The sequence below is a fragment of the Doryrhamphus excisus genome, linkage group LG19 (genome assembly GCF_037039965.1).
Source record: "Doryrhamphus excisus strain RoL-2023G ecotype Guam linkage group LG19, RoL_Dexc_Guam_v1.1, whole genome shotgun sequence".
In the NCBI taxonomy this organism is placed as follows: domain Eukaryota; kingdom Metazoa; phylum Chordata; class Actinopteri; order Syngnathiformes; family Syngnathidae; genus Doryrhamphus; species Doryrhamphus excisus.
Window position 1 is genome coordinate 15305897 of NC_136375.1, and position 72089 is coordinate 15377985.

Consider the following 72089-nt stretch of genomic DNA (forward strand, 5'->3'; position numbering starts at 1 on the left):
ATTACATGTGCTTTACCCCCCCCCACCCAACCCCCCCGCAAAACCACAAAAAGCTCACAGCAGCGACGCAAGTATGATCAAGTAGAAATATACACCTATAGAAATATACGCTATTTCATCTCATACAGTACCTTGTTGTGCTTGCCTCTTCACACACTGCACCACATAATAATAATAATAATAATACCTATTCTGAATAATTTCAACATCAATATTGATCATAATAATAACAATCTTATGATGAATATCAATAGTAATGACCTCCCTACGTCTTGTATGTTGTGTTGCTTGGAGCCCTGTGCGAAGGAAAGGCGGGCGTCCATAAGGTGGCGCTAAGAGGAGGCTGGCTGCGTCGTATGCGCCTTCTAGCACATGGCACCGTTTGGCTCCACCTCCCCGGGGGTGTAGAAGTCCGGGATGGGGAGGCCGGTGTGCAGTGTGACCTGCACAGACACAATAAAACACAAGGGTGAGGACTGAGGTGGATGGCAACCCAACATGGCTGCCATACCGCCCGGCACGTTTCGAAGCCCATTCTAACGCATTGGATATTAACAAACTCCATTTTTAAAACACACACATTTTGTTTGGGAATTTTCTATCATTTTTTTTTTCACTGGAATTTTTTTTTACACTGATTTTTTTTATAAAGTGAATTTTTCTAAACTGAATTTCAGGATAGTGGATTCATTTTAAAGCAGATTTAATGAATTTTAAAACACACTTATTTTACTTGGAAATTAATTAATTTTTTTTGCACTGAATTTTTTTTCAATGTAATTTTTTTTTATAAAGTGAATTTTTCTAAACTGAATTTCAGGATAATGGATTTATTTTAAAACACATTTAATGAATTTTAAAACACACTTATTTTACTTGGAGATTATCTTTCAATTATTTTTTTTGCACTGAATTTTTTTTTACACTGTTAATTTCTGGTTAATAGAATTTTTAAAAACTATGAATATTAAATCACAGTATTTTAAAATACACCAATTTTGCTTGGGGATTTTCTATAAATTGTTTTTTTTTTCACTGAATTTTTTTATAAAGTGAATTTTTCTCAACTAAATTTCAGGATAATGGATTTATTTTAAAGCAAATGTTATGAATTTTGAAACACGCTTATTTTACTTGGAAATTATCTTTTAATAATTTTTTTGCACTGAATTTTTTTTTTACACTGAATTTTTCAAAAGTGAATTTTCATGAACTGAATTGTTTTTGTTGAAATTTTCAGAACAATTTAATGTAATCATTTACATGAACTCAGAAAAAAATTATCTTCATATAATTTTATAACTTTATTTTGGTAACATAACATTTTCCTTATAACCGTATATAATAATATTGGTATTTTATTTTCATAATGTCATGATTTGAGTCTTTCATAAGGTAAAATGGTAAAATACATTCTGGTTCTTATTATGATAACTTTAATTATGTCAATAAAATTTATAATATTATTAATAATTTAGAAATAATTCACTTTATTCAACATTACTCCCAACTTTTTTTCTCAAATTTAGAACACTGTGAAATATAATAAAAATAATAATAAATAAAATACTTGAAAGTACAAATGATTTAAAAGCCTTCAAATTTCTTGGAGGTGCAACCCCCCCACTATCCTCCTTTAAAATGTAGAAGTCTTGGGGGTGTTTTCTTTAAATATTTAATCCTCAGTGCCAGAGCTTGTAAAAGCAGCCCAGAGGGAAAACGTCATATACATATTTCATATTTCATGTATCAAAACGAAGTAGGAAGCTCGAAATGGGAGCATTTAGAGAAATGCACATATTCTATCATAGCTTTGTGATTTATTGTCCTCCTACCTGGACATTTCGGTTGAGGCTGATGGCGGGGTAGTAGAGGCCCTCCAAGCCTTCGAAGGCCACGGGACCTTGCTGCTCGTCGTTGATGAGGAAGATGATGATCCCACGCGTGAAGTCGAGCAGCACGCCGATGGTCGAGCCTTTGCTGATGCCGCCGTCCGTTCTGTACCGATCACAAAATCGACCGACGAACTGAAATATTTGCTGATGTCACACACCCGACAAACACGTGTTGCTAGGCAGAATTCAGATAGCTCAATCTTAATTGGCCAAAAAACTAAAAACAAAAAAGTCGGAAAATACTTCCAGTTATACAAAAGTTTGGGGACACTTCCTCATGTTATTAAACGAGAAGGTGTCTCCAAACTTTTGAAGTCAGCATAAAGTAAAACCATGGCTGACGAGACACAGGCTAGCACCATATGTAAGTATGTATGCAAGAATGCATGTGTGCATGGATGTACTATGTATGTAAGTAAGAATGTTCTGTATGTACAGTGTAAGTGTATGTAAGAATGTATGTATGCAACAAAAGATGTATGTATGTACAGTGTGCAATGTATATATGTAAGAATTTACTTATAAATATATGTAAGAATGCATGTATGTAAAAATGTACTGTATGCAGGTACTAATGTATGTATATAAGTAATAATGTATGTGTGTAAGAATATACTGTATGTAGGCAATGTATGTATGTATGAATGTAAGTAATATAACAATGTATGAATTTATGTAAGAATGAATGTAAAAATTTACTTATAAATATATGTAAGAATGCACGTATGTCAAAATGTACTGTATGCAGGTACTAATGTATGTATATAAGTAATAATGTATGTATGTAAGAATATACTGTGTGTAGGCAATGTATGTATGTATGAATGTAAGTAATATAACAATGTATGAATTTATGTAGGAATGTATGAATGTAAGTAAGGTTGACTAATAAGAATGCATGTAAGAATATACTGTATGTAGGCAATGTATGTATGTATGAATGTAAGTAATATAACAATGTATGAAATTATGTAAGAATGTATGAATGTAAGTAAGGTTGACTAATAAGAATGCATGTAAGAATGTATGCGTATTGTGTATGTAGGAAAGAATGCATGTATGTATGTATGATTGTACATATGTAAGAATGCAGTATCTATGTAGGAATTTACATAAGTAAAATGTATGTATGTACAGCCTCTATGTAAGAATGTATGTACAAATTTTCCACTAAATATGGATGTGTGGGAAGGGAATTACCTGTTGGTGTGCGAGTTGTTGTGCATGAACCAGGATCGGTTGTTGTCCACGTACATGGCCCAGGCCTTGTCGTCCTTGCCCAGCATCACGTCCTTCAGCACGTCGCCCCGCGCCACCCCGAAGGCGGGGTCTGGGTGGTTGTCGTAGCGGTCCAGCGTCATTTCCCAGTAGTGCACGCCGCGGGAGAAGGCCGTGTTGCCCATGGCCACGCGGTCGTCGTAGCTGTTGCACGTCACGGTCAGGTTGTCGTTGGAGAAGATGATGTCCGGGTGGGCTGAGGCGGGGTCAAAGGTGAACCACGCTACTGGGGGGGGGGAGAGCGGCACAAGGGTTTGCTTAGCGACCGCGGCAAAAACATGTGACACAAGACGTGATGGACCATAGTTCATGTAGGAATAAAATACTAACAAATATTCATTCATTCAGGGTCGCGGGGGTGCTGGAGCCTATCCCAGCTGTAGCCAGCCAATCACAGGGCACATATAGACAAACAACCATTCACACTCACATTCATACCTATGGACAATTTGGAGTCGCTAATTAACCTAGCATGTTTTTTGGAATGTGGGAGGAAACCGGAATACCCGAAGAAAACCCACTCAATTCACAGGGAGAACATGCAAACTCCACATGAGTGTGGAATCAAACACAAGTCTTCTAGCTGTGTGGCCTGCGCGTTAACCACTCAACCGCCGTGCATGTGCATGTTTTTTTTTTTACTTCTAAGAGCCAGTGGCGTCATTAGGCCTATTTTAAAATTTTCTTAAGCCCCCTAAATAATTTGATATTTTTTATTGATTTTTAATTTTTTTTATTATTATTATTATTTTTTTACCAAAAAAATTATATAATAGGTCAAAAGCAGGCTAATACTAGCTAATAATCATTTATTCGTTTTCTACTACTTATCCTCAGGAGGGTCGCGGTGGGTGCTGGAGCCTATCCCAGCTGTCTTGGAGCGAGAGGTGGGGTACACCCTGGACTGGTGGCCAGCCAATCACAGGGCACATATAGACAAACAACCATTCACACTCACATTCATACCTATGGACAATTTGGAGTGGCCAATTAACCTAGCATGTTTTTTTTTGTTTTTTTTTACTTCTAAGAGCCAGTGGCGTCCTGAGGCCTATTTTTAAATGTTCTTAAGCCCCTAAATAATTTGATATTTTTTATAGATTTTTATTTTTTTATTTTTTATTTTTTTTTTACAAAAAAAAAATCGGACAAATTTTATATAATAGGGCAAAAACAGGCTAATAAGCAAACCAATAAGCAGGCTGGACTGGTGGCCAGCCAATCACAGGGCACATATAGACAAACAACCATTCACACTCACATTCATCATTCATCAGCTATCATTAATAGTAAATAAATACAATATGTCATATATAAGCAGAATAAAAACAAATATTAATTTGTTACAAAGTACTCAGCTCTCCAAATGGGCTCCACTGGACTTGCTGCTTTTATGGCCTTTCTTAACAAACGTGAACAATTCTTCCACGTGTCCTCCTAATATATACGGAACTAATATCACATGAAGTCCAGTGAAGCCCACACAGCGTCAAAGCCATGACAGAGGAAGTAGGAAACAAAAAAGGCAACCCAAGTCAGCAATGAAAGCATCCCTACCTGAGCCTATAGATTGCATATCGCAGGGGGGGAGTCCAGCTGGAAGGTGAAATGAAGCGGAGGGGGAGGAGGAAGAGGAGGAAGCGGTGATAGGGAGAGGAGGGAGCTGCTTTATAACTCAGTGGCAGAAGAAAACAAAACCTACGGGAGACACTTGGAAAAGGTCAAGGGACAATTTGGAGCTTTTTTGTTGTTGTTGTTGTTGTTGTTTTCAGGCTGATCCACTGGTGAGCTTCCCCGTCAACATTCATCTACATGGGTAAGCAAGCGCATGGAGCCTGTGCACTACTAACGTAAAAAAATTAAATTAAAGGTCCCCTATTATGCAAAAATATCATAAATCTGTATGCGTAAAAATAAAAACAAACACAAATGCTACAATGCTAAATAGTTTTATGTCAGTACGGCTTACTAAAAGTCCAAATCCCGGTATATATATATGTCCAATAACACGATTTAGGTTAGCTCACATACGGGGGGGACCTTTAAAATTGCAAGCGGTGATTGCGGTCATTGAACGCACCCTCAGACGTCTGCATGATCAGAGTCTTGCTGTACTGGCCCACCCCGCTGCCGTTGAAGGCCTTCACTCTGGACTTGTACGTGCTGTTGTAGTGGAGGCCGTCCACCGTGCAGATGGTCTCCGCACCTACGTACACTTCCTGTGTGGGAAACACACACATAGTGCGTAAGTAAGTGTGACGTTTTTTTTTTTTTTTTTATCCCAAAATTAGAGTCCCGTTTGGAGATTCGGTGATGGATAAAAGGGGCTAAAACAGGAAGCGTGGGCGAGTCGGCCCACGCTGGAGTATAAATACAGACTCAACTGGCCGCGGCGCAGCGTTGGCGAGTCCCCGGTGAGTCAGCGTGCGGACGAGGGAGAGGAAACGTGTAACAACGCCATGTGTAAAGTCGCACATTACTTACAGACACGCAGTCTCCAAGGCAGCATCATTGGATACTGTTATGTATCATTCTCAACGCAATTAATTACTGCGGCCACTAGGTGTCGCCAAAGGATGTTAAATGATACATATGCTTGGACATGCAAGTAGAGGACCAGCCAAACTATAACAAAAATGGACTTTTACTCTGGAAAATAATAATAATAATGGTGCTTGTTGTTAGTACTGTGTTCATTTATACATATATAAAAATAACAAAATACCTGCAAAAATACACATGCGTGGGTTTTCTCCGGGTACTCCGGTTTCCTCCCACATTCCAAAAAAACATGCTAGGCTAATTAGCGACTCCAAATTGTCCATAGGTATGAATGTGAGTGTGAATGGTTGTTTGTCTATATGTGCCCTGTGATTGGCTGGCCACCAGTCCAGGGTGTACCCCGCCTCTCGCCCCAAGACAGCTGGGATAGGCTCCAGCAATGAATGAATATTATATTACACACTATTTATTTATACTGTATATTATATCAAAAGTCATTTGGCATATTATACATAATTAATTTTGCATATTATATTAGATATAGTGTGTGACAGGTGGGATAGGCTCCAGCACGCCCGCGACCCTCATGAGCATAAGCGATGAATAAAATGAATAATGAATTCATGCATAATGTATAAATAAACTGTATCTAATTTTTTTCGCGGGCGTGCTGGAGCCTATCCCAGCTGTATTCAGGCTGGACTGTTGGCCAGCCAATCACAGGGCACATATAGACAAACAACCATTCACACTCACATTCATACCTATGGACAATTTGGAGTGGCCATTGCATGGGACTACATGTACTGTATGCTAATGTCTTGATTTTTCTCAAGCTGCTGCGTTTATGCTTACGAGTCTCAAGAAGTCATGGGAAGCTTCCTCCTTGTTTTCCAAAATAAAACACACTTCTGGTGGTGATTAGCAACTTTTAGATTGAAAATCCCGATGAAAGGGAAATACTACATCCTTGTGTGAAGGTCGTCCTTGTTCAGCACGTATTCACAAAGACGCGTCTCGGTGGCTTAAGTGGACGCATTACACGATGACACGATGATCCCAGATCATCCCAGACGCCATCTTCCCACAGGAAGTGGAGCACATGACCTACCCTGAACGGTCCCCCGTCTCCATCGTCCAGCTCCAGGATGTATCCGTCCACGGCGATGGTGGAGAGCGGCGGCTGTTTCCATGACAACGTGGCGCTGTTGTTCTCAGTGCAGCATTCTTCCAGCTGGAGCATGGGGGCGGCCGGCACTGAGGAGGAGGAGGAGGAGTTACTTTTCAACGCACGTCCGCACACTTCATTAGGAACGCCGGTACCTTTCATTTGCACAAAGTCCAGCTGGTGGATGGTCTGCAGCAGGGGGGCGCTGTCCAGGGTCAGGTCAAAGTCGCTAGTCATCCTGGGGGTCAGCGTCCCTTTTCCCCATTGGCTCTCTGTCATCAGAACCCTCCGAATCAGAGCGTCCGAGATCTGATGAGTGCAATCAAACATACCCGACGCTTCATTAGATACACCTGCATGAGAAGAGGGATGGTTTTCTCTGTTTTTCATGCTGTGTTCACCTCTAAATGCCAACAATTCCACTCAAGAAAACCATGGGCCAAGCGGAGAAAATGAGCGGTCTCATTTTTATGTTGTTTTCACCTCTAAATGCAGCCCACTCAATGCTTTTTGTGTTGTTTTCACCTCTAAATGCAGAGAAGTCTACTCAAGAAAACCATGGGCCAAGCAGATATAATAGGCGTTCTCATTTTTATGTTGTTTTCACCTCTAAATGCAGCCCACTCAATGCATTTTGTGTTGTTTTCACCTCTAAATGCAGAGAAGTCTACTCAAGAAAACCATGGGCCAAGCTGAAAAAATGAGCGGTCTCATTTTTCTGTTGTTTTCACCTCTAAATGCAGCCCACTCAATGCTTTTTGTGTTGTTTTCACCTCTAATTGCAGAGAAGTCCACTCAAGAAAACCATGGGCCAAGCGGAGAAAATGAGTGCTCTCATTTTTATGTTGTTTTCACCTCTAAATGCAGCCCACTCAATGCTTTTTGTGTTGTTTTCACCTCTAAATGCAGCCCACTCAATGCTTTTTGTGTTGTTTTCACCTCTAAATGCAGCCCACTCAATGCATTTTGTGTTGTTTTCACCTCTAAATGCAGAGAAGTCTACTCAAGAAAACCATGGGCCAAGCTGAAAAAATGAGCGGTCTCATTTTTCTGTTGTTTTCACCTCTAAATGCAGCCCACTCAATGCTTTTTGTGTTGTTTTCACCTATAAATGCAGAGCCAAGAAAACTCAAGAAAACCATGGCCCAAGCGGACAAAATGAGTGCTCTCATTTTTACGTTGTTTTCACCTCTAAATGCAGCCCACTCAATGCTTTTTATATTGTTTTCACCTCTAAATGCAGCCCACTCAATGCATTTTGTGTTGTTTTCACCTCTAAATGCAGAGAAGTCTACTCAAGAAAACCATGGGCCAAGCAGAAAAAATGAGCGGTCTCATTTTTCTGTTGTTTTCACCTCTAAATGCAGCCCACTCAATGCTTTTTGTGTTGTTTTCATCTCTAAATGCAGAGAAGTCCACTCAAGAAAACCATGGGCCAAGCGGAGAAAATGAGTGCTCTTATTTTTATGTTGTTTTCACCTCTAAATGCAGTCCACTCAATGCTTTTTGTTGTTTACCACCTCTAAATGCAGTGAAGTCTGCATTTAGAGGTGAACACAACATGAAAAGGAGACTATATATATATATATATAGAGAGAGAGAGAGAGAGAGAGAGGAAACCGACTAGTTTTCATTTTGTTTTTACCTCTAAATGCAAGGTAGACTGCATTTAGAGGTGAACACAACATGAAAAGGAGAGCGCTAGATAAGAGAGAGAGAGAGAGAGCGCGAGGGAACCAACTCTAGTTTTCTTTTTGCTTTCACCTCTAAATGCAAGGCAGACTGTATTTAGAGGTGAACACAACATGAAAAGGAGAGCGCTAAATAAGAGAGAGAGAGAGGGAACCAACTCTAGTTTTCATTTTGTTTTCACCTCTAAATGCAAGGTAGACTGTATTTAGAGGTGAACACAACATGAAAAGGAGAGGGCTAGATAAGAGAGAGAGCGAGGGAACCAACTCTAGTTTTCATTTTGTTTTCACCTCTAAATGCAAGGTAGACTGCATTTAGAGGTGAACACAACATGAAAAGGAGAGAGCTATATATAGAGAGAGAACGAGAGAGGGAGAGCGAGAGAGGGGAAACCAACTCTAGTTTTCATTTTGTTTTTCACCTCTAAATGCAAGTCAGACTGCATTTAGAGGTGAACCCAACATGAAAAGGAGCGAGTTATATATATATATATATATATATATACATATACATAGCGAGAGAGAGAGAGAGCGAGCGAGGGAACCAACTCTAGTTTTCATTTTGTTTTCACCTCTAAATGCAAGGTAGACTGCATTAAGAGGTGAACACAACATGAAAAGGAGAGGGCTATATATATAGAGAGAACAAGAGATGGAGAGAGAGAGAGAGAGGAAACCAACTCTAGTTTTCATTTTGTTTTCACCTCTAAATGCAAGGCAGACTGTATTTAGAGGTGAACACAACATGAAAAGGAGAGAGTTATATATATATACACAGAGCGAGAGAGAGAAAACCAGCTCTAGTTTTCATTTTGTTTTCACCTCTAAATGCAAGGCAGACTGTATTTAGAGGTGAACACAACATGAAAAGGAGAGAGTTATATATATATACACAGAGCGAGAGAGAGAAAACCAGCTCTAGTTTTCATTTTGTTTTCACCTCTAAATGCAGCCCAACCAAGAAAAGCAGGTTTTTATGTTGTTTTCACCTCTAAGTCTACATGAGCAACTGGAACCAGAGACCCAACAAAAGTATTTTGATCCCTCAAGATTTTAGTTTTTCAAATCTCGTGTCTTTTTTCTGGTCTTATGAGACACTGACAACATTGTTGATGTGATGTAAGCAGTTTTGGAGGACTGCAGGTCCTGGGGAAGAACTTGAACTCTCATATTGTGTATGTGACTGGACAGGTGTGGTCCGTCCATACTGGTCCTCAGTAGTAAGGGATGAGACCTAAAAGGTTGAGAAAGCGTGTCTGACCTGGAGGAACCCGCTGGGGTCGTTCTCCTTGATGACCTCCAAGCAGTACTCCATGAGGCCCGTGGTCTGACGCAGCTTCACCGTGCAGTGGGAGATCTGATCCCGGACCACCTGCAGAAACAGGAAGATGAGAACTGAAGTGTTTTTATTGAACGCGTGGGATGCAAGTGACAGACGCAGGACGAGCAGGGCCGTCGGCCCCGTGGCATCGAACAATTTACAGGACGGAAGGTGGATTTGGAATATTTTTAGCTTAGATACTTGACGTGTCCTCACAGCCACAGCCCGCCCACCCGCCTGCCCATCAACGACGACGTCCTCCCAGCTTGCAAATAAGAAAGAGCAGAAACGGAGCAGAGAGGGTTGCTAGGTAACAGTAACCTCGCCGCTGCTGTGCCAGCAGGCCGAGAGGTGGAAGGAAAATCCTCTCGGCAGAGAAAGAATGAACGCAGGCGGCGTAGCGTGACACCCACTCACTAAACAAGAAGCATGCACCAATCATGCTCAATAGGCACTGCCCTACTCTGCATAGAAAGGAGAGGGAGAGTTGGCAGTAACAGGAAGGCTAAAGTAATGACAGTATTTCAATACATTGATTTATTTATTATTTATTAAATAAAATACATATGTACCCATATGTATGTACCTGTATGTATGTACACGTATGTATGTACCCGTATGTATGTAAATGTATGTACGTATGTACCCGTATGTATGTACTTGTATGTACCCGTATGTATGTTCCCGTATGTATGTACCTGTATGTACACGTAAGTATGTACCTGTATGTACCCGGATGTATGTACCTGTATGTATGTACCCATATCTATGTACTTGTATGTACCCGTATGTATGTACCTGTATGTATGTACACGTATGTATGTATGTACCCGTATGTATGTAACCGTATGTATGTACCTGTATGTATGTACATGTATGTACGTATGTACCCGTATGTATGTACTTGTATGTACCCGTATGTATGTTCCCGTATGTATGTACCTGTATGTACACGTAAGTATGTACCTGTATGTACCCGGATGTATGTACCTGTATGTATGTACCCATATCTATGTACTTGTATGTACCCGTATGTATGTACCTGTATGTATGTACACGTATGTATGTACCCGTATGTATGTAACCGTATGTATGTACCTGTATGTATGTACATGTATGTACGTATGTACCCGTATGTATGTACTTGTATGTACCCGTATGTATGTTCCCGTATGTATGTACCTGTATGTACACGTAAGTATGTACCTGAATGTACCCGGATGTATGTACCTGTATGTATGTACCCATATCTATGTACTTGTATGTACCCGTATGTATGTACCCATAAGTATGTACCTGTATGTACCCGTATGTATGTACTTGTATGTACCTGTAAGTATGTACCTGTATGTATGTACTTGTATGTACCTGTAAGTATGTACCCATATGTATGTACTTGTATGTACCCGTATGTATGTACCCATATGTATGTACCCGTATGTATGTACTTGTATGTACCCGTATGTATGTACTTGTATGTACCCGTATGTATGTACCTGTATGTATGTACCCGTATGTATGTACCCATATGTATGTACCCGTGTGTATGTACCCATATGTATGCACCTGTATGTACCCGTAAGTATGTACCTGTATGTACCCGTAAGTATGTACCTGTATGTACCCGTAAGTATGTACCTGTATGTACCCGTATGTATGTACCCGTATGTATGTATGTACCTGTATGTACTTGTATGTATGTACCCGTATGTACCTGTATGTATGTACCCGTATGTACCTGTATGTATGTACCTGTATGTATGTACCTGTATGTACCTGTATGTATGTACCTGTATGTATGTACCCGTATGTACCCGTATGTATGTACCCGTATTTATTTATTTATTTATTTATTTATTTATTTATTTATTTATTTATTCAATAAATTGATTTTTCTCACATGTTACTTACTAACAGAAACCAATAACAAACCCTGGATTATCTTTTTGAGGCTGCAAAATCAACAAATTCCTCCAGGCGGGGGAGGGGGGGAATATCTCAAATGTGGCCTCAAATAACCCCGCCCCCCCCCCCCCACAGATCCCTTGTCTCCCGTACGTTGACGGCAGACAGAGGATGAGTGCAGTGTTCCTGTGTAAAAAAAAAAGACGCACAGTTAACCTTACAATCCACCGTGTGCCAATGTTATCAACCCCCCCAGATCCACCCCCCCCCAACCCCCCAGGCGAGCGTTTAGAGCTGCTGACGGCGACGAGAGCTGCCGTTTCTGAGGGAGAAAGAAAGTCCGTCATCTGGCCGTGGCCAGTGCCGTTGTCACGGTGATGGAATGCATTGTCCCCACGGGCGCCGCCAGGATGGCCCCAACCGCCCACTGGAAAGCTACGTACGTCTTGTACTTTACATAGTTATATTTCATATATCTTATTGTTATTATTATTATGTAAGGAGAACTGACTCAGCATTCCAATGATCCTGACAGCCATCCATGCATTTTCTATGCTGTAGCCTCCATAAATGCTATTATTTCATATCATCATTGAAGGTTATTGTTCTTATTTATTCATGAATATGTCATATTTCAGGAAGGGCCTTTGGCAACAGCGTCAGAAGACAAATGAGTGTCTTGTGGTGTCGACGCTATCAGGACACTGCGACACTTTTAGCCCAGACAGCTTGTGGAGCCGCAGTCACCTGACCTGCAGCCCTGCAGCCCTGCAGCCCTGCGGCCCTGCAGCCCTGCGGCCCTGCGTGACCAATACCTTGCAGCTTTACACCCGGATAGCACCCAAAACTCTTCAGACGTCTGCCTGTATGTACCCGGATGTATGTACCTGTATGTATGTACCTGTATGTATGTACCCGTATGTATGTACCCGTATGTATGTACCTGTATGTATGTATGTACGTACTTGTATGTATGTACCCGTATGTATGTACCTGTATGTATGTACCTGTATGTATGTACCCGTATGTATGTACCTGTATGTATGTATGTACGTACTTGTATGTATGTACCCGTATGTATGTACCTGTATGTATGTACCCGTATGTATGTACTTGTATGTATGTACCCGTATGTATGTACCCGTACTTGTACTTGTTTGTATGTACTCGTATGTATGTACCGTATGTATCTACCTGTATGTACCCGTATGTATGTACTTGTATGTATGTACCCATATGTATGTACCTGTATGTACCCGTATGTATGTACCCATATGTATGTACCTGTATGTATGTACCTGTATGTATGTACCTGGATGTATGTACTTGTATGTACCCGGATGTATGTACCTGTATGTATGTACGTACTTGTATGTATGTACCCGTATGTATGTACCGTATGTACATATGTACCCGTACTTGTACTTGTTTGTATGTACTCGTGTGTATGTACTTGTTTGTATGTACCCGTGTGTATGTACTGGTATTTATGTACCCATATGTATGTACCCGTATGTATGTACCTGTATGTACCCGTATGTATGTACCTGTATGTATGTACCCGTATGTATGTACCTGTATGTACCCGTATGTATGTACCTGTATGTATGTACGTACCCGTATGTATGTACCTGTATGTACCCGTGTGTATGTACCTGTATGTACCCGTATGTATGTACCTGTATGTACCCGTATGTATGTACCTGTATGTATGTACGTACCCGTATGTATGTGCCTGTATGTACCCGTATGTATGTACCTGTATGTACCCGTATGTATGTACTTGTATGTAACTGTATGTATGTACCCGTATGTATGTACCTGTATGTGCCCGTAAGTACTATGTACTTGTATGTACCCATATGTATGTAGCTGTATGTACCTGTGTGCATGTACCCGTATCTTATTTTATTATAGTCGATATGTTTTCAAATGCTTACTTCATTTCCTTTCCATGGTAATGTAGTATTGGTAATGCAGTATTGGTAATGCAGTATTGGTAATGTAGTATTTAGTATGACGCAGGCTTTACTGTCTATTGATTTGTGTGACTGTGTGAGTGTGCTCACATGTTGCCACACAGATCTCCCCCATGTGTGAAACATCCATTCCAGCCAGCGCCGGAGCGTGAAATTGGCCGCCACGCAGCATCCGTCCCTCCAACGTGTCGCTCGCTCCATCATCTGACAAACGTCACATGCGCGCATGTGTGTGAAATCGCCGCTAAAATCCATCACCGGCGGATCTTATTCTATCTGTTGAGGGGACCACGCTGTCGAAATGAAAGAGTAGTCAGCGTACGACTGACTATCCACGAGTGCTATGGTGAGCTGCGGTTCACCTGTTGGCTGGACCGGCGGCGGTTTCTGCTTCACAATGTCAAGTTAAGTGTTGGAATTTACCTTTCCCCTAAGTGAACCACGGCACCCTCCCCAGTGTCAGCAGCACTCGTGCGCCCCCAGACCATGACACTGCCACCACAATGCTACATCTATATTCTATACTGCTGCCATGCAGCCTATACACTGACTACATTAAAGTTGATTGTCATAAAATCCCGTTTCCCCTAAATGAGCCGCAGCTCCCCAGTGCTGGCAGCACTCATTTCCAAGTTTATTAATGTGCGGCTTGTGCTAAAAATAAAAAAGAACAAAGAAATGAAGAAAAATACCATAATTTTAGTAGCCTGAATTTGAAATATTAAACTAAGTAAACAAATAATTATGTTATTTATTTATTATAAATATTTTTTGGTAATTTTAATATAACAAAAAGAAAAAAGAGGTTAGGAAAATGTATAATACAAAATATTAGAAAAATATTTCAAGAGAATACAGTGAAAATGTTCCAAGAAAAATGCAATTTTATTAAAAACAAAACAACAAATAAAGTTGGAATGTTTGAAAAATTAGGTTGGGGAAACTGATTTTAAATTATGGTAATAAAGGTAAAATATTACTTTTGCTTTTTTTAAAAAGCAACAGCAGAAATACAAAAAAACAGCAAAAAAATACAAAAATAAAGTCAAAATATTAAGAGAAAAAAAATCATAATCTCCGGAGATTAAAGTAAAAATATTCTGTGGATGAAGTCATAATTTTGACAAGAAAATTGACAAGAGGAAAATGAAATTGAAATTGTTAGAAAATAAGACAATATTATTAAAAGCAGCTGAAAGGGGAATTTTTCGTAATTTTACTTGAATAAAGTCAAAATAAAATAAAAGTTGTAATAAACACAAAAAATTGTCTTAATTTTATTAGCATAATGTTGAAATATTACAGAAAATAATATTCTTTTTAAGTCCCAATATTATGAAAATGCAGTTGTCATTTTTAGAAAATTAGGTTGGATTCAAAGTTCTAATATTACGAGAATAAAGTCATAATATTACAAAGAAAAAAATGTAAACAGAGAAGATTAAAATATTAGGAAAATTATACATCTTTAAAAAAGCGTTTGACTCATTTTAGTATATATTTATATTTTTGGGGGAAAATTTTTTAGTAGCATTTCACCGATGTCACAAAGCGGAAATGCAGTTTAAAAAAAAATTGCGTATTTAAAAGATATCAGTACTCCCATTACAAGGTGAAAACTGCCATGCGGCCCAGGTACTTCTTCACAACCGAACCGCAGCTCCCCCCACAGTGTCGGCACCACTCGTGCTCTTGACGAGCTGGCATAAAACGCTAGCATCCCGTTCCTACTCACCTTGAGCTTGTGTTCGTGCTCCTTGTTGACGCGAGCCAGCAGCTGAGCCTTGCGGCGGTTCAGGGCGTCGATGAGGGCGTCGCACTGCGCCACCAGACACGCCTCGAACTCCACGCCGTTCTCCTGCCCAACCCAGGCGAATGTCAGTACCGTTATGTTGCCCTGTAGCGGCGGCGGGGTCCCAGAACTCCTACCTGGATGTGCTGCACCGTGTTTCGGAGCTGGACCAGGAACTCTTTGGCCTCGGTGGCTCGGTCCGACAGTCCGTTGAGCGCCTGAGACAGCTGACCCTGTAGGGAACGGGAAGGGGTTAGCATTAGCATTAGCATTGCAGCTAAACATCATGGAACGGACACAAGTTGGGCCGACGTACCATGTCTCATGTGCAAGTGTGATGACAACCATAGAGCTGATGCCATGTTTCCAACTCTTTTGGGGTGTGGAACCTGCTGCTCGTTGAGCAGAGCCGTAAGTCCTTTCAACCAAGTTAAGAATGAGTTGACTAGATATTTTTGTGCAGGGCTTCACAGGACAGTTTGACCCTGGAACAGATCAATCCAATGACCATTATTTCCTACAACGCTTGGAGCAAACCCAAGGCCTGGGGGCCAGATGTGGCCCGCCATATCACTTCATGTGGCCTGAAAGCCTGGAAACAATGCATTTTTTTATGCATTGTATAATTTTTTAAAAGCGATTATTTAATAATTTTTTTACATGATTTTAAAATATATTTGTCATTATTATTATTATTAAATAATGTCTTTTTTATTCTTTAAAATGCATCATATTAAGTAAGAATGAATAAAAATAAATAGAGTTTAATATTGATTTTTATTACATTAAATTAAATACATATTATTAAATGACATTTTATTAAATTATTAAATTTACTATTGCTAATATTAAGTACAAATAATTGTTAAAAATATTAATGATATTATATTAATTATAAATATTAATACAAATATATTTTGTTTTCATTAAATAAATATTACATTTATTTCTTGTATTTTATTATTCTTGATAATTATTACATTATATTAAGTAAAAAAATAATGAAAATAAATAAAATAGTCAATCTTTTCAGTCAATTTCAGACATAATATTTGCACTTCATTTTTGTTTGCTAACAAACCCAATTTAAAATTAATTTAATTAATTTAATTTAATTTAAAATTTTCACCGACTCACGGGTACTCGACAAAAGGTTGAGTTTCGCTGACTCACGGGTGTTCGACACAGGATGGAGTTTCACCGACTCACGGGTGTTCGACAAAAGATGGAGTTTCACCGACTCACGGGTGCTCGACACAGGATGGAGTTTCACCGACTCACGGGTACTCGACAAAGGATGGAGTTTCACTGACTCACGGGTGCTCGACACAGGATGGAGTTTCACTGACAGACTTGTCAAACGAACAATTCACTTGCTCAGCCCTCATAAGTTTGATTGACTCAGCTGTGCTCAACAAAGACCCGAGTATCACCGACTCATGGGTGCTCAACAAAGACTCTGCGTTCAAAGTCTCGCTAATTCTCAACTTGAGAAGACTCGAGTTTCCCCGACTCACAGGTACTCGACGAAATCTCAAGTTTCATTGGCTGGCAGGTTCATCGCAGACTTGACAAAACAATTCACTTGCTCACTGCACCAAAGACTCGAGTTCTACCGACTCACAGGTGCTTGACAAAGACTCAACTTTCACAGACTCGTTTGACAAAACGAACAATTGACTTGATCAGTCCGGAAGTTTAACAAAGACTCGAGTTTTCCAGACTCACAGGGATGAACGACTCTTTTTGAGTAATCAACTACCTGATTGGTAGTTACGCTAGCTAACATATTGCTCTAAACTCATAAAACATAATTTTAAGTCCATGACTAAAGAAACTATTTTGTTGAATAATATGTGGAACGTGCTGCATTTTTTTTGGAAGCACTAATCATCGGAGTAATGAAGCCCAGTCGGAAAAACACGTAGCGCATGAATAATTCTCCCCACGCTATTCAGTGTCAACAGAACACATTTTGGATGAAACCACTAGCGAGGAAGGTGGAAATCCCACACGCAGGACACGGAATGACGTGGCTAAGCTCTTTCAAAGAAAGGCCAAAGTAAAGTGACTTTTACTGCATCGTCGCCTCCATTCCGGGCAGTCATGATTGGCTTACACACACACACACACACACACACACACACACACACACACACACACACTCACACACACACGACCATAAAGCTCTCATTTGTCCATATTAGAAACACAGCTTTTCTAAAAGCTCGTGTCTAACAGTTTGATGCTGCATTATTCATCACTTGTATCATCAATAATGCACAGGACGCTCTTATTGACACCAAAAAGCTGTGAAATTCTGATTATGGACATAATAATAATCATCATAAAATAATCATCATAATCATCATCATCATAAAATAATCATAATAATAATAATCATAATCATAATAATCATAAAATAATAATCATCATAAAATAATCATAATAATAATAATAATCATAAAATAATAATCATCATCATCATCACCATCATAAAATAATCATAATAATAATCACCATCATAAAATAATAATAATAATAATAATAATAAAACAATAATAATAATCATCATCATCATAAAATAATAATCATCATAATAATCATCATCATAATAATCATCATAATCATCATAATCATAATAATCATCATAAAATATTCATAATTATAATAATAATCATCATCATGCTAATCGTAATAATAATCAGAATAATAATAATAATCATCATCATCATAATCATCATCATCATAAAGTAATAATAATAATAATAATAATAAAATCATAATAATAAGCATCATCATAAAATAATCATAGTAATAACATCATCATAAAACAATAATAATAATCATAATCATCATAATCATCATAATAAAATAATAATCATCATCATAATAATAATAACAATCATAATAATTGTCATAAAATAATAATCATCATAAAATATTCATAATTCTCATCATCATGCTAATCGTAATAATAATCATAATAATCATCATCATCATCATCATAAAATAATAATAATAATAATATCATCATCATAATAATAATCATAATAATAATAATCATCATCATCATCATAACCATCATAATAATAATCATAATGAGCTGAGGGAAACCGTGTCCTTATTTGCCGTCCACACGGGACAGCAGCAAAGGAAATGGGACACACGTGATCTATTCTCAGCGCTGTCCGATTTATCAGGCGAAGGCGTCGACTAATTGGGGGGATAAATAACGGCTCTGGTTTGGGTTTAAAACTGGGGGCCGGAGGGACTGGATTTGAGGGCATCTTGTGTACATCTTCCATGTTTTTGTGGGCGGAACAAGAAGATACGAGTTCCTATTAGCGCCTCGGTTCCATTAACAGCAATGTCTCCTATAGTCGGCGGGTGCGTGGTTTACAGCAGCAAATCACTGCGGGGGATGTGGAGCGTTTGAGTAATTATGCAAATGTTGCTTGGGAAAAAGCAAAAGATCCAAAACAAAAACAACTCTCTCACGGGTGCTCGACAAAAACTTGAGTTTCACAACTTGTAGATGCTTGACAAAGCAGCAAGTTTTACCGATTCACGTGGGCTCAACGCTGACTCACGGGTAATCAAAAAGGAATCAAGTTTCACTGACTCACGGGTGATCGCCAAGGAATCGAGTTTCATTGACTCATAGGTGCATCCCAGACTTGACAAAACAAACGATTCACTTGTTCAGCCCCTAAGCTTCGCTGATTCACGGGTGCTCAACAAAGACTCCAAATTTCACTGACTCACGGGTGATCGACAAGGAATCGAGATTCATCAACAAAAACTTGAGTTTCACAACTTTGACAAAGAATCGACTCTCACTGACTCAGGGGTTCTCGACAAGGACTCCAGTTTAACAGACTCACAGGTACTTGACAAAGACCCTGGTTGCATCACAGAACAAACTGATTCACTTGTTCAGCTCGTAAGCTTCACTGATTCACTGATTCCACTGACTCATGTGGGCTCAATGAAGACTTGAGTTTCACTGACTCTCGAGTGATCCACAAAGAATCGAGTTTCAATGACTCACAGGTGATTCACAAAGAATCGAGTTTCACTGACTCACGGGTGATTCACAAAGAATCGAGTTTCACTGACTCACGGGTGATTCACAAAAAATCGAGTTTCACTGACTCACGGGTGATTCACAAAGAATCGGGTTTCACTGACTCACGGGTGATTCACAAAGAATCGAGTTTCACTGACTCACGGGTGATTCACAAAGAATCGAGTTTCACTGACTCACGGGTGATTCACAAAGAATCGAGTTTCACTGACTCACGGGTGATTCACAAAGAATCGAGTTTCACTGACTCACGGGTGATTCACAAAGAATCGAGTTTCACTGACTCACGGGTGATTCACAAAGAATCGAGTTTCACTGACTCACGGGTGATTCACAAAGAATCGAGTTTCACTGACTCACGGGTGATTCACAAAGAATCGAGTTTCAATGACTCACGGGTGATTCACAAAGAATCAAATTTCACTGACTCACAGGTGATCGCCATGGTTACTTGACAATGACTCAAGTTTAAAAGACTTACGGGTACTGGACAAACACCCAAGTTTCACTGACCCATAGGGCTCGACAAAGACTCGAATTTCACCGTCATTATTATTATTATTATTAATATTATTATTATTATTATTATTATTATTATGAACTCCACAAGATGGCAGCATCTGCATTTGCGGTATCATGATTGGTCAGCTCTGGATGCGCTTTAAAATGAGCCGCTGTTGTGTTGCACTTGTCAAACAGTGCGGGTCCAACCGTTACCGTTACCGTTACGAGCGTCAGCTCTTCGGACATCGCCGGCGTTTACATGGCGCCGTGCAGAAGAGATACGAGCTGGTTTTTCAACAGACCCGAGCGAGTAGAGGGGAATACTAAAAAGGGAAGGAGTGCGAAGAGGAACGGGATTATTGTGGTTGCCATGGAGACCAGCAGCACTGACACTTCTTCACCAAAAAAAAAAAAAAAAGTGTTTGCAAAGTTGGACAGTAAAGATGACAAACACCAGATGGGCAAAGAAACGGTACTTAATGATAACCAGGAAGCGCAAGTGCTTTGAATTTGAACGCTGACATTTTTTCCATGGATGGCGAACAAGGTGTTTATTATCCTGGATGTCCTGGATGTCCTGGATGACGGTGGCACGGGTGTGAAATGAAACTGACAGCGTCTGATGCGCCAGTGTTCCTAATGAAAATAAGTGTCCAATGTGTCTGCCAAACATTGAGGGTTGCTGCTGTTGCCATGGCGACCATGCAACCCCCGTTTATTTGGACGCTGATGTTGCAGAGAGAAGAAGTTGAACAAAGCTGGGATAAAATCGCAAGATGGATAAACATCCATCCATCCATTTTCTATGCCGCTTATCCTCACTAGAGTCGAAGGGGATGCTGGAGCCTATCCCAGCGGTCACTGGGCGAGAGGTGGGGTACACCCCGGACTAATCGATGGGTAATCATGGTTCTTATAAAAGGATCTTGGGGAGTCCAATGATGCATCAGTGCAACTCACTTGTGTTGGAATTCAAGTTTGACCCACAACTCCCGGCAGCACTCATGCACGCTACCACTTTCAAACTTAATAGCCGTCAGAACACAACAATCTTGCAATTCACTTCTGTTGGAATTCATGTTTGACCCATAACTCCCGGCAGCACTCATGCACGCTAACACCCCCATACTTGACGGTCGACAGAACAAACAATCTTGCAACTCACGTGTGTTGGAATTCAAGTTTGAACCACAACTCCCGGCAGCACTCATGCACTCTACCACCCCCATACTTGACAGTCGGCAGAACACAACGATCTTGCAACTCACTTGTGTTGGAATTCAAGTTTGAACCACAACTCCCGGCAGCACTCATGCACGCTACCACCCCCATACTTGACAGTTGTCAGAACACAACAATCTTGCAACTCACTTGTGTTGGAATTCATGTTGCTCCTATATGAACCGCTACTCCCGGCAGCACTCATGCACGCTACCACCCCCATACTTGACAGTCGGCAGAACAGAACAATCTTGCAACTCACTTGTGTTGGAATTCAAGTTTGAACCACAACTCCCGGCAGCACTCATGCACTCTACCACTCCCATACTTGACAGTCGGCAGAACACAACGATCTTGCAACTCACTTGTGTTGGAATTCAAGTTTGAACCACAACTCCCGGCAGCACTCATGCACGCTACCACCCCCATACTTGACAGTTGTCAGAACACAACAATCTTGCAACTCACTTGTGTTGGAATTCATGTTGCTCCTATATGAACCGCTACTCCCGGCAGCACTCATGCACGCTACCACCCCCATACCTGACAGTCGGCAGAACACAACAATCTTGTAACTCACTTGTGTTGGAATTCATGTTTGACCCACAACTCCCGGCAGCACTCAAGCACGCTACCACCCCCATACTTGACAGTCGGCAGAACAGATCAATCTTGCAACTCACTTGTGTTGGAATTCAAGTTTGAACCACAACTCCCGGCAGCACTCATGCACGCTACCACCCCCATACTTGACGGTCGGCAGAACACAACAATCTTGTAACTCACTTGTGTTGGAATTCATGTTGCTCCTATATGAACCGCCACTTCTGGCAGCACTCATGCACGCTTGCACCGCCAAGCTTGACTGTCGGAAAGAATCTTGCGACTCACTTGTGTTGAAATTCATGCTTCCCCTCAATGACCCTCAGCTCCTGGCAGCATTCATGCATGCTATCAGCGCCATACTTGATGCACTCCCAGATGCACTCATGCATGCTAGCACCGCCATACTTGACTGTCGGAAAGACACAATCTTACGACTCACTTGTGTTGGAATTCATATTTCCCCTCAATGAACCATCACTCCCGGCAGCAATCATGCACACTTGCACCATCATGTTTTACTGTCGGAAAGAATCTTGCGCCTCACTTCTGTTGAAATTCATGCCCACCAACCAGCACTCATGTACCCTACCGCCGGCATGTTGACTGTGGGCAAGACAAAATAATCTTGCGACTCACTTGTGTTGGAATTCATTTTGCCACTAAATGAACCGCCACTCCAGGGAGCACTCATGCACACTACAACCACCATGTTGGCTGCTAGCAAGACACAATGGTCTTGTGACTCACTTGCGTTGGAATTCATGTTGCCCCTCAAGAACCTCAGCTCCTGGCAGCATTCATGCACGCGAGCAGCGCCATACTTGTATTACCAGATATTGGTTGTGTTGACAATAAATGTATACTCCTGTACAAGCTGTATACTTTGCAAAGTATATCCACATCTACCGTACTTCCTATAATAAAAAAAACTACTAGTGTATACTATTCTCCAAAATATAATATTAAAATGAACAATAAAAGGTGGGTGATAAATACATGGCACCATGTAAATACACACATACGTATATACTGTAGCATGAAATACTCAAGCAGTTTACACACAGAGAGGCCAAAATACAAAAACATAGGAAGTAAAAAAACATAATGTACCCGTCTTTGCCTGGACATGGCTTCAGTCGCCATCACACTTTAAAGAGACCGAGGTGCCTTGAGAAAAAAAAATCAGCGGCGCGATCCAGCACCACGAGATCTGAAGCCCGATGCCCAACGGCGTCAGCTCCTAACTGTCGGCCATCCGCAGAGCCTCGGCTTCACCGACCAGCAGGTGCCGCCTCCTGAGGCTGCTGGGAACGACCTGGCTTTCATGTACGCTGACGTGACGGCAAATTGGAACGCTCATGCAGCCTTGTGCACGATGATGTAGATGTACGTCCCTCTAAAGTCAAGCTGGAGTGTGAAGGAGGAGGCTGCCCACCACTACCTACAAATAGCATCTTGGTCTACTCGAGCGTTTATGTGCTGTGTTAAACTGCAGGCACTCGTGCGCGTTCACGGACCATTAAGATACCAAAATATGTGCTAGTATAAAAATGTCTGCTTTTCCAACATTATTTTAGTCATGGAACAACGTGACGGGGCTAGAATGTTGTAGATGGAGCACTATTTTATGCTACTGCACGACAAAGCACTCGTGCGCTCACCGGTCACAACATTTCGTACTCATGGACCATCTAGTAAGACACCAAAATATATGTTAGTATAAAAATGTTTACTTTTCCAACATTATTTTGGTCATGGAACAATGCACTATTTTATGCCACTGCTCGACAAAGCACTCGTGCGCTCACCGGTCACAACATTAGATACTCATGAACCATCTATTAAGACACCAAAATATGTGCTAGTATAAAAATGTCTGCTTTTCCACATTGTTTTAGTCATGGAACAACGTGACGGGGCTAGAATGTTGTAGATGGAGCACTATTTTATGCTACTGCACGACAAAGCACTCGTGCGCTCACCGGTCACAACATTTCGTACTCATGGACCATCTAGTAAGACACCAAAATATATGTTAGTATAAAAATGTTTACTTTTCCAACATTATTTTGGTCATGGAACAACGCACTATTTTATGCCACTGCAAGTCAAAGCACTCGTGCGCTCACCGGTCACAACATTAGATACTCATTGACCATCTATTAAGACACCAAAATATGTGCTAGTATAAAAATGTCTGCTTTTACAACATTGTTTTGGTCATGGAACAACGTGATGGGGCTGGAATGTTGTAGATGGAGCACTATTTTATGCTACTGCACGACAAAGCACTCGTGCGCTCACCGGTCACAACATTTCGTACTCATGGACCATCTATTAAGACACCAAAATATATGTTAGTATAAAATGTTTACTTTTCCAACATTATTTTGGTCATGGAACAACTCACTATTTTATGCCACTGCAAGTCAAAGCACTCGTGCTCTCACCGGTCACAACATTAGATACTCATTGACCATCTATTAAGACACCAAAATATGTGCTAGTATAAAAATGTCTGCTTTTACAACATTATTTTGGTCATGGAGCAATCATGGAGAATGTTGAAGATGGAACACTATTTTATGCCACTGCACGACAAAGCACTCGTGTGCTCACCGGTCACAACATTAGGTACACAAGCACCATCTACCGAGACTCCAAAACAAATGCTAGTATGAAAATTTCGATTTTGGCCATGATATGACATAACAGGGCCAGAATGTTGCAGCACGTTTTTACGCCACTATAGGACTGAAGCACTCGTACGCTTAGCAGTCACAACACTAAGTGCACATGCACCATTTACTGTGACACCAAAACAAGTGCTAGCATGAAAACTTCTGCTTTTACACCTTTTTTGATCATGGAACAACATAACAGGTCCAGAATGTTGCAGATGCAGCACGGTTTTACGCCACTACAGGACTGAGGCACTCGTGCGCTTAGCGGTCACAACACTAAGTACACATGCACCATCTATTGTGACACCAAAACAACTGCTAGCATGAAAACTTTTGCTTTTACAACACATTTTGTGGTCATGAAACGACACGATAGGGCCAGAATGTTGCAGAGGCAACACTGTTTTACGCCACTACAGGACTGAAGCACTCGTACGCTTAGCGGTCACAACACTAGGTACACATGCGCCATTTACTGTGACACCAAAACAACTGCTAGCATGAAAACTTTTGCTTTTACAACACATTTTGTGGTCATGAAACGACACAATAGGGCCAGAAAGTTGCAGATGCAGCACTCGTGCGCTCATTGGTCACAACATTAAGCACACATGCACCATCTACTGAGACACTGAAACAAGTGATAGTATAAAAATGATGGCTTTACTAAATATTTCTGACATGACAGGGTCAGAATGTTGCAGATGCAGCACTCATGCGCTCATTGGTCACAACATTAAGCACACATGCACCATCTACTGAGACACTGAAACAAGTGATAGTATAAAAATGATGGTTTTACGAAATATTTTTGACGTGACAGGGTCAGAATGTCGCAGATGTACCGCTATTTTATGGAAGCACTCGTGCGCTCGTGCTGCGTGTTGGTGGGTTTACCCACCTTGTGTAGTTTCCACATAGCCCCCAGAGCCTTGACCTCATGCGTGCCGTGCTTGCCCTCCTCCAGGCACTGGTAGCACACCGGCGTCTTGCACTGCACGCAGTACATGCTCAGGTTCTCCAGCTCATGCTCCGTGCACGTCGAGATCTTCCTCGGGCTGGCGCGGCGGCTGATGCGGCCCTGCGCCGGTGGAACCAGCCGATGCTTGGCCAGGGGTCCCCGGGGCGGGTGGCAACGCAGGCGGCAGGGCTCGCAGTAGAAGACGTCGCATTGCTCGCACATGGCGGTGGCCTCCCTGGGGCTCTTCTCGCACAGCTGACACTTCAAGGCGGCCGCTTTGCTCTGCTGGTAGCGGTCCACCACCCCTTCCAGGACGCGGTTCTTGGGGAAGCCGCGGAGCCCTCGCTCGTCCAGGATGAGGCTGCGGTGGCACTGCGGGCATGTGAGGCACGCGTTGCGGGGGATGGGGGCCAGGCAGGCGGGCTGCGGGAGCAAGTGGTGCTGGGAAGCGGGCTGGGGGACTGCCGGGGGGAACACCCGCACCCCGTTGGGAGACTTCTGGCACGGCGTGGTGGGGGCGCTGACGAAGCCCCCGTAGGAGCCGTATCCGCTGTCCGCCTCGCTGTACAAGCTCATTTTATCCAAATCCAAGTAGTCGTAATCGGATATGCCCGACCCGGAGGCTCGGCTGCTCTGAGGGGATTCGGCGTCGGGGGTTTGGACCAGGATGTTCCGAGCGCAAGCCAGGCAAATGTTGTGCGAGCAGGGCAGGATAATGGGCTCCCGGTAGAAGGAGCCACACACCGGGCACTTCAGCTCGTCCTCCATCTCGTCCATGATTTCCTGGGGGGGGTGAAGAAGAGCAGAACCGGCAACAGAACCTCGGACCCGCAGCAGGTGCCGAGCGTTAGCGCTAACACTGACACGTCCGTCTGCGAACACAGCAGCTTAATCTCAACCAGGCGGTGGAGGAGGACGAGGCGGACCTAGACAGCCCGGGCTGAGTCTCCACCAATAGGAGAGCAGGAGGGGCTCTGGCCGGGCTGCTATTGGACCAGCGGGGGATTCTCGTCGAGGATTGGAGGGATGAAAAGTGTGCCTTCTTTAATGAGCTTCGGCTGTATAAGTGCCAACAAACACAATCTTCATGTTTCCTTCAGTAGTGCCGAGAAATGACGTTTTGTTTGTTCCTCATAATTAAAAAAAATTATAATTAAAAAAATACATTATAATAATTAAAAAAATAATTTTTTATCATAACATTAGGATTTTTTTTCTCATAAAATTTTGTGTTTTTTTGGTTACAATACAACACTTTTCTCTTAACAATTTCACTTTACTCTCATAAAATAAATATGTTTTTTTTATTTATGCAGTTTTTTAAATGTAATTTTCGAAATATTTCAACTTTTTTCTTGTAATATTTTTCCTCATAACATTATAACATTTTCTGCAGTCTAATACAAAAAATGACAACTCATTACATTGTACATCACTTTCTAATGTCCTGGGAAAATAGGACATTTAGTCACCCCATTTTCAACAAGACTTCAATCCATCTTCTTGGAGGAATATTGGAATAAAGTCATAATATTAAAGGAATAAAGTCGTCATATCAAATGAATGAAGTCATAATATTATGGAATTGAAGTCGTAATTTCAAATGAATAAAATCATAATATTAAAGGAATAAAGTCATAATATTATGGAAATAAAGTCATAATATTTAGTGAATTGAGTCATAATATTAAAGGAATAAAGTCATAATATTATTGGAATAATGTCATAATTTGAAAGGAATAAAGTCGTCATATAAAATGAATGAAGTCATAATATTATGGAATTAAAGTCGTAATTTCAAACGAATAAAGTCATAATATTATGGAAATAAAGTCATAATATTTAGTCAATAAAGTCATAATTTTATGAGAATAAAGTCATAATATTAAAGGAATAAAGTGATAATATTATTGAAATAAAGTCATAATATTATGACAATAAAGTCATAATATCAAAGGAATAAAGTCATAATATTATTGGAATAATGTCATAATATGAAAGGAATAAAGTTGTCATATAAAATGAATGAAGTCATAATATTATGGAATTAAAGTCATAATATTTAGTCAATAAAGTCATAATTTTATGAGAATAAAGAGATAATATTAAAGGAATAAAGTGATAATATTATTGAAATAAAGTCATAATATTATGAGAATAAAGTCATAATTTCAAACGAATAAAGTCATAATATTAAAAGAATAAAGTCATAATATTATGGAAATAAAGTCATAATATTTAGTCAATAAAGTCACAATTTTATGAGAATAAAGTGATAATATTAAAGGAATAAAGTGATAATATTATTGGAATAAAGTGATAATATTATGAGAATAAAGTCATAACATTATGAGAATAAAGTCATAATATTAAAGGAACAAAGTCATAATATTATTGAAATAAAGTCATAATATTATTGGAATAAAGTCATAATATTATTATATCGGAGTAATATCGGGAATATCAGAATCAATGATGACCACAAAAAACCACTGAAATCCACTTCCTATTCCCATGAGCATGGCTTTACTGGATATATCCAAAGCCTGGGGACTCAAACCTGCGCTCTGAGCTGTCAAATATTTGCGTCAAACAAACAAGGACCGGCGGTTTGATGGTCCAAAAAAAACACTCCACTGGATCAGCGACGCTTCACACCAAATGTTCCAAAGAGGGCCGCGCTCTATTTTTGGACCCGAGCTTGCTTGCTGACGCCTGCAGCATGATGACATTGTTCTCCGCTGTAATCCGAGTGAGGACCACGCTGATTCCCAAACCCTCCCCCGTCCGCCCGCCCGCCCCCATCTGTCATGCATTTTGTTTTTACCCCCCAAAAAACATCCAAATATTGCCATTTTATTGGGTGATAAATTGTAATGGTTGCCGGTTATCAGTGCACCTCAAACTAAAAATACCCCCGTTTTGGGTCCCGAGCATCCCCCCATTAGCGCTGCTCCACTTTACAGCTCCCACTTCAACCAGCAGAAGGGAACCGGGAATCGAGCCACGGACTTGGGTGGGGAGGAAACATGGAGACAAGCGGCAGGTCAGGGCAACCAGGACACAAGGAAACAAGGAAGGGAGGAATTGTGCGACAAAACAAAGTGATGACAGCACCTGTGAGGTGAGGAAACGAGGAAATGAGTGATGGACCAAGGTGGCATGGAACCACAAGGAAACAAGACCTGAGGGAAGTTGGCCCCCCCGCCAAACGAAAGTAGCACAAACGTTCATTAAAAACTGCACAAAACAGCACAAACATAGCACAAAAAAATTTACTATTTTGGTTCAATTCCCATCATGTTGGGGGGCTGGGTGACCTTTGTTTTGACCTATGTAGTAACTCTGTAATAACTCTATAATAACTCAAAAACAAAAGTAGCACAAACGTTCATTTAAACTGCACAAAACAGCACAAACGTAGCACAAAAAAATTGATTATTTTGGTTCAATTCCCAGCATGTTCGGGGGCTGGGTGACCTTTGTTTGACCTATGTAATAACTCAAAAACAAAAGTAGCACAAACGTTCATTTAAACTGCACAAAACAGCACAAACGTAGCACAAAAAAAATTATTATTTTGGTTCAATTCCCAGCATGTTGGGGGGCTGGGTGACCTTTGTTTGACCTATGTAATAACTCAAAAACAAAAGCAGCACAAATGTTCATTTTAACCGCAAAAAAACAGCACAAACGTAGTACTAAAAAAATGAGACTATTTTGGTTTTATTCTGAGCATGTTGGGGGGGGGGCTGGGTGACCTTTGTTTGACCTCTGTAATAAACTGCAATTACTCAAAAACAAAAGTAGCACAAACGTTCATTTAAACTGCACAAAACAGCACAAACGTAGCACAAAAAAAATTATTATTTTGGTTCAATTCCCAGCATGTTGGGGGGCTGGGTGACCTTTGTTTGACCTATGTAATAACTCAAAAACAAAAGTAGCACAAACGCTCATATTAACTGCACAAAACAGCACAAACATAGCACAACATTTTTTTACTATTTTGGTTCAATTCCCAGCATGTTGGGGGGGCTGGGTGACCTTTGTTTGACCTATGTAATAACTCTATAATAACTCAAAAACGAAAGTAGCACAAACGCTCATATTAACTGCACAAAACAGCACAAACATAGCACAACATTTTTTTACTATTTTGGTTCAATTCCCAGCATGTTGGGGGGGCTGGGTGACCTTTGTTTGACCTATGTAATAACTCTATAATAACTCAAAAACGAAAGTAGCACAAACGCTCATATTAACTGCACAAAACAGCACAAACATAGCACAACATTTTTTTACTATTTTGGTTCAATTCCCAGCATGTTGGGGGGCTGGGTGACCTTTGTTTGACCTATGTAATAACTCTATAATAACTCAAAAACAAAAGTAGCACAAACGCTCATATTAACTGCACAAAACAGCACAAACATAGCACAACATTTTTTTACTATTTTGGTTCAATTCCCAGCATGTTGGGGGGGGGCTGGGTGACCTTTGTTTGACCTATGTAATAACTCTGTAATAACTTCAAAACAAAAGTAGCACAAACGTTCATTTAAACGGCAAAAAACAACACAAATGAAACAGTAAAAAATTAGGCTATTTTGGTTTCATTCCGAGCATGTTGGGGGGCTGGGTGACCTTTGTTTGACCTATGTAATAAACTGCAATAACTCAAAAACAAAACTAGCACAAACGTTAATTTTAACTGCACAAAACAGCACAAATGTAGCACTAAAAAATTTGACTACTTTGATTCAATTTCCAGCATGTTGGGGGGGCTGGGTGACCTTTGTTTGACCTATGTAATAAACTGCAATAACTAAAAAACAAAACTAGCACAAACGTTAATTTTAACTGCACAAAACAGCACAAATGTAGCACTAAAAAATTTGACTACTTTGATTCAATTTCCAGCATGTTGGGGGGGCTGGGTGACCTTTGTTTGACCTATGTAATAACTCTGTAATAACTCAAAAACAAAAGTAGCACAAACGTTCATTTAAACTGCACAAAACAGCACAAACGTAGCACAAAAAAATTTGACAACTTTGATTCAATTCCCACCATGTTGGGGGGGCTGGGTGACCTTTTTTTGACCTATGTAATAACTATAATAACTCAAAAACAAAAGTAGCACAAACGTTCATTTAAACTGCACAAAACAGCACAAATGTAGCACTGAAAAAAAGAACAAGATGGTGGCAGCGCCTGTGAGGTGAGGAAACGAGGAAATGAGTGATGGACCAAGGTAGCAAGGGTAGGGTAGGACAACAAGGACACAAGGAAACAAGGAAACAAGGAGCATGCAGGCCATCTTGTCCGTCTTAAGTCACCCAGCCAACGCTAAGCGGCTCCAATTCCTATTTTTTTTCTCATTTAGCTTATTTGCTGTTGATGAGACTGACCAGGGTGACTGTCGCCATGGTTACTGCTGCGCTAAAGTACAGCCTGTGCGGATGACACACGCGTATACACATACACACTCCACGCTGACACTTTCCAGTGTCAACAACATCGCGTCTTTAGCGCCCGCTAGCTGATAGCTGCTATCAGATGACAGATGACTCGACGACTCCCAAACGTTAACAGCTCGCAATGTCTAGCATACTAATACAGGGGAATGCTAGCATAGCGAATGCTAGCAATGCCTAGCATACTAATACAGGGGAATGCTAGCATAGTGAATGCTAGCAATGCCTAGCATACTAATACAAGGGAATGCTAGCATAGCGAATACTAGCAATGCCTAGCATACTAATACAGGAGAATGCTAGCAAAGTACAGCCACTCGAGCATACCAATACAGGGGGAATGCTAGCATAGTGAATGCTAGCAATGCCTAGCATACTAATACAAGCGAATGCTAGCATAGTGAATGTTAGCAATGCCTAGCATACTAATACAGGGGAATTCTAGCATAGCGAATGCTAGCAATGCCTAGCGTACTAATACAGGGGAATGCTAGCATAGTGAATGCTAGCAATGCCTAGCATACTAATACATGGGAATGCTAGCATAGTGAATGCAATGCCTAGCATACTATGCAATGCCTAGCATACTAATACAGGCGAATGCTAGCATAGTGAATACTAGCAATACCTACCATACTAATACAGGGGAATGCTAGCATAGCGAATGTTAGCAATGCCTAGCATACTAATACAGGGGAATGCTAGCATAGTGAATGCAATGCCTAGCATACTATGCAATGCCTATCATACTAATACAGGTGAATGCTAGCATAGTGAATACTAGCAATACCTACCATACTAATACAGGGAAATGCTAGCATAGTGAATGTTAGCAATGCCTAGCATACTAATTCAGGTGAATGCTAGCATAGTGAATGCTAGCAATGCCTTGTATACTAATAAAGGGGAATGCTAGCATAGCAAATGTTAGCAAAGCCTAGCATACTAATACAGGGGAATGCAAGCATAGTGAATGCTAGCAATGCCTAGCATACTAATACAGGGGAATGCTAGCATAGCGAATGCTAGCAATACCTACCATACTAATACAGGGGAATGCTAGCATTGTGAATGCTAGCAATGCCTAGCATACTAATACAGGGGAATGCTAGCATAGTGAATACTAGCCATGCCTAGCATACTAATACAGGGGAATGCTAACATAGTGGGGAATGCTAGCATAGTGAATACTAGCAATGCCTAGCATACTAATACAGGGGGATGCTAGCATAGCGAATGCTAGCAACGCCTAGCATACTAATACAGGGGAATGCTAGCATAGTGAATGCTAGCAATGTTTGTCAACATTTGTCCACTGCAGTACAAAGATTCAGATTGACAATTGAAGGCCTAGATGCTGTTTAAGGTGGGGTGGGGCGCCAACCAATCAGCAGTCGCTCGTCACCTAGCCGACCTCATTGTCCTCCAGTGTACGCCTGCGGGGAGGGCTGGGGGTTGCTTGTCACTGTTACACGAGGAGGAGGAGATTTCTAGGGAATATATATATATATCCAATTCACTATACAAACTTTCACTTGGGAAAAAAACCCTTCCCTTTCCCTGCTCCTCCTGGGAATACTCTGCAGCAATGCTGACTGTAAGACAATCTTTCATTGTACTCCTTCTCTCCTCTCACAAAGCCTGCAGTAATAAGAGCTGACTCCACCATGGAAGGTCCCTGCTGGATGCTCACTGGGGGGCTCGGGGGCACGTTTTAGCGGGAGCTGCTTCGAAACTGCAGGGCTTTCCTGCCATATAGAGGATCTTTGACTCACATTTTGGCAGTACATCGTTAAACCTTAAAAACAGTGTTCTCGTCATATGGAGGATCTCTGACTAGCATCTTTGCAGTAGGTTATGAAGAAGAGCAGAGCGCTCACAGCACATAGAGGATCTTTGACTCGCATTTTGGCAGTAGTAGCTTAAAAACAGCAGAGCACTCCTGTCGTATACAGGATCTTTGAGTAGCGATTTTGTTGTAGGTCCTTAAAAACAGCAGAGCACTCCTGTCATATAAAGGATCTTTGACTCACATTTGACAGCAGAGCACTCCTGTCATATTGAGGATCTTTGAGTAGCGATTTTGTTCAAGGTCCTTAAAAACAGCAGAGCACTCCTGTCATATAGAGGATCTTTGACTCACATTTTGGCAGTAGTAGCTTAAAAACAGCAGAGCACTCCTGTCATATAGAGGATCTTTGACTCACATTTTGGCAGTAGTAGCTTAAAAACAGCAGAGCACTCCTGTCATATAGAGGATCTTTGAGTAGCGATTTTGGCAGTAGGTCCTTAAAAACAGCAGAGCACTCCTGTCATATAGAGGATCTGTGACTCACATTTTGGCAGTAGTAGCTTAAAAACAGCAGAGCACTCCTGTCATATAGAGGATCTTTGAGTAGCGATTTTGGCAGTAGGTCCTTAAAAACAGCAGAGCACTCTTGTCATATAGAGGATCTTTGACTCACATTTTGGCAGTAGTAGCTTAAAACAGCAGAGCACTCCTGTCATATAGAGGATCTTTGTGTAGCGATTTTGTTGAAGGTCCTTAAAAACAGCAGAGCACTCCTGTCATATAGAGGATCTTTGAGTAGCGATTTTGTTCAAGGTCCTTAAAAACAGCAGAGCACTCCTGTCATATAGAGGATCTTTGACTCACATTTTGGCAGTAGTAGCTTAAAAACAGCAGAGCACTCCTGTCATATAGAGGATCTTTGAGTAGCGATTTTGGCAGTAGGTCCTTAAAAACAGTAGAGCACTCCTGTCATATAGAGGATCTTTGACTCACATTTTGGCAGTAGTAGCTTAAAACAGCAGAGCACTCCTGTCATATAGAGGATCTTTGTGTAGCGATTTTGTTCAAGGTCCTTAAAAACAGCAGAGCACTCCTGTCATATAGAGGATCTTTGTGTAGCGATTTTGTTGAAGGTCCTTAAAAACAGCAGAGCACTCCTGTCATATAGAGGATCTTTGACTCACATTTTGGCAGTAGTAGCTTAAAAACAGCAGAGCACTACTGTCATATAGAGGATCTTTGAGTAGCGATTTTGTTCAAGGTTCTTAAAAACAGCAGAGCACTCTTGTCATATAGAGGATCTCTGACTAGCATCTTTGTAGTAGGTTATGAAGAAGAGCAGAGTGCTCACATCACATAGAGGATCTTTGACTCGCATTTTGGCAGTAGTAGCTTAAAAACAGCAGAGCACTCCTGTCATATAGAAGATCTTTGACTCACATTTTGGCAGTACACCATTAAACCTTAAAAACAGTGTTCTTGTCATATAGAGGATCTCTGACTAGCATCTTTGTAGTAGGTTATGAAGAAGAGCAGAGCGCTCACATCACATAGAGGATCTTTGACTCGCATTTTGGCAGTAGGAGCTTAAAAACAGCAGAGCACTCCTGTCATATAGAGGATCTTTGACTCACGTTTTGGCAGTACACCTTTAAACCTTAAAAACAGTGTTCTCGTCATATAGAGGATCTCTGACTAGCATCTTTGTAGTAGGTTATGAAGAAGAGCAGAGCGTTCACATCACATAGAGGATCTTTGATTCGCATTTTGGCAGTAGTAGCTTAAAAACAGCAGAGCACTCCTGTCATATAGAGGATCTTTGAGTAGCGATTTTGTTGTAGGTCCTTAAAAACAGCAGAGCACTCCTGTCATATAGAGGATCTTTGACTCACGTTTTGGCAGTACACCTTTAAACCTTAAAAACAGTGTTCTCGTCATATAGAGGATCTCTGACTAGCATCTTTGTAGTAGGTTATGAAGAAGAGCAGAGCGCTCACATCACATAGAGGATCTTTGATTCGCATTTTGGCAGTAGTAGCTTAAAAACAGCAGAGCACTCCTGTCATATAGAGGATCTTTGAGTAGCGATTTTGTTGTAGGTCCTTAAAAACAGCAGAGCACTCCTGTCATACAGAGGATCTTTGACTCACATTTTGGCAGTACACCATTAAACCTTAACAACAGAAGTGTTCGCATCATATAGAGGATCTCTGACTAGCATCTTTGCAGTAGGTTATGAAGAAGAGCAGAGCGCTCACATCACATAGAGGATCTTTGACTCGCATTTTGGCAGTAGTAGCTTAAAAACAGCAGAGCACTCCTGTTATATAGAGGATCTTTGACTAGTAGTTTTGTTGTAGGTCCTTAAAAACAGCAGAGCGGGCCTATCGCATAGAGGATCTTTGATTCACATTTTCCCATCAGACCACAGAGCGCTCCCGTCCCGTAGAGGATCTTTGACAACATAACACCATAACAACAGGTCCCAATTAAAGCCTAGTACCCTCTTCAGCTGAGCAGATAAAAGCTGATGGCCACCATCTTGAGGAAATGTTCATTTCAGCTTATGGACACTTGAATTCTACGCTCCATTCCTCAGGTGGCTCGTCAAGCGAGGCCCTGTGCATCAGCATCAGGAGCAACGCCAAAGCACCGTAGCCCGGTTGGGATAATAAAAAAAAAAATCATTACGCTATTAATTGCAGCACACATTCCCCGCAGAGCAGAGCTGGATGGTTTTCTCGTGCACGTGGAAGCCTTTCCCTGATCACATGTCGCTCTCTCTCTCTCTCTCTCTCTCTCTCTCTCTTCCCTCCATGCTGCCCACACATTGGCAAAGAGTGCTCTTCAGCCAGCATTCTGCCTCCTTTGCACCAACACCATTAGAATAATACTCCCAAAGGCTTCAATGTTATTTTGCTTCTCGTTTCAGCCGCTTTCATGCTTACAATGCTGCCAGGTCCAAATCAACAGGGAGGAAAACATGAGGCAATTTACTAGCACAGCATCCGAAAAAAAAAACCACTTCCTCTTCTATCTGCACCCGCTTGGCACACACACCCACTAACTCCACATATACTTTTTCAATACAGCAGCAAAACATAGTTAATAATAGAAAACTATACTCATTTTTAACACAACGTTTATTCCAAGAGGTTTATTCAAATGTGTCCAAGTAAAAGGATTTAAACTACATACTGTATATAATCATTATATAATACGTGCTTATAGTGTATCCTTTTACATACACTAATCAGCAATATTACATACAATACAATTATATATGTGGCATGTATACATATGGCAAATATACTTTCATACTAAAGTGTTAATAAATGAAATTCATGTGAATAATCATTTTTAAAGCTTTATTTGGAAACATAATACTAATAACACATTTGTATTTATTTATACATTTTTATTAATGATTAATTAAAAAAAACTATATAAAAATTCAATAATTCAATTCAATAATAATTTAAGTAATTTATTATTTATTTAAAAATAATTATATAAATATAATTCATAATATATAATAATAAAATAATAATATTTTATAATATATAATATTTATTAATTTTTTTTATTATAATATAATATATATATATATAAGAAAAGCTCAATAAATACGACTTAATAATAATAAAAATAAGTCCTATTTTTATTATTTGTATTAGCTATATAGAAAATAAAATGTATTTAAAATCAAACAAACAATGATAAATCATACAAAATATTGGTATTTATATAAATATAATTCATAAATTATAATAGTACAATAATAATAATAAAATATAAGATCATAATAATATTATAATATATAATATATATATTATAATATTATATATATAAGAAAAGCTCAATAAATACGACTTAATAATAATAAAAATAAGTCCTATTTTTATTATTTGTATTAGCTATGTAGAAAATAAAATGTATTTAAAATCATACAAAATATTGGTATTTATTTAAAAATAATGAACTAATCAGGGCCTCTGAATGTGAAATGTAGACACTTCTTCTCACTATTGTTATTTTCATTTCATTTCATTCAGTTTGGGAGCAGATTGCGCATTTAGAAGTGTCAACCACCACAAATGGTACTCTGTTGTGGGTCTTACTTCAAGGCTGTGTCGCTGACAAACATTAAAATGCATTGTTGGGGTCACCTGGAAGGGTACAGATGGAGCAGAATACATAAACACAATGGGTTCACACCAGGATGCACAAACGTTGGATGTCTTTAAGGTGACCTTGCGTCTCTGCATCAAACCAAAAATCAAATGGGGAAAAAAGTATGCTTACTATATATATATATATACACACACAGTATATATGCAGTACAGCAAACTGCAATAATGTGCACATAATGTATTTTTTTCATGGTGTTACACAATTCTACCATGGAAAAATAAAAATTATTAATTAGAAAAACCTTATTGCTATTATAATAATATTATAATATTATAATATTAAGCTCAATGTCACCACCTGCTGGTGAGATACACATCAGAAATATAAAAATAAACGATTGATTAAAAAAAACTAAATAAAAAAATGCAATTAATAGATAATAATATAAGTTATTTATTATTTATTTAAAAATAATTATAATTTATAATATAATTATAATATAATTATGTAAATATAATTCATAATATATATAATAATATAATAACAATCATATATAATATATAATATATATTATAATATAATATGTATAAGAAAAGCTCAATAAATACGACTTGAGTCCTATTTTTATTATTTGTATTAGCTATATAGAAAATAAAATGTATTTAAAATCAATGTCACCACCTGCTGGTGAGATACACAACAGAAATATAAAAATAAACGAGCTGTTTGGAAAAGGTTTGTTCTCCTTTTAGATGATTTAAATGTATTGTGAAATTTTAGGGATTGTGTAAAACATTTGCTTGAAAAAAGACGTATTAAGAATGACTACTGTACTCACTGTACTGTACGGCAACGGTGCGTTCAAGGACAACAGGACAATTGGTTGACGATAAGGTTGCTGGACAACAAATTTGTTCGATAGTACTTACGAATTTATCAAACTAGCAATGTGTCCTTCGACACTAATAACGTATTTTGTTGTTGTGATCTCACCTCGCCTTGACCGGCGACTGAGCGTTTTTAGTAAAATGACGGATTTCCATGAACGCAACATGACTGTAGTACATGTCGCGGTTTGCTCTCTCGCTAGCTAGCAAACAGAGCGGCACCATGTTCCACTCCTGTCAGCGACCAAAACATCGCCCGTTGCTGTGTTGTTTACTTTTGGCCGTGTGCCTCACCGCGGTGCCGGTGTCGGCCAAGCGGGACAGCCTCCGGGAAGTAACCGACGGCAACTGGGAGGATATCCTGACCGGAGAATGGATGATTGAATTGTAAAGTAGCCTTTTGCTAGCTAGCTAAGCCGCGAGCCACATGGCTAATATTTATATCGCCTAACATGGAACTCGAATGTTCTCAATTCTTAAATTAAAACACGCATGTTAACCATTTTATTTACTCGTTTTGGTACCATAACATTAAAACACTCGTCATGGGATGAAAGCGACATTTGGGCTATAGCCAGAGTTGTGTACTAGCTAGCTAGCTAGCTTGCTAACTATCCTAGCACAGTAGTTGTCATTTCAACTTTGTTTAGTTGAGTTTAGCACTTGTTTAAAATACGCGTTTGTGTATTCACCCGGTCACACTTTGCACCCCGCAGCTACGCACCCTGGTGTCCTGCCTGCCAGCAGCTACAGCCCGTCTGGAAGGAGTTTGCGGACTGGGGGGAGGACATGGGGGTCAACATAGCCAAGGTGGACGTGACGGAGCAACCAGGTATTGGTCACTACACTCTGTTTTAATATAAGATAAGTTATGCCTTTATTCGTCCCTCAGTGGGGAAATTTGTAGTATTACAGTTAAGCAGTACAAAATACACAGTATAAAAAAAATAAACAATATAAGCAAATCAACAATTTTACCCAGAGTTATATACAAATACAGTTTGCAGACGATATGAAATTAAACAATGGATCTGCACGATCGATCGATAGCGCTGCGCCCGAGATGGATCCATTATTAACGCACAAATCCATCGATTTCTGCGCTCACGATGGATATACCGTAAATTCCGGACTTATGTAATTTTTCTAACGGTCGCCAGGGGCTCTCGAGTTGAAAAGGTAAGATTAAGACCGGTGGAATATATACGCGTCGAGGAAGACTGCAACTTCTTGTTTTGTGCATAAATTAAATTAACGTGAACATACCCTCATCATGAAAAATGCAAAAAGAAAGGCATATGACGCAGCTTTGTCCGATAAAGAAGGAAACAGAGCTGCTGCACGTAAACTTGGCATAAACGAAATCGATGGTGAGACGCTGGAAACGGCAGCGGGAAGAACTGGAGCAATGTAAAAAAAAGACGAAAAAAAGCTTTCAGAGGTAATAAAAGCAGGAAGTTATATTATTATTATTATTATTATTGTTAAGTTATATTATTAAAACTTTGAAAACTCTCTCTGTGTACCGTCTTTCTTTGTAAATATGTTTACATGTTTTAATGTGGGCACATGCGTCTTATATTCAGGTGCGGCTTGTGTGTGTACAAAATCGGTTTTCCTCTAAAAATGAAGTGGGTGAGGCTTATAATCAGGTGCGCTCTATAGTCCGGAAATTACGGTTATTAATCAAAGATTTGAAATTTGCATGCATCGACTTCTTGTTGATTCTTGTAAGTAACAACGCTCAGCGCTGCCATCTGTTGGCATCTAAACAAACTACACACATCCATTCCTAGCGCAGTCGATCATGAGCGCAGAAATCGATCGATTTGTGCGCTAACGATGGATCCACCTCGATCGATCGCGCAGATCCAACATATACACTATGAGATCTTGCTAGTGAGTTAATATGAGGCGTTATAGAAATACGTCACTTAGAACTTCATATATTGCATTTAGAGTACTTAAAAGTACTACATTGGCCTCATGGACTTCCAAGTACTGTTTTAAAAAATATAATAACGGTTTCTCTCTCGAAGGTCTTAGCGGGAGATTCATCATTACATCACTTCCGACAATTTACCAGTAAGTTGTTTCCACTTCCTGTTTGGTTTTCATTATCTGCACTGCCATTGTAAATATTGACTACAGCACAGCACAGCGTTTTCCCACAGGACTTTGAGCTATTTGAGGTGTCCGGTTGGGATGATGTCATCGTCTCATTTGCATAACCAGTGGGACATGATGATGAACCCGGTGTCAGCTCTGCCTCCACAAATAGATCGCAGTCCTGTAGGAAACGTTGAATCATGATCAGAAATAATATTGCTTCTATGTGTCTTAGTTCCTTCGTTGTTCCGTCATTTTGGATGAAAGGTAAAGTAAATTATCCCAATTTTTTTTTTTGTGTGTTCCAGCTGCAAAGACGGCATCTTCCGCAAGTACCAGGGCGCTCGCACCAAAGACGACTTCCTCAGCTACATCGACGCTCAAAAATGGAAAGCGGTGGAGCCCGTTTCCTCCTGGTTCGGGCCGTCGTCTTTTCTGTGAGTTGCAATGACGACAGGAAGCGACCGTTATCACAGCGCAAAAAATAACTTCAGACCGCCTTTGTCGTGTTTGATATCGCCGGTGAAGAAACCTTCTTAAATTAGTTTCGGATTGTTTGTTTATTTATTTATTTTTTTTCCTGCAGAATGAACTCAATGTCCGCTCTCTTCAAGCTCTCCATGTTCATAAGGGTAAGCAAGACCTTCTTGTGGTACTCTCACTTGCACAAAGCCACAGTACTTGAAGAAAATACTACAATAATATCTTATACTGATAGAAAGATCAACTTACAGCAGGTAAACGATACTTTTATTTCCACTCCCACCCGCTCCTGTACTGTACCCCTGTGCGGTAGGTCAGAAAAGAGGAGAAAAAAATCATCATCTTTGTGGAAAAAAGGCAGAATTTTGTTAGAATAAAGTCCAAATATTACTAAGTAAAAATATGTTATATCCTAAAGTGGTACTATGATGAGAAAAAAAGCCCTTTGGAAAATTCGGTTGGGAAAAAGTTATATTAAGAGAAAAAAGTCTGAATTTTACGAGAAAAAATGTGTCTTTTATAGAATAATAAGTCTATAATAAGTATAGAATAATAAGTTAGAATATTCTGAGGAAGCATAAAGTTGAAATGTTAAAAAGATGTCAAAAAGATGTTAGTTTCTAAAGTCGTAATATGAGAAACTCAACCAAAAAAAATGAAGTTGCTCATTTTGCAGAACTAGATTTGGTAAAATTAATTATTTTAAGAGAATACGAAAAGAGGAAAAGAAGCACAAAGTTTAATAAATATTAGGGAAAAAATATTCAAAAGTCGTAGTATTATGAGAAACAAATAAAAAGAATGAATATTATTTCAGAATTGGTTTGGGGGAAATTTTGAATATTTGGAGTATAAAGTCAAAATATTAAATTAAAAAAATCATTTTTAGAACAGTTGAAATATTTCAGATTTTTTTTTAAATTGTTTTCCAGCGTTGCCATAACTACATGACGGAACACTTGGGGATTCCCGTGTGGGGCTCGTACGTCATCTTCGGCCTGGCTACGCTGTTTTCCGGCCTCGCTCTAGGACTGGTAAGGGAGAAGCACTGCTGTCTGAAATGGCACATTACTTACAGACACAGAGCCACATGTATTCCATAACAAAAAGTATCCGCTAATCAATTCTCTTTGTGTTGTCGAAACTGCCTCACAAACGACACTAGGAGTTGCCAGATAAACCAACCAAAACCCCACTTGAATTTCAGTACACTGCATTAACTTAAATATTTTCCTAAATGGTTCTAATAATATGACTATAAAGCAATATTTTGAGCCAAAACTGAAATCATAACAATAAAACAATAAGTGTTTCTACCTTTTCTTGACATGAATATATATGGGTCAAAATTCACCCCGACACCATAGAAATTTCTTTAGTGGTTAATACTAAAATGAGAAAATAAATAAAATTGATTTAAGAGATATGTTCTATATCCCTCAGTAATAGCCAGGTAACAAAAGAACCTTCAATTTATAAATATGATTCTTTTGAGGTTCATTTGACCGTTTTTAGAAATAGAAATGGAGGGGTATAGTGACAAAAAAAATGCCTCCATGCCCACCACCAAAAGTATAAAAAGCAACATTTTCATGGATGAGGAAGCCTAAGAAGGTAACCAAGACATGAGAAGCAAATTTGATGGTAAATTATTATTTTTAGTGTATTTTATAGCTGATTTAATACATGGGTCAAAACCCACCCGTTAACATAAGAGATGATACCAGAAAGCTAACACAAGAGGTCAGAATATTTATGATGACTCCACCATAAGAACCGGTCTGCATGAGTTCAGAAAACATCTTGATGATCCCCAAGACCTTTTGTGGTGGTAGTGTGATGGTCTCTGAGTAATACACAGTTTCATTTAAAAAAAACTGCATCTTGTGTTGAGTTGTCATTGCCACTGAAACATGCAAAAAAAAAAAAAGGGGGTATTAAGTAGCAGGACCAACCAACCTATAGAAAAAAAGGCAACATAGTTATCATCCTTGTCTTTTTCAGCTGCTGGTCTTCATCGCCGACTTTGTCTTCCCCTCGAGACGATTCTCCTCCCCTGACTACTACCAGAGTGAGTTTCATTTTTTTTCATCAAAGTTTTATAGCCTGGAAGTAAAGGATCAGTAAAACAGAAAAAGTACAATGGAAGGAAGAAACATCATGAGCCCCCCCCAAAATTCCAGCTCCATATGTGTCAGTACGGGGGTGTCCAAAGGCTTTTCCAGCCAGAACCACATAGTTGGAAAGATTTGTCCCCACCTTAATATGACTTATGACTGAAATTATTATATTATAATTATATTATTTCCATAATATTTTGACTTTATTCTCATAATATTATTCATTCATTGTCTACCGGGGGATGCTGGAGCCTATCCCAGCTGTCTTTGGGCGACACCAATCCAGCCAATCAGAGGGCACATATAGACAAACAACCATTCACACTCACATTCATACCTATGGACAATTTAGAGTGGCTAATTAACCTAGCATGTTTTTTTTTTTTTTTTTTTTGGAATGTGGGAGGAAACCGGAGTACCCGGAGAAAACCCACGCATGCACGGGGAGAACATGTGGAACTCCACACAGAGATGATTCCGAGGGTGGAATTGAACCCTGGTCTCCTAGCTGTGAGGTCTGCGCACAAACCACTTGTCCGCCGTGCAGCCCTTCTCAAAATATTACTTCATTATTATTCACGTTTTTCTCCAATTGCAATTTTTATTGCTTTTGTTTCTCATAGTATTATGTCCTTAAAAAAATTAATATTTCATCTATAGGCTATTAAAAAGGCTCTCATAATATAAAAAATGTATTCTTGTAAAATTGAGACTTTTTTCCATTTTTTTCCTCTTACTATTTTAACTTTCCAACTATTTTGTTTTTGTAAAATAGAAATCTATATTTTTTCTAAATATTTCCATTATATTCTCCATCCTATTATTTTTGTTATATCCACCGTGTAATATTTTGAGTTTATTATTTCATTCGATTATGACTTTTTCCTCTTAATATTTCAACTTTATTCGTGTAAACTTACAGCTGCTTATTGCTAAATGAAATTACAACAAATTCACTTTTCCTTATTTATTATTTAATCATTTATTAAATCATTTAATATTACGGGCTGCACTGGAGTCGAGTGGTTAGCACGCAGACCTCACAACTAGGAGACCAGGGTTCAATTCCACCCTAGGCCATCTCTGTGTGGAGTTTGCATGTTCTCCCCGTGTATTCTTTGTTGGAATACAGCTTTTTTTCCCCTCTTAATAGTTTTACTTTATTGTTGTAAAATGTTCTGCTATTTTATTTATTATTTACTATAAATTTTTTAATTTTAAAATTTTTTTATTATTATTTTAACTTCTGCATTTTTGTCTATTTCTATTTAAAATATATAAACAAATATTGCAACTTTTTTCTCATGAATATTTTGGCTTTATTGCCATAGTAGTATAACATTTCTCCCAACTTAATTTTCTAAAAACTCTAAATTCTTCCTTTAATAATTTGACTTTATTCTAGTAAAATTATTGCAGATTTTTCAATTTTTACTGCTTCAATTTTCTTGTGAAATTATGTTTCTATAATACGCTGCGGACCAATAATAAAAAAAAAAAAAACAGCCGCGTGTTGCAAAAGGCCCCCGGCTGCACTTTGGACACCCCCGGTGGACCATTGGCCTATTGGACGGACATCCGTTGAAAGACGCATGACTCTGCAGCCCGACGTCGCCTCCGTTAGCCCCTCATTGTTGTCCCGCAATCTGCAGAGAAGCAAACGCTGGAGCAAGCCAGGCTGATCCAGCAGCAGCAGCAGGAGGAGGAGGAGGAGCACGAGGCCGATGGCGAGGAGGAGGATGACGACGACGATGAAGAGGAGGAGGAAGAATACGACGACGACGTATGGAGGACGCAGCGGCGGCGGCATAGGGGCTCCCTTGAGGGACACCCGGAGCCCCAAGGGCACTTGGCGTCGGGCGACGCCCTGAGGAAGAGGGTGGCGCTCAGCCGCCAGGACAAGGAGGACGACGACGACGAGGAGGAGGACGACACATAAGGGTGGCGGCGTCACATGACCCCGTGCTCCTCGACGGGTGAGGTTGGGGGGAATTGTTTACTAAGCGAGGCTTTTGGTTTTTTTGCCTTTCCGGCCCCCCCTCCAAGGTAGACCACCACGCTCCTCCTCTTCCTCCTTCGTCCTCCCTCGCTCCACACACTGGCGGCGCTCTGGCAGCACCAGGAAAAAAAAACCCACCAAAATGGTGGAAACAAACTGGACTGGTGGAGTTTGCAGTGTTTTGTTTGCTATGCATCTTTTCTTTCTAGAATCTATCTTGAAGTCCATCTCCACAGACACTGGAATAACGAGGCTTTGGTACCGTAACACGTTCATGCTGGACTATATCATTATGGCCCCCGAAAACCCAACACCGGGTTCATTTACACGTGCAAAGACGACTCCGCTTTGGAACCGTATTCACTCCAGATGAAGCAACCCGCTGGTGGAGCTCGGAATCTTGGAATGCCTTCTTTTTTTTTTTTCTTCCTTTTTTTTTGTGTTGAATCATCAAAGCTTGTTTATTGACGGAGTACTACGACTATGTTACGTCATTTGCTTCTTATTTTAACAAACAACTCCATTTCTATTTCTTTTTTTTTTTTTTTACATCAAACAAAATGATTACTAAAATCCAGATTTGGTTCAGGAAAAAAAAAATTATTTATATGTTCATAATCATTCAGTGTAAAAAAAAAATGCAAATAAATTGAAAAAACAAATTCAGTGTAAGATTGTATAAGAAATTCAGTTCATTAAAAATTTAGTGTAAAACAAATTTAATGCAGAAATATTCACTGGGGAAAAAATTTTCATAACAGAATTAAGTTTTTAAAAAAATGTATAAAAATGTTATTTAAAGTCATATAAATTCAGCGTAAAATAATTATTGCGCAAATTTATTGTGGGGAAAAAATTGTTTTTTTTTTAAATTCAGCTTGTTAAAATGAAAAAATTTTCATAAATTTCATTCATAAAAAAACAGTTCATAAAAATGTACTTTCTGAAAATTCAGTGTAAAATAAGTTCAGCACAAACAAATTATTTGTAAGAACAATTTCTAAGCAAAATTCAGCTTTAAAAAAATTTAAGTTAGAGTTAATAAAAAAAAAAAAGTTGTTACGTCATTGCTTCTTTTTTTTTTAACAAACAACTCCATTTTTATTTCTTTTTTTACATCAAACAAAATGTGTGCTAAAATCCAGTGTTTTAAGATTTGGTTCGGGAAAAAAATAACATTTATACAGACATGTATATCTAATTCACTACATAAACATTCAGTGTAAAAAAATGCAAATAAATTGAAAAAATTAATTCAGTGTAAGAAATGCCCTTTATAAGAAATTCAGTTCATTAAAAAATTAGTGTAAAACAAATTCAGTGCAGAAATATTCACTGGAAAAAAATTCATAACAGAATTAAGTTTCTAAAAAATGTCTAAAAATGTTATTTAAAGGCATATAAATTCAGCGTAAAATAATTATTGCGCAAATTTGTGGGGAATTTTTTTTTTCAAATTCAGCTTGTTAAAATGACAAAAATTTCATACATTAAAAAATCAGTTCATTAAAATTGACTTTCTGAAAATTCAGTGTAAAATAAGTTCAGCACAAACAAATTATTTGTAAGAACAATTTCGAAGCAAAATTCAGCTTTAAAAAAAATTAAAGTTAGAGTTAAAGGGCAAGATTTGGTGCTTCAAAACAAAACTTCCAGTTCTTGCGAGAGCGGTGTCAATTCATTTTTTTTGCACTGAATTTTTATATGCAAGTGAATTTTTAAACATCGCTTTTTAATAAGCCAAATTTCAAAACACTTGCCTTTTGTTCACACAATTGACATTTTCAGCATCATTTGATGTAAAAAAAAAAAAAAAAATGAAAGAACTAAATAATTAACATACATTTTGTGTCTGGACAAAAGCTTTGCTAAGAGAAACACAAAGAGCCAGGAGAGAACGTCCTCCATGGGATCTTCTCCACTGAAGTCTCCACACCAGTACGAGCTGGCCTCATTCCGTCAGCGCGTCGTCTTGTGCAAAACGGTTGCACGCCTGCACTTTTCACACCCTTGATTCAGGAATTTAAAAAAAAAAAAAAAAAAAGTCGAGTAACTTGTTAATTCTGAGTCATTTTCTGTACCGCTTATTCTCACCAGATCCATAAATCCCATAAATCGTGGATTAGTACTTAGAACACATTTCAAGCGTTCTTTTTGCTTATGTTTTATTTTAAAGATATACAATTCACTCTTCATTCATTCGGGTGGTGAGTGAAAGGAATTTTTTTTTTTTTTTTGTTTAAATGTAGTTTTATATAACAGAACCTGACTGCTCTTTATGGCTTGTAGCATTCACACTTTTGTTTGGACATTTCTTTTAATAAACGACATGAAAACTTGCTGCCTTTTATTCGTTGGTAGATGAAAATAAGCAAGCAATTACAAAAAAAGTTATTAGTTATTAGGACAGTTAATTGCTGAGATGGTTATATGGTTTCGACATGGCATGATGCAGATCGGAAGTCCTGTATTAAGTCTAGACTCCTTGGTCTAACACCCCCACTCCTGCTGCCGGGGAGTTTCGGTATTAACGCATCGATGTTTTGTTCGATGTTTGTGGAAACAAAGGTTAGGCTGAGCTAATGTTACTGTTACAGAGCCGCGGTTGTCCAAATGGTCTTTTTATCAACTCCTGCAATGGTTTTGAAGTGAACGTCCAGCGGATGGCGACAAAGTACAAACACGTACGCGGAAGCAGTTTCCCACTTTTGCCACAAGAGGGCAGCAAATCTGTCGTTTTCAAGCGAGGGCCGCTTTTATATTGAAAAATGTAAGGAAGGAACTTTGCTACTTAGGGTTAGTAAAGTACATATTTTAAGAAGTTATATGTATTTAAAAAAAAACTGTCTCAGCTTTGTACTTTTGGCAGTCACTTTCTTCTTAGATAGTCTCTGTAAATTTATAAATCATCATATTATGACTTTTAATTACTATTATAACTTCTTGTTGCCTTATAGTAATTTTGTACGTTTTTCTGTATTCATTAAAAAACTGCAAAAATCCTGGGCTCAAATAATACTATAATAATAAATAGTAGGCCAATGAAAATGATGCACTGGTACATTAAATTCTCTTTAAAATGTTGCCTCATAGTAATTTTGCACGTTTTTCTGTATTCATAAAAAAATTGCAAAAATCCTGGGCTCAAATAATACTATAATAAAATAATAAGCTAATGAAAATGATGCACTGGTACATTAAATTATCTTAAAAATGTTGCCTTACAGTAATTTTGTACGTTTTTCTGTATTCATAAAAAAACTGCAAAAATCCTGGGCTCAAATAATACTATAATAATAAATAGTAGGCCAATGAAAATGATGCACTGGTACATTACATTTTATTAAAAATGTTGCCTCATAGTAATTTTGTACATTTTGCTGTATTCATAAAAAAAAACTGCAAAAATCCTGGGCTCAAATAATACTATGTTGCCTTTGCCACAAGAGGGCAGCATTTCTTACTTTATCGCTCCAACACAATTAAAAACATGTCGAATTTCTCAGTGATTTCCCAACAATGAATACTCTTTTTGTTGAAGCGTAAACGAAGAACACGAGAACCACATCATTACACATTCTTTACACCACCACCACCTCCTCCTCCTACTCCTCCGCGGTCCACGGCTGCCATTTTACTTTGAGCCCCGTTGCGATGGCAACCGGGCAACACACTTTACTTCCGGAGTGACGTCGCCACGCTCTCCTCTGCTCTGCTCATCGGTCAGCAAAACAAGACGTGAAAACATTTATTATCGATTCCCTTTGGAGCGTTTTTTTTTTGGGTGAGTCTAATCGTTGTCGACTTGTGCTTAGTTGTTGTTTTTTGTCACTCAACTACAAAGTACAACAACTTACTTTTGAACTTACTTTTTTGAATGAATGCTAATGAGGTTTAAGCTAGCAGTACTTCCTCACTAATAAATGTACAGTCATGTTGTGGAACATAGTTTAACTTACGTTTAATAGTTTAATCTACGCTACTAAAATGACATTATTTTAAATTTATTCCAGTAAAATTTAATCATTTTTCTCTATATTTTGACTATTTTTACTCTGAATTACAGCTTTTTCCCCCAATTCCTGCTGCTGCTGTTGTTGTTTTGTTTTTCCAACAATTTAAACTTTCTTTTTGTAAATATTTTTCTCATAATAAAACTCCCCAATTTTTTTAAAAGTTTATTCTTTGGACATTCTAACTCTTTCCCTAATCTAATTTTCCAAAATGTAAAATTTTTTTTGTTGTTTTGTTTGTTTTCTGGTATTTGCACCACATTGGACAAAAAAAATTGCCAATTTTGAGTTTTAAATTTACGAGAAAAAAGTTATAATATTACCTTTTCCCAAGGCTAAAGGTCACATAAGTCCCCCATTTTAATAGCAGTCTCAGGCAATGACAGAGTTTCAAAATAATCGAGAATAAAGTAATACATTTAGCACTTGTAATATCATAAAATTACAGCTTTTACAGCTTGTAATATTCCAAGATTGGTTGGAAAACATGGCCGCCTTAAGCAAAACATAACAATTTAAAGTTTTGTGACTCCACAACGAATACAGAAGTGATTACGATGTCCATGCTGGCTCGGAATATTAATGATACTTATGTGCTGCAGGCGATGCTATTGGACGCTGAATCTGCTGATGTAACTTGAGCATCACCCGCCGCCGCCGCCGCCGCCGCCGCCGCCGCCGCCGCCGTGACTTTACAGCAACACCCGGAGGAGGCACAGAGGGGGATGTCCCACTCCGCTCACTTGTCACACACGTCCACTTCCACACCTGAGTGACATGGCGTCGCCAAGGCGACCCGGTCTGGGATGCAGAGACATCGCTAATGTGATGCAAAAACTGCAAGGTGAGTGGCCATCTTGTTATTTTTATTGTTATTGTTGATTTACATCAGTTTATGCGGTGTGTATTCTTTGTGCTGCTGCTGCTGCTGCGTCGGGTTGCGGTGCTGATTCAGTGACTGGGCTGTGAGCCAGTTGCAAGTTGGAGGACAGGAAGCTAAAACACACACAGGATGTAATGCCCCTGCAGCAGAATATGATATGTTAGCAGGTTCCTATGGGTGCTTAAATTCTTCATAATGCTTATTTTGGACAGAAAGTTCATAAAATTCCACAATATCTTACAAAACTAAGTATCATATTTGCTTTCCCTAACCCTAACTTTAACCCCTAAAATCCTGGGCTCAAATAATACTATAATAAAATAGTAGTCCAATGAAAATGATGCACTGGTACATTAAATTCTCTTAAAAATGTTACCTTATAGTAATTTTGTACGTTTTTCTGTATTCATAAAAAAACTGCAAAAATTCTGGGCTGAAATAATACTATAATAAAATAATAGGCTAATGAAAATGATGCACTGGTACATTAAATTTTATTAAAAATGTTGCCTCATAGTAATTTTGTACGTTTTTCTGTATTCATAAAAAAAACTGCAAAAATCCTGGGCTCAAATAATACTATAATAATAAATAGTAGGCCAATGAAAATGATGCACTGGTACATTAAATTCTCTTAAAAATGTTACCTTATAGTAATTTTGTACGTTTTTCTGTATTCATAAAAAAACTGCAAAAATAGGCCAATGAAAATGATGCACTGGTACATTAAATTTTATTAAAAATGTTGCCTCATAGTAATTTTGTACGTTTTTCTGTATTCATAAAAAAAACTGCAAAAATCCTGGGCTCAAATAATACTATAATAAAATAATAGGCCAATGAAAATGATGCACTGGTACATACATTTCTCTCAAAAATGTTGCCTTTTTAAAAATTTTAATTTTTTGTAATTTTATACGTTTTTCTTTATTCATAAAAAACTGAGAAAATGTACTGTAATTTCACACGGTTGTACAACATAAAAAAAATGTGTTATATTACCTCCCTTTCACTTCTTTGTGCATTATAACGCCAGAAAAATAGTTAATATGAGCTGGCTAACAATGCACGTCATTGGGACACGGCTATATCGACTGCGAAGCCCTCTCGAAAAAAACTCTCCAAACATTTTATCGTTTGATGTACATGCAAGTACAAGTATTTTGATGATAACGTGTATTTTGATGATTTAAAACATTACCGGAACGTTTGTCAACAAGGTCAAACGCCCGGTTTAAAGTGCATGCAGAGCTAGATAAAGCTGCTGGATGGTGGATGCTGAGCACCCATGGTACTTCCGAGCATCCGGCGACTTAATAAATGTAAAGTTATTGAGAACATGAGCTAAAGGATGATGTGTTTAAAGTACATAATCATGCCACAAAATGACTCATCATTTGTTCGGGGAAAGTCACCGAACGATCGTTTCATTTCATTTCACAGCTAGCGACTCATTGGAAATGTGCTTATGGGCCTTTGCATGTGACAGCTTGTCACCATAGCGACCGTTCTGAAACACTTGCTTGTGGTTGTTGTGGTGCGGTCACTGCCCGGGTTCCTGCTTTACTGCATTTCCTGTCCATGCATCACCATAGAGCATGCAGGCCTCGCAGCTAGGAGACCCTAGTTCAATTCCACATGTTCTCCCCGAGCATGCGTGGGTTTTCCTCCCACATTCCTAAAACATGCTAGGTTAATTAGCCACTCCAAATTGTCCATAGGTATGAATGTGAGTGTGAATGGTTGTTTGCCTATATGTGCCCTGTGATTGGCTGGCCACCAGTTCAGGGTGTACCCCGCCTCTTGCCTAAAGACAGCTGGGATAGGCTCCAGCAGGTGGAAAATGAATGAATGTGTCTTTCCAAATGTGTGTCAGATTTCATATGATAATTACATAGCATAGCATAAAAGCTATAGGCAGCTGGGATAGGCTCCAGCACCCCCGCGACCCTCGTGAGGATAAGCGGTGGAAAATGAATGAATGTGTCTTTCCAAATGTTTGTCAGATTTCATATGATACTTACATAGCATAGCATAGCATAGCATAGCATAAAAGCTATAGACAGTTGGGATAGGCTCCAGCAACCCCCGCGACCCTCGTGAGGATAAGCGGTAGAAAATAGATGAATGTGTCTTTCCAAATGTGTGTCAGATTTCATATGATACTTATATAACGTAGCATAGCATAAAAGCTACAGACAGCTGGGATAGGCTCCAGCAAACCCCGCCACCCTCGTGAGGATAAGCAATGGAAAATGAATGAATGTGTTTTTCCAAATGTGTGTCAGATTTCATATGATACTTACATAGCATAGCATAGCATAGCATAAAAGCTATAGACAGCTGGGATAGGCTCCAGCACCCCGCGACCCCCGTGAGGATAAGCAATGGAAAATGAATGAATGTGTCTTTCCAAATGTGTGTCAGATTTCATATGATACTTACATAGCATAGCATAGCATAAAAGCTGTAGCCAGCTGGGATAGGCTCCAGCACCCCAGGCGATTTCCTGTCATGAAGCCGAGCACCCAGAAGAGAAAGTGCAATGTCACTTCCTGCTGGAGGAAGTAGAAACACATGTTCTTTTTTCTGATACTGAAACATTTTCAATCAGCACAAACATTTCTTGTCTTTTGTTTACATTTATAAAATATGCATTTACACTGAAATATTATATAGTATATATGAATTTTTAACATGGCATCTAAATAATAAAATTTCTCTCTCCAATAATATAACATGTATATATTTTTAATTGTTGTTTTGCTGGTGTATAAATTAAACATGTCATAGTATTTTGTATTGCAGCGTTTATTTATAGTAATTATAGATGAGTAATGTCAATCATAATTACCTTTTTCCATCATCAAATTCATATATAGAGTACATATATACATACTGTATGTTTTTAAAGGCCTTTTTAAAGTAAATATACAAATATTTCAATTCAGTTACTAAATAAATCATAATATAGGAGTATTGAAACATATAAATATATACATTGGATGCTGTGGACCAGCACCACGTATCCCACTGCACCACTGGCAGTCTGCGTGTGACATCACGGGCTTGCTACCTGCCAAAGTGTCAGCAACACGTGCTGGACGCGATCCCTTCGTCTTTGAGATGTTGTAATGCCTGATTGGTTGCTGGGCCATCGAACCCTAAGTGGACGACGCTCTTGACTTAACGACCTAATGGAGCAGCGGCTCAGCGAGTGAGTGAATAAGTGAGAGGGCTTTTGTGTTGTTCCCAGCCTGTCCGAAGGTATCATGTGTACTGAGATCACCTTAAGTAGTCCATTTACTCTCACTTTAGCGCCGTGTTGTCTTTTCATTGCCACTTAGGTCTGGGTTGATTCGATCAATCGCCTTCCATCAATCAATCAATCAATCAATCAAGACGGGAGCCATCCATGCAACGTATGGATGGCTCCCGTCTTCCATCACTTGTGACGTTCACCTCACAAAATCTTTATGATTGTGCTTTGTAGTGTGAGTCTTACTCTGTGTTTTGACATACAGTATGGTTGACGTTATTTGTGCAGGGGCGTCAAAGTGGCTACATTGCACTTACAGTCGGGCACTGTGAAACCAGATAAATATATCATTGCATTATATTCTGACACTTGTGGTTATTTACTGCTATTATCTATTGACTTACTTGAAGTCACAAGTCAAGGTAGTCAAAATATTTTTAAATATAGACATTTTTATTATTAATTTATTTAACAATTTTTTTATTATTATTTTTTTTTATTTTATTTTATTATTAATTTTTTAAACATAGAATTCAATTTAAAAGGGCTTGGACAACATAAACATTAACTTCGGCTGTCAAAAATAGCGTTTTAATGGCGGTTATTTCATTAATTACGTTACATTTTTTAGCGTAATTAACACATATTATATACATCAGGGGTCTCAAACACGCGGTCCGCGGGCCAAATGTGGCCCGCAGGACACTAGTTTGAGGCCCCCCGCCTTGATATGAAAGTTTAATGTTAGTGCGGCCCTCGCAAGTTTGATATGGATGCTGTATGGTATCATGTACCCAGAAAAAATTATTATGTTTGATTCATGTTCATGTTAAAGGTTAAATAACTGTTAATAGTTATCCTCCCTATCCGTGTGGAAGCGGTAAGTTTAAAATTAAGTTTAAAATTATCCAAATATAATTACTTGTTTTTTTTTTTAAAAAGGCAAACTAAATCAAAAGAAATATTACTATTTTTTTTCCTTTATTTGGGTAAATATATGAATCATAACAGTGCATTTCTTACATCAATTATTTCATTATTGTGACTTTCTTGAAATATTTTCTCTTTATTCTCATAATATCGGTAACATTGCAATATTTTTTCAATTTTAGTGGTAAATTCTGGCATTTTTTCCTTGCGTCATCATGGCTATAAAATTGCATTTTCAACCAATATAATGAGATTTAGATATTTTTTTTCTGGGCCAGTTGCACCAGCTTTGTGTGTATAGAGCTGTAATAATAGTAATAATAGAATCACCAGCAGCTGTGATCTATTTATAGTAGAAAAGCTTTGAAAGGCCTTGAAAGAAGAAGAAAAAAGTGCTATGATGTACCCTGTCGCGATTGTGTGTCTTGTCCTGCAGTGGACTGATGGGGGCGTGGGGGGGGTGGGGGGGTGTCTAAGTAGGCGTCTCAGTGGGTTTTACGTTGGGAGTGGAGCAGGTGGTGGACCAGCCTGGGTGTGAATGAATTATTCAACACTTTGTTACATTAAGATGAGCTCTTTTCATTTGTGGTCAATTTCAATTCATCCAGTCAATACATTTGCGTAGAAATGAAAAATTATCAAAAAGAGAAAAATGATCAACAATATGTAGAGTCAATGTCACAATCAAAAGACTTAAATACTTTTTAAACTGAATTCATTAAAAATATATGAATATGGAAATTCAGATAAATTTATAAAATATGCATTTACGTGAAATATTATACATATATATAATATATTCATATTTTTTTTCATTTTTAACATGGCATTTAAAGACTTAAATTTCTGTCTCTAATAATATTTTATATATATATATAGGGTTAGAGTATGATATATATATACATATATATATAATCATTTAAAAATGAAAACATGAAAAAAATGAATATATTATATATATGTATAATATTTATATATATATATATATACATATATAGGGTTAGGGTGTATATATATATATATATATATATATATATATATATATATAATATTATTAGAGACAGAAATTTAAGTCTTTAGATGCCATGTTAAAAGTGAAAGAATAAAAAAACAATTATGAATATATTATATATATGTATAATATTTTACGTAAACGCATATTTTATAAATGTATCTGAATTTATATCCATATTCATATATTTTTAATGAAAGGCCATTATGAATGACAACATATTTACTTTATACACATATTTAAATTAAATATGTTGTCATTCATAACGCCCTTTTTCCATCATCAAATTCATATTTACCGTTATATTTACATATATACATACTGTATGTTTTAAAAGGCCTTTGGAAAACTATCAATGAAAGTAAATATACAAATATTTCAATTCAATTAATTAATAATTGATAATATGATAGTATTTCTATTCACATTTTCTGAGAAATGAATAGTTCCATTCATAAACGAATGAAATATATGAATATATATAGGCTTTTTTTGGCTACATTCATGTGTTTCATGTGTCAGTCTCATGGAGGATTAAATGAAAGCCTGTGGGTGAACCGCGTCACGTGACATACATGTTGCCGTTGATTGGCCCCCGTAAGCCCCGCCTTAGCCGGTGTTGATGCTTGCCACTCGGCCAGGCCAGGCTGTGCAGCGGAGGCTGAGTGCATCCGCATCCATGGCTCCTCTGGATGAGAACGCCACGGGAAGAGGGAGAGAAGAGGGAAGGATGAGCTTGTAAATCAGATGCTCGGCTAGCTCTTAGCACTCAAGTTTGTGCCAGGCTCGGCGGGACCTTTACATCCCAGACTCTTTTCCTGCTCGGAATAAGCTTCAGTGTCACCGTGGATGTCACTCTGACACATGAACACCGCCGCCTGTCATGAGCGAGCCGGAGAGCGGCGCGTAGGATGGCTCAGTACAAGGACGTCTCTGCCAGGAAGACCTCGCTGAATCTGGTCACGGGCTTTTTCCAGTATCTGCGAGGTAAGTAGGGCGAGCACCGTTATAATTAGACGAGTAATAAGGACGCCGCATCTGTCCCTGTGCTTGTACGCTCCAGCGGGCATCAGCCATGGAGCCCTTGGCTGTATGTTGTTCCTGGTGTGGACACGTGACTGCTATATCTGTATCATGTGTATCATGGATGGATGATGGATGCATGCACGCTGGTGGAGGATTCAGTGGTTTTGTCATAGATGCTGCATAATGCATGATGCCTGGATATATTAATAGACCACAAAGGAGGCTGGACCCAAAAAAAAAAAAAAACGTGGGATGCATCCTTTCTACTAATCCCCTGGCATGACCTCTTTTTTTGTTTTTTTTTCCAGTCATCATAAAAAGCACACATACTGCTGTCCGCTGCAGGGGGGGGGGGGTGCTGCAATGCTTACATTGTGTATGTAGGATGGATGGATGCATGGATGGATGAGGAGGAGTTTGTCCTCCAGTGGCTCCAGCTGTAGCTCCAAGTGTGGAAATGCTGTAAAGCTGCGTCATGCTACGCTTACGGTCACGTAAAGGGAAATGGAAATAGCATCGCAAAGCACATACAGTATTCCTGATATGGTGAAATTCCAGGTGATTGACGTGTCCGTTAGGGATTCAAATGTCTTTGTGGTAACACGATACCGTACACAGATATTAACGTATGATTAAAAAAAAAACGATTAGATACAGAAGAGAAACAATAAGACTTGATTCCACTGGAATTTTGTTCCTGTGTTCCACGTGTGTCGGGAATGTCTGTTTACGACTGTGCACCAAAATAAATTCTGCTTCCTGTATTTTTTTTCAATCAGAACCTTTATTTTTTTTTTAATAATATACACTGGGCGGATGAGTGGTTAGCACACGGACCTCGCAGCTAGGAGACCCGAGTTCAATCCCCACCATTGAGTTTGCATGTCAATGCCTCTCCCATTCCAAAAACATGCTAGGTTAATTAGCCACTCCAAATTATCCATAGGTATGAATGTGAGTGTGAATGGTTGTTTGTCTATATGTGCCCTGTGATTGGCTGGCCACCAGTCCAGGGTGTACCCTGCCTCTCGCCCCAAGACAGCTGGGATAGGCTCCAGCACCTTGACACTTACTATGGTACCCATTATGTCATTGGATGCTCATATCACCTCCTACTTCGGGACATGATAAAAACAAAAACAAAAAAATATATATTAGGAAAGCAGGAAGTGAACAAATGTAACAGTTACTGATTGTAAAAGTACCAGATGGAGGGGTAGGATTTAATAAGCTTTGCTTCTGCCTAGGGCGGCACGGTGATTGATTGGTTAGCGCACAGACCTCACAGCTAGGAGACCAGGGTTCAATTCTACCCATCTCTGTGTGGAGTTTGCATGTTCTCCTCGTGCATGCGTGGGTTTTCTCCGGGTACTCCGGTTTCCTCCCACATTCCAAAAACATGCTAGGTTAATTAGCCACTCCAAATTGTCCATAGGTATGAATGTGAGTGTGAATGGTTGTTTGTCTATATGTGCCCTGTGATTGGCTGGCGACCAGTCCAGGGTGTACCCCGCCTCTCGCCCGAAGAAAGCTGGGATAGGCTCCAGCACCCCCGCGACCCTCGTGAGGAAAAGCGGTAGAAAATGAATGAATTAATGTATTGACTTGTATTTTTGCTTTGGTATCCTTTCTGCTGTTAGCAAATGACATTATTTTAGTTTTACTTAGGTTTAAGGATAATCTATTTAAACCGTTTTCTACAGAACAAACAGCTGTACTATGTCAGTATCTGCAAATAATATTAGCTGTATATCTTGTGTCTCTTCACCGATGTCATTAATTTGAACAGTTTTGGTCACAGCATGGACCCCTGAGGTATACCACATTTGAATTGGCCATGGATACTGAGCACATTGTACTGTATTTTCCCAGCACCTTTGCCTTTGCCCGGCATGAGTGTATTCACGCCATCCGTTCTTTTTTTTTTTACAGATGAGCAAGAGGCGGTGCAGAAGAGAACATTCACCAAATGGATCAATTCTCACTTAGCAAAGGTAAGCATCACAGTTAAGAAGCTGCACACGGCAGGGCCTCCCACTTGTTGGCTGCAAAGACTACTGGGAAAGGTTTTTTTTACGGCCTCCGCATCCCCGAGCTTTGTCACGCTATCATTGCTGCTAATAACGGTGAAGCGCTGGCTGTAAATAACCACATCATGCAGTAAGGAGTAAAGGTCGTGGCGTGACCGAACGTTGTAGCATCCCCAAGTTGGAGGAGTGTGTTACAGCACGGTGCTGACATCACAGAACACGAGTGTGTGTGTGTGTGTGTGTGTGTGTGTGTGCACATGGTGATGCAGATGGACAACAACGGGGAGAGAACATTTCCCCACAGGCTGCTGTATGCCGTATGTTTGCTTTTTAAGCGTGGAAAAGCGGTGCACGAGTTGCATGACGCAACTGAGACGTGCGAGATGCCGGCTTCACAACTTGTTCAAGTTGAAGAAGAATGTCACCGCATTGTTATTCATCGCCAGGCTCCGCTCCTACGCCGTGCGCATACCAATAGCAGCGCTGGAAGTACGCTGCATGGTGCGAGAAGAGCTTTATATTTGCAGCACTGCAGATGAAGGGTCATGGTATCATGTACCCAGAAAGAATTATTACGTTTGATTCATGTTCATGTTAAAGGTTAAATAACTGTTAATAGTTATCCTCCCTATCCGTGTGGAAGTGGTAAGTTTTTGGCTATTTAAGTTGAAAGGAAATAACTTGGAGGCTACCGTTTAGGTCGCTAGCTCTCTAGTTTGCGAGTTAGCATGTGTCTCAAGACCCTGCAGTTGCGCAATATGTTGTAAATAAAAAAAAAGAGTATAAATGTGACTATAGTCGTGTTTTGTCATGTCTACAGGGCTCTAATAATGCTTTGTTCATTTTAATCTGAAAAAAATCATTTGTCTACCCACCAACTATATGTGGTTACTAAAGTTTTTATTATTTGCCGTTTCATTATTATTATTATTATTATATTTATTCATAACTGATTTTCTTTATTCTTGATTTATTTATTTTTCATCTTATTTTGTGTAGAAAAATAAAAAGTAAGATATTTGAGAACAGTGAAATGTTTTATCAGAGCTTTTCTTCTAGAAAATTGGAACCAAAACAAAGTTTTTAACATTTTTTTGTTTTTAATAATGCGTTTTTTTTTGTTTTTTTTAAACCTGATGCGGCCCAGTCTCACCCAGACCCGAGCTCCAGTGCCCCCCAAGTAAATTGAGTTTGAGACCCCTGCCCAAGACCTTTTGGGAAATTTTTGTGTCCCATTACATATGGCATTTTCAGAAAAAGAAGATCATAGCAACAGTAAAATATGGTGGTGGTAGTGTGACGGTCTGGGATAAATGAAGAACTGAATTCTGCTGAAGGAGAATATTTACATTTGTTTGATGATATGAAACATTGAAGTGTGACAAACATGCAAAATAAGAAATAACGAAGGGGACAAACGCTTCACTGTACACGTCAAGTAAAACCGACGCTTTAAAACTCAGCACGACTGAATAATTATAAGCAGCCTGTGTGGTTCTAAGGAGTCTGGTCTGTGCTGTGAAAGATGACAGTATGTGGAGAATAAAAGAGAACCATAGCCAAGTCACCTCAGGACCTGGGCGCCGGGCCATCAGCGAGAAAAGGACACCATCTTTTCAGCTGTAGGGAAGCCAGGGCGCTGGTTGCTAACAAGGCTGTTTATCCCGAGCAGCATTTGGGTTTGGGGCCCGCAGGCCGGCGACAGCTTAGCATACCAATGTCCTTTCACACATCAATTCCCCGCTCCAGTCCAACATTCAGGAAAAAGGACGACGTCTGCTCGCCGCCGTCGCTCATCTTTGTTGTCTTGTGTTGCAGCATAAACCACCGCTTGAGGTCAACGACCTTTTTGAGGACATTAAAGATGGGGTGAAGCTCCTGGCGCTGTTGGAAGTGTTGTCGGGTCAAAGGCTCGTAAGTCCACTTTCTGCTTTCTTTTACACTTTCAAGGTGCTATATCATACTGTATCATACGCAAACGTTAGCAACACTAGCATAGCTAAAGTGACAACATTACACTCGCATTTGAACATCAATATCATGCTATTATGCTATTCGCTAAAAGGGGTTGTGGGGCATTTTAAGATGTGTTGCGAAGCCTGCTTCTTTACTAAGTGGGGGAGGATGTTTTGGGGCGGGCTCATCTAGTAGGGGTGGGTCAGAGGTGGTATCACGTCCATGAGGAAGGACTTGAAAAGGCCGGAATTGTGTACGTTTTTACGAAACAGTAAAGCAAACAAGCGAGAGAGATGAAAGGTTAGGTCAGGGGGTCAGCAACCCACGGCTCCAGAGGGGGCCAGGATAAACAACAAATGTAAACAGAGTTTGCATTTAAATTTACATAGATATTTATGTACATTTATCGTCTATGTTAGCAAGATCTGTTACTAGCAAGAGTAGTCGAAAGATATTTATGTACATTTATCTTTTATGTTAGCAAGATCTGTTACTAGCAAGAGTAGTCGAAAGATATTTAGGTACGTTTATCTTCTATGTTAGCAAGATCTGTTACTAGCAAGAGTAGTCGAAAGATATTTATGTACATTTATCTTATATGTTAGAAAGATCTGTTACTAGCAAGAGTAGTCGAAAAAAAATTGTGTACATTTATCGTCTATGTTAGCAAGATCTCTTACTAGCAAGAGTAGTCAAGATATTTATGTACATTTATCTTCTATGTTAGCAAGATCTGTTACTAGCAAGAGTAGTCGAAAAAAAATTTGTGTACATTTATCTTATATGTTAGCAAGATCTGTTACTAGCAAGAGTAGTCGAAAGATATTTATGTACATTTATCTTCTATGTTAGCAAGATCTGTTACTAGCAAGAGTAGTCCAAAGATATTTATGTACGTTTATCTTCTATGTTAGCAAGATCTGTTACTAGCAAGAGTAGTCGAAAAAAAATTTGTGTACATTTATCTTATATGTTAGCAAGATCTGTTACTAGCAAGAGTAGTCGAAAGATATTTATGTACATTTATCTTCTATGTTAGCAAGATCTGTTACTAGCAAGAGTAGTCGAAAGATATTTATGTACGTTTATCTTCTATGTTAGCAAGATCTGTTACTAGCAAGAGTAGTCCAAAGATATTTATGTACGTTTATCTTCTATGTTAGCAAGATCTGTTACTAGCAAGAGTAGTCGAAAGATATTTATGTACGTTTATCTTCTATGTTAGCAAGATCTGTTACTAGCAAGAGTAGTCGAAAAATATTTATGTACGTTTATCTTCTATGTTAGCAAGATCTGTTACTAGCAAGAGTAGTCGAAAAATATTTATGTACATTTATCTTCTATGTTAGCAAGATCTGTTACTAGCAAGAGTAGTCGAAAGATATTTATGTACGTTTATCTTCTACGTTAGCAAGATTTGTTACTAGCAAGAGTAGTCGATCAACTCCGCTTTTTCTCCTCTGAACTACTTTGATTCCCCAAAATTCCCTCTAAATGTGGCAGTCAATCAAAGTCACAGGAGACTCACAATTCACTCGTCAGGTCAAAACTTTTGAAAGTTTATAAGATATTGTTTTTGAATATTATGTTTTGCGGTTCCAGTCTATTTTCCTTTAGTCAACAAGCGGTTAAAATGTCTCTTTTGATAGGAAAGGTTGCCGACCCCTGGGTTAGGTGCTCATGTTACAGTAACACATTGTTCAAGAGGCCCTTTTGCAGAGTAACGCAGTGGTTTAATGAACAGTGTCCTGTCCATAGCCTTCAGAGCAAGGCCGCCAGATCAAGAGGATCCACTGGGTCTCCAACATCGGCACTGCGCTCAAATTCCTCGAGGGCAGGAAGGTAAGCATTCTATTGATCCAGAAATTGTTTTGCTGAAAGATGAAACTTTTTGAGAAGCGGCAAAAAAGAGAAACATTTCTTGGTTAAATACCGTATTTTCCCGACTATAAGTGGCACTTTTTTTCATAGGTTGGCTGTTCCTGTGACTTATACTCCAGAGCGACTTATTATAATGTTACACAAATTAATTTGTGATGGGAATAAAGCACGCCTGCCGTTAAAGGGTTAGTTCCAATTTTGAGACATTAAGTTGTATGACCCCCCTATAAGGGCGGCTAATTTGTGCCGCCCATTAGCATCTTGTTGTTGTCACCGACGTCAGCATTAAATACCGAAACCGAGGCAAGAAGCTTGCGTGAGATTGTTTTCAACCATGTGACAATCGTTCGTTTGGGCAAATATGGCGTCTACAATATGTCTGCTTTCCTTTCAGATCAAACTGGTGAACATTCATGCCACCGACATCGCAGATGGCCGACCGTCTATCGTTCTCGGGCTGATATGGACCATCATCCTCTATTTCCAGGTAATGTTAGTGGACTCGCCTTTGCATTGGACCCTCTGTGGACGGTGTCTTCTCCACTCAGATTGAGGAGCTGACCAGCAACCTTCCAGCCCTCCAAGCCTTGTCCAACAGCAACTCTTCGGTGGAGAGCTCCGAAACAGGAAGTCCACCCATGAAGAGAAAAGTGGTCAAGTTTCAGGGTAATGCCAAGAAGGCCCTGCTCCGATGGGTCCAGTGCACCGCTGCCAAGTACGTCCAGATGCTCTTCAGAATGTCGCATCTTCAGAGTTGGGGGGCATTTTAAGATGTGTTGCGAAGCCTGCTTCTTTACAAAGTGGGGGAGGATGTGTTGGGGCGGGTTCATCTAGTAGGGGTGGGTCAGAGGTGGTATCACGTCCATGAGGAAGGACTTGAAAAGGCCGGAATTGTGTACGTTTTCACGAAACAGTAAAGCAACCAAGCGAGAGAGATGAAAGGTTAGGTCAGGGGGTCAGCAACCCACGGCTCCAGAGGGGGCCAGGATAAACAACAAATGTAAACAGAGTTTGCATTTAAATTTACACAGATATTTATGTACATTTATCTTCTATGTTAGCAAGATCTGTTACTAGCAAGAGTAGTCGAAAGATATTTATGTACATTTATCTTCTACGTTAGCAAGATCTGTTACTAGCAAGAGTAGTCGAAAGATATTTATGTACGTTTATTTTCTATGTTAGCAAGATCTGTTACTAGCAAGAGTAGTCGAAAGATATTTATTTACGTTTATCTTCTATGTTAGCAAGATCTGTTACTAGCAAGAGTTGTCGAAAGATATTTGTGTACATTTATCGTCTATGTTAGCAAGATCTGTTACTAGCAAGAGTAGTCGAAAGATATTTATGTACGTTTATCGTCTATGTTAGCAAGATCTGTTACTAGCAAGAGTAGTCGAAAGATATTTATGTATATTTATCTTATATGTTAGCAAGATCTGTTACTAGCAAGAGTAGTCGAAAGATATTTATGTACATTTATCTTCTACGTTAGCAAGATCTGTTACTAGCAAGAGTAGTCGAAAGATATTTATGTACGTTTATCTTCTATGTTAGCAAGATCTGTTACTAGCAAGAGTAGTCGAAAGATATTTATGTATATTTATCTTATATGTTAGCAAGATCTGTTACTAGCAAGAGTAGTTGAAAGATATTTATGTACATTTATCTTCTACGTTAGCAAGATCTGTTACTAGCAAGAGTAGTCGAAAGATATTTATGTACATTTATCTTCTACGTTAGCAAGATCTGTTACTAGCAAGAGTAGTCGAAAGATATTTATTTACGTTTATCTTCTATGTTAGCAAGATCTGTTACTAGCAAGAGTAGTCGAAAGATATTTATGTACATTTATCTTCTACGTTAGCAAGATCTGTTACTAGCAAGAGTAGTCGAAAGATATTTATGTACGTTTATCTTCTATGTTAGCAAGATCTGTTGCTAGCAAGAGTAGTCGAAAGATATTTATGTACGTTTATCTTCTACGTTAGCAAGATCTGTTGCTAGCAAGAGTAGTCGAAAGATATTTATGTACGTTTATCTTCTACGTTAGCAAGATCTGTTGCTAGCAAGAGTAGTCGATCGACTCCGCTTTTTCTCCTCTGAACTACTTTGATACCATAGTCACATGATTCTTTACCACGTGTTTTCTCAGGCATCACGGCATCGAGGTGAAGGACTTTGGTCCCAGCTGGCGTGATGGCGTCGCATTTCAGTCGGTGGTGCACGCCATCCGGCCCGACCTAGTGGACATGCAGGTGGTGCACAGGAGGAGCAATAAGGAGAATTTAGAGGAGGCTTTCGTTCTAGCGGAAAACGAGCTCGGCATCCCTCGTCTGTTGGATCCAGAAGGTGCGGAGTTGTTTGCGTTAAAGATTATTATTATTATTGTGAACGCGTACTTGCGCATTTGCATGTTTGTTGTTGTTCCTCCACAGACGTCGATGTGGACAAGCCAGACGAGAAATCCATCATGACATACGTGGCTCAGTTCCTCAAGCACTACCCGAACCCTCACCACTCGGGAAGTGACGGACAGCACGATGAGGTAGGTTGTTGGATCTGTGGCGATGCTAAACATAGCGACGCAACCCACATCCAGCAGATACACCAAAGTATATTTGCTATAATGGGGGGCTTTAATACACCGCAGTGTGTTGTTGTTATGGCGCGTGTGTGTGTGTGTGAATTCATTTGGAGCAGGGGTCTCAAACTCAATTTACCTGGGGGCCACTGGAGCTAGGGTCTGGGTGAGACTGGGCCGCATCAGGTTTTCCCAAAAAAAAAAACAAAAAAAAAACGCATTTATTAAAAACAAAAAAATTAATAAACTTTCCTTTGGTTCCGATTTTCTACAATAAAAGCTCTGATAAAACATTCCGCTGTTCTCAAATATCTTAATTTTTATTTTTCTACACAAAATAAGATGAAAAATAAATAAACAAATCAAGAATAAAGAAAATCAATCAATAATAAATAAATATAATAATAATAATAAAACAGTAAATAATAAAAACTTAAGAAACCACATATAGTTGCTGGGTAGACAAATGATTTTTTTCAGATTAAAATGAACAAAGCATTATTAGAGCCCTGTAGACATGACAAAACACGACTATAGTCACATTTATACTCTTTTTATTTACAACATATTGCGCAACTGCAGGGTCTTAAGACACATGCTAACTCGCAAACTAGAGAGCTAGCCACCTAAACGGTAGCCTTTAAGTTATTTCCTTTAAACTTAAATAGCCAAAAACTTACCACTTCCACACGGATAGGGAGGATAACTATTAACAGTTATTTAACCTTTAACATGAACATTAATCAAACTTAATATTTTTTTCTGGGTACATGATACCATACAGCATCCATATCAAACATTAAACTTTCATATCAAGGCGGGGGCCTCAAACGAGTGTCACGTGTTTGAGACCCCTGATTTGTAGGGTTCGTGGTTTCTGTGGACATGCAGCACTGAGCTTTACATTCACGGGGCAGCTACGCAATGCTTCATATGCTTTCACGGCATGAACACAGCAGCATTTTGCTTCCCATCATCATCATCATCATCATCATCACCACCATCACTGCCGTCTCATTTGCTTTCTCCATGTACTTGTGCACGTGGAAGCTGCGTGTGGGCTCCATCCCGACCTTTGCACTGTCGGTGCCCGTGCTTCAGGTGAGATGTGGGCTTTGCCGAAATGCACGCTATTCACTCTCTCTCTCTTTTTCCGCTCGGGTCCTCGCTTCTGCGGCGCCTCTACGATTGAGTTTGTTTTCTTTTTGTGTGCTCTGCCGCTTTCCTCTGGATAGTTTGCACCCCAAGACATTGAGCAAATGCTGGAGGTAGGTTCAGGTTCCTGACTAGCCGTCTATCCTTAACTCTTTGTGGGCTTGCCAGTGTGTTGTTTTCACGTTGTAAACAGCATGCTGGGTAGATCCTAATCCAGCTGGCTTGTGAATGTTTGCTGAATGTGACAGAGGGAGGAGCGCAAGATGCTGAGAGAGCTGAAGGTGTTTTTGGACCAGTTGGAGAGAGATGTGCTGAGAGCCCAGGCGGCCGAGGGGAGTCTCACAGACAAGTATCAGGTAGATATCGGAAGGAGACGTCGCATCACGCGTGCCGCTTTTACATCAGCTTCACTTTTCCGTTTAGGCCTTTAAAAGCTTCCGTGTGCAGTACGAGATGAAGAAAAAGCAAACGGATCCGCTGCTGCAGCCGGTCCACAAGGACGGGAAGCTGTCTGTGGACCAGGCTCTGGTCAAGCAGGCGTGGGACCGCCTGTCTATCAGGGTGGGTGGGATTTTATCCAATAACATGAGACATTTAATGCCGTGTGGCACCCACCCGTTTTATATTAGATCAGGGGTCGGCAACCCGCGGCACTTCAACCTTTTTGTCGTGGCTCTCTTCACAATTCTCAAATATTTATTTAACTTGACAGGAAGATTATTGCACGTTTATGTTTTACATCTTACTGACATTTTTTTTTTAATACAAGACGTGATGCTGAAAATTCCATTGACAAAAAAAAATTGTAAGCCAATTTGTGTGCGTTTTTAAAATTCAGTTTATTAAAATTCATTCATTTCATGTTTTGAAATTCAGATCGCTAAAATATGGTGTTGACTTGCGCAATTTTTAAACTAGTTCTTAAAAAAAATTTACATTTTAAAACACTGAATTTTTCAACACACACATTCCATTGACAAAAAAAATTGTAAGCCAATTTGTGTGCGTTTTTAAAATTCAGTTTATTAAAATTCATTCATTTCATGTTCTTTAAAATTCAGATCGCTAAAATATGGTGTTGACTTGCGCAATTTTTACACTAGTTCTTAAAAAAAATTTAATTTTTAAACACTGAATTTTTCAACACACACATTCCATTGACAAAAAAAAATTATAAGCCAATTTGTGTACGTTTTTAAAATTCAGTTTATTAAAATTCATTCATTTCATGTTCTTTAAAATTCAGACCGCTAAAATATGGTGTTGACTTGCGCAATTTTTAAACTAGTTCTTAAAAAAAATTTAATTTTTAATTTTTAAACACTGAATTTTTCAACACACACATTCCATTGACAAAAAAAAATTATAAGCCAATTTGTGTACGTTTTTAAAATTCAGTTTATTAAAATTCATTAATTTCATGTTTTAAAATTCAGATCGCTAAAATATGGTGTTGACTTGCGCAATTTTTAAACTAGTTCTTAAAAAAAATAAAATTTTAAATTTTTAAACACTGAATTTTTCAACACACATTCCATTGACAAAAAAAAATTGTAAGCCAATTTGTGTGCGTTTTTAAAATTCAGTTTATTAGAATTCATTCATTTCATGTTCTTTAAAATTCAGATCGCTAAAATATGGTGTTGACTTGCGCAATTTTTAAACTAGTTCTTAAAAAAAATTAAAATTTTAAATTTTTAAACACTGAATTTTTCAACACACACAATTTGCTTATGAATGTTTATTTGATGACATTCTCAGCATACCCTGATTAGATATTTAAAAAATAATAATTCATAAGGCCAAACAGCATAGAAAACTCCAATGCCAAAAATTGTGTAAAAAAATAAAATTAATAGACGTGTTCATCAAGAAAGAAGTGAATCTTGAGTGATTTGGAAAAAGTGCAAAGAAATGTGTTGTATTTTTTTTAAACATTATATTTTAAAGCATTTTTCAACATTGTATAAAGTATATTTTAAAAGTGGTTAAAATATGTTTACAAATTATTTTGTTTAAAAACTTACAAATGTTTAAAAACTATTTGATACACTAAAAAATTTGATAATTTAAGGTTTTTGTTCCTAGAGAGCCCATGCGGACATGTTTTAACGGCCTTCTTTCCCTCCACCCCCAAAATGGGTGTCAAATGCAGCTGCTGGACTGGCACATCCATCTGGACAAATCCCTGCCGGGTCCGTTGGGGGTGATCGGTGCCTGGCTGCACAGAGCCGAGATGGCCCTGAGGGAGGACATCCCCACCCAGCATGCTCACGAGGATACGGCCAACGTTCTCCACAGGAAACTGGAGCAGCACAAGGTCAGCTTTAGATGTGGTTTACTTTCAATGCGGGCTGCCTGGATCGGTTCTGTCAGGGCCACCTCAGGCCAAATTTCGGTCTTTTATTTGAACGTATCTGTCATGAAGAAATGTATAATGCAAATAATAGAGAAATATCACATGAAAACACTAACCCAGGGGTCTCAAACTCAATTTACCTGGGGGCCACCGGAGCTAGGTTCTGGGTGAAGCCGGGCCGCATCAGGTTTTAAAAAAAAACCCAAAACGCATTTATTAAAAACTGGAAAAAAACACACCAAAATATCTGATAAAACATTCCACTGTTCTCACTGTTCCACTGTTCTCAAATATCTTAATTTTTATTTTTCTATACACAAAATAAGATAAAAAAAAATAAAGAAATTAAGAATAAAGACAATAAATCAATCAATCAGTAATAAATAAGTAAAATAATAATAAAACAGCAAATAAGAAAAACGTAAGAAACCACATACAGTTGGTAGAGAAATGTACAGTATTAACAGTTATTTAACCGCATCAGGTTTTAAAAAAAAACAAAAAAAACGCATTTATTAAAAACTGGAAAAAAAATCTATAAAAAAAACTATCTTCAATGCTTTTGCTTTTGCTATAACCTACACTTTTTCAGTACTTTGGTTCCGGTTTTCCACACCAAAATATCTGATAAAACATTCCACTGTTCTCAAATATATTAATTTTTATTTTTCTATACACAAAATAAGATAAAAAAAATAAACAAATTAAGAATAAAGACAATAAATGAATCAATCAGTAATAAATAAGTAAAATAATAATAAAACAGACGTAAGAAACCACATACAGTTGGTAGAGAAATTATTTTTTCCAGATTCAAATGTACAGTATTAACAGTTATTTAACCTTTAACATGAACATTAATGAAACTTCATAATTTGACCCAATTAGCAAGTTAGCATTGTACTCACTTCCATCTGGGAGCAGCGTCGTAACTTTTGTTTGATGACCTACTTTATCTTGACGTGTATTTTCCGTTTGATTCCCAATCATTTCCTGCATTTATTTGTACGCAGCGTCATATAAGCCTTTAGCTTCATTGCTAATCCAAAGCAAAACAGGGCGGGGCAAAATCATGTTAATTGTGTCCGGTGTGCACACAGCTTTAAGCTGTCATTTCAACATGAAACTTTGGTATCGAGGTGGGGGCCTCAAACTTGTGTCTCGCGGGCCGCATTTGGCCCGCGTGCCGCAAGTTTGAGACCCCTGCACTAACCTAAACCGGGGATGCTGCATTTTTGCAGGAGGTGTTAAAAAACCTGGAGTCACACAGGCAACCCTTCCAGCAGATCCACAGGGACAGATCGGTCAACGGCGTCCCGGTTCCGCCGGAGCAGCTCCAAGATATGGCCGAACGGTAAAACGTGTCATTTGCCGTCTCCTACGGTGCTCCCTTGCACCTCCGACCTGACCAGGCGCATCTCCGATTTGCAGCTTCAATTTTGTGTCCACGACGTCGCATGGCCACTTGATCAAACTGGAATTCTGGGAAATGAAATACCGCCTCATGGCTTTCCTCCTGTTGGCCGAGTCCAGACTCAAGTCCTGGATTGTTAAATACGGCAGAAGAGACTCGGTAGAGGTCCTGCTTCAGAGTTACCTGGTGAGTTGAGCTGGTTCACAATGCGGCGATGTCGTCATCACGGACTCAAAGCTTTTATTTTTCCCAGACGTTCATTGAAGGCCACAGGTTCTTCGACCAGTACGAGGTTCTCTTCTCGGCGCTCAAGCAAGCGGCAGACGTCTATGTGAAGTCTGACAGTACAAGTACGGGTAAACCAATGGTTTTCTTCTTATACGCTAGTGATTTTCAACCTTTTTTTGAACCACGGCACGTTTTTTTTTACATTGTAAAAATCTTGTGGCACACAACTAACCAAAAATGTTCCAAAATGTCACCATGACCTCACATGTGCATCAATAAGTCTATAGGAGGAACAAGGTAGGTGTTGCCACACGGACCAATATTACATTGCTATGCCGGTCTTTACACCACAGACACGTTTTTCTCTTTCCGAATGACCTTTCGGGAAACAGTGGTATCCATAGAAAGGAATATTCCAATCTCTTGTCTACATGCGCCGTGAAAATCAAACCAGAATAGTCAATAGGGCATGCCCAGTAAAACGTAAACATCAACATCACGTGATAGCGACTTCCTTGAGTTTTTCTTTCACTTGTTGTAATAACTCCGTATTGCCAGTTTTCCGTTCATCAATGAAGAAAACATAACCACACCAAAAAAACTGATTAATGTCACCTTTCCAAAATCCTAGTTGACGAAGCGGAAGGCGTGACCAAATTTCTCTGCGACGCCACGACTCAGTGGAAGAACCTGGCGCTGGAGGTGCGCAGCGTCCGCAGCATGCTGGAGGAGGTCATCTCCAACTGGGAGAAATACAGCGGCACAGTGGCTGCGCTGCAGGCGTGGCTGGAGGACGCCGAGCACATGCTCAACCAGTCCGAGGGCGCCAAGCGTGTAAGTGACCCCGAAATGAAGCCACCCGGGAGCTACTAAGACAAAAGTTGTAATGTACAGTATATACCATGTGTGTGTATTTGCATACAAACACAAAAGGCATTTTTTGAATGAAACTTTATTATTAAGGCCCTGTGTGAAAAAAAAAATTGTCCCCAACAACTGCAATCAAGCTTTTGTGATAACTTGCAATGAGTCTGTGGAAGAATTTTGGCCCACATGTTTGCAGAACCCAAGTTGCTTTCAGCTTGAGGTCACCAACAGATGGGTGGACATTCTACTTCAGCAGAATTCATGCTTCCAGGTCCTGAAGCAGCAAAACAGCCCCGGACCATCACACTACCACCACCATATTTTACCGTTGCTATGATCTTCTTTTTCTGAAATGCCAAAAAGTCAGACCACACAGTATTTTCCCAAAGGTCTTTGGGATCATCAAGATGTTCTTCAAAATGGAGACCAGCCTTAATGTTCTTTTTGTTCAGCAGTGGTTTTGGTCTTGGAACTCTGCCATGCAGGCCGTTTTTGCCCAGTGGTTCATCTGATCATCATCAGTATTTGTTTCCACCTCCTTCAAAGGAGTTCTTCCGCAACCTGTCCCACTGGATCCAGCAGCACATGGACATGAACGACGCCGGCAACTTCCTCATCGAGACCTGCGATGACGGCGTGTCCCGAGACCTCAAGCAGCAGCTTCTGCTCCTGAACGGGAGATGGCGGGAGCTCTTCGTCAAAGTCAAATATGTAAATTAGCCGTACCCTTGCTCTCAATGGAAGCTTGCTTTGCTCTTTAGATGAAAGTCACGCTGCTTTTTTCGGCAGTATGCAAGAGCAGACGAGGTGGACAGGCTGAGGCAAGACTACCATGACGGCATCAACACTTTGAAAATGTTCATGGATGCCACCGACCGGAAGATGAACGCTCCTGTCCAAGTGTCCTTCCTGAACGTGCGCACATTTGTTCAGGACGTGGAGGTAAAGCCTTGTCGTCCTTCCTTCATTGCTTCTCCCGTAGCACACGTGTCATGACTTTCCACTTCCCTGCAGGAAATCAAACACAAAGTTCCTGCCATGGAGGCGGCCTCCAAGGCGGCGGCTCGCACGGCCCAGCTGCTGAGCAAAGACACGGCACCCGAGGAGGTGGCTCAGATGACGGCGGTGATGGCCTCCATTAAAGAGCAGCTGAGCAAGGTGCGACCGTGGCTTCACAAGCCACGCCCCCCACACCTCATAGACCCCATATCATTTCCCTACAACACCACAGTGCTTCTACATACAGGATCTTTGTAGAAGATTCCTAAACATTCTGTTCTTAAACCTTGCGCGGGCTTCCTGCTTCCGACTCAAACGGTGCAGGCAATCCAGGCACAACATCGGAAGTGGAAATGGGGTCGTTTTTTGCGAGGTCACCCATGTTTAGAAAAACATTGGTAGATTGTGGTGGAAAAAGGCTGTTAGTTAACTTTTCGCAAACTATTGTGCATGCATGTATGTAGGTTACACTCCACTACCCGTATGCACACTCTATAATGCTACACAGACAACCACCTATAGTGTGTAGCTGGGCATGCCCATATAAGGACGTCTGGGTTGCATGACATCAGTGGAACTAGGTGTTAAAAATGATGTGCTATATATATATATATATATATATATATATATATATATCACTATATTGACACTTACTATGGTACCCATTATGGCATTGGATGCTCATATCACCTCCTACTTCGGTACCTGACAAAAAATAAAAAACAAAAATAAAAAAAAATAAAAATAAATAAATAAAAAATTTGTAATTTTTAAAAAAAAATCTATGAAAATTACTAAAATAAATTAATGAATAAATAAATAAAATAAATTTGCTAAATCCAAGGAAGAAGAGTCTTGAACCAGTCATGATGTGCTATATATATCACTATAT

The 72089-nt window shown here is 39.3% G+C and overlaps 3 protein-coding genes and 1 long non-coding RNA gene across 10 annotated transcripts in view; 2 read left to right on the forward strand and 2 right to left on the reverse strand.

The window, feature by feature from the left end:
• Positions 1-300: 300 nt before the first annotated feature.
• Positions 301-26534, reverse strand: trim9 (tripartite motif containing 9). 5 transcript variants are annotated; one of them, XM_058057016.2, is made up of 11 exons: positions 25538-26530; positions 15669-15764; positions 15475-15597; positions 9796-9906; positions 6999-7152; positions 6787-6932; positions 5254-5392; positions 4731-4769; positions 3096-3399; positions 1836-1998; positions 301-443 (listed from the first exon to the last, which is right to left on the reverse strand). In XM_058057016.2, exons 1-11 carry the CDS (start codon positions 26372-26374, stop codon positions 366-368), a joined length of 2190 nt encoding a protein of 729 aa, XP_057912999.2. In that variant the 5' UTR covers positions 26375-26530; the 3' UTR covers positions 301-365. The 5 variants fall into 5 exon arrangements, with proteins under 5 accessions (XP_057912999.2, XP_057912997.2, XP_057912996.2 ...); XM_058057014.2 differs by having other exon boundaries at positions 3096-3396; positions 6787-7152; positions 25538-26534; XM_058057013.2 differs by having other exon boundaries at positions 6787-7152; positions 25538-26534.
• Positions 26535-38088: 11554 nt separating this feature from the next.
• tmx1 (thioredoxin-related transmembrane protein 1) lies at positions 38089-45144 on the forward strand. The gene is made up of 8 exons (XM_058057640.2): positions 38089-38277; positions 38607-38722; positions 39930-39975; positions 40308-40436; positions 40586-40631; positions 41415-41516; positions 42487-42553; positions 44255-45144. Exons 1-8 carry the CDS (start codon positions 38114-38116, stop codon positions 44539-44541), a joined length of 957 nt encoding a protein of 318 aa, XP_057913623.2. The 5' UTR covers positions 38089-38113; the 3' UTR covers positions 44542-45144.
• A 10175-nt stretch (positions 45145-55319) lies between these two features.
• syne1b (spectrin repeat containing, nuclear envelope 1b) overlaps positions 55320-72089 on the forward strand; it is a 104133-nt gene continuing 87363 nt past the window's right edge. Inside the window, exons 1-20 of one of the 3 annotated variants that reach the window (XM_078799050.1) lie at positions 55320-55685; positions 57657-57718; positions 59573-59668; positions 61469-61552; positions 61986-62078; positions 62140-62306; positions 63747-63943; positions 64030-64139; positions 65226-65276; positions 65411-65443; positions 65579-65686; positions 65754-65891; positions 67486-67650; positions 68931-69043; positions 69121-69289; positions 69357-69459; positions 69963-70165; positions 70745-70909; positions 70988-71140; positions 71213-71356. In XM_078799050.1, coding sequence (XP_078655176.1) covers positions 55610-55685; positions 57657-57718; positions 59573-59668; positions 61469-61552; positions 61986-62078; positions 62140-62306; positions 63747-63943; positions 64030-64139; positions 65226-65276; positions 65411-65443; positions 65579-65686; positions 65754-65891; positions 67486-67650; positions 68931-69043; positions 69121-69289; positions 69357-69459; positions 69963-70165; positions 70745-70909; positions 70988-71140; positions 71213-71356 — 2430 coding nt within the window. In that variant the 5' untranslated portion in view covers positions 55320-55609. The remainder of the gene's footprint in view (positions 55686-57656; positions 57719-59572; positions 59669-61468; positions 61553-61985; positions 62079-62139; positions 62307-63746; positions 63944-64029; positions 64140-65225; positions 65277-65410; positions 65444-65578; positions 65687-65753; positions 65892-67485; positions 67651-68930; positions 69044-69120; positions 69290-69356; positions 69460-69962; positions 70166-70744; positions 70910-70987; positions 71141-71212; positions 71357-72089) is intronic. The other 2 variants (XM_078799051.1, XM_078799052.1) reach the window with 2 other exon arrangements.
• Positions 70390-72089, reverse strand: part of LOC131107447 (uncharacterized) — a 4092-nt gene continuing 2392 nt past the window's right edge. Inside the window, exon 3 of the long non-coding RNA XR_013630372.1 lies at positions 70390-70472. This is a non-coding gene — a long non-coding RNA (uncharacterized LOC131107447). The remainder of the gene's footprint in view (positions 70473-72089) is intronic.

Excerpts from the sequence above, each read along its gene's own strand:
- tmx1 (XM_058057640.2), top strand. The coding sequence starts at position 38,114 with ATGTTCCACTCCTGTCAGCGACCAAAACATCGCCCGTTGCTGTGTTGT. Across the intron at positions 39,976-40,307 it reads TCACTTCCGACAATTTACCA|CTGCAAAGACGGCATCTTCC; the intron begins GTAAGTTGTTTC and ends TGTGTGTTCCAG. Across the intron at positions 40,632-41,414 it reads AGCTCTCCATGTTCATAAGG|CGTTGCCATAACTACATGAC; the intron begins GTAAGCAAGACC and ends ATTGTTTTCCAG.
- trim9 (XM_058057013.2), bottom strand. The coding sequence starts at position 26,374 with ATGGACGAGATGGAGGACGAGCTGAAGTGCCCGGTGTGTGGCTCCTTC. Across the intron at positions 1,999-3,095 it reads AACAACTCGCACACCAACAG|AACGGACGGCGGCATCAGCA; the intron begins GTAATTCCCTTC and ends TGATCGGTACAG. Across the intron at positions 444-1,835 it reads GCCTCAACCGAAATGTCCAG|GTCACACTGCACACCGGCCT; the intron begins GTAGGAGGACAA and ends GTGTCTGTGCAG.